This window comes from Glycine soja, chromosome 1, assembly GCF_004193775.1.
Source record: "Glycine soja cultivar W05 chromosome 1, ASM419377v2, whole genome shotgun sequence".
In the NCBI taxonomy this organism is placed as follows: domain Eukaryota; kingdom Viridiplantae; phylum Streptophyta; class Magnoliopsida; order Fabales; family Fabaceae; genus Glycine; species Glycine soja.
In genome coordinates this window covers 49,637,072-49,708,465 of record NC_041002.1, presented here as the reverse complement: position 1 = coordinate 49,708,465, position 71,394 = coordinate 49,637,072, and the positions used below count along the sequence as shown (strand labels likewise).

At 31.8% G+C, this 71,394-nt stretch overlaps 7 protein-coding genes and 1 pseudogene across 10 annotated transcripts; 6 read left to right on the top strand and 2 right to left on the bottom strand.

The window, feature by feature from the left end:
• The first annotated feature begins 19,765 nt into the window (after positions 1-19,765).
• On the top strand, positions 19,766-22,972 carry LOC114418779 (ABC transporter G family member 14-like). The gene is made up of 5 exons (XM_028384285.1): positions 19,766-20,081; positions 20,230-21,022; positions 21,364-21,540; positions 21,651-21,838; positions 22,119-22,972. The coding sequence occupies exons 1-5, from the start codon at positions 19,905-19,907 to the stop codon at positions 22,761-22,763; spliced, it is 1,980 nt and encodes a 659-aa protein (XP_028240086.1). The 5' UTR covers positions 19,766-19,904; the 3' UTR covers positions 22,764-22,972.
• Positions 22,973-27,831: 4,859 nt separating this feature from the next.
• LOC114418769 (uncharacterized zinc finger CCHC domain-containing protein At4g19190-like) lies at positions 27,832-32,019 on the top strand. Its single transcript, XM_028384274.1, has 7 exons — positions 27,832-28,154; positions 28,232-28,294; positions 28,369-28,517; positions 28,639-28,755; positions 29,247-29,448; positions 30,547-30,664; positions 30,754-32,019. Exons 1-7 carry the CDS (start codon positions 27,942-27,944, stop codon positions 31,707-31,709), a joined length of 1,818 nt encoding a protein of 605 aa, XP_028240075.1. The 5' UTR covers positions 27,832-27,941; the 3' UTR covers positions 31,710-32,019.
• A 1,358-nt stretch (positions 32,020-33,377) lies between these two features.
• LOC114418759 (protein TRI1-like) lies at positions 33,378-35,242 on the bottom strand. Its single transcript, XM_028384264.1, has 2 exons — positions 34,804-35,242; positions 33,378-33,726 (listed from the first exon to the last, which is right to left on the bottom strand). The coding sequence occupies exons 1-2, from the start codon at positions 35,074-35,076 to the stop codon at positions 33,601-33,603; spliced, it is 399 nt and encodes a 132-aa protein (XP_028240065.1). The 5' UTR covers positions 35,077-35,242; the 3' UTR covers positions 33,378-33,600.
• An 11,460-nt stretch (positions 35,243-46,702) lies between these two features.
• Positions 46,703-49,820, top strand: LOC114418753 (F-box protein SKIP31-like). Its single transcript, XM_028384250.1, has 9 exons — positions 46,703-46,988; positions 47,146-47,355; positions 47,532-47,605; positions 47,997-48,072; positions 48,309-48,419; positions 48,744-48,918; positions 49,038-49,156; positions 49,358-49,418; positions 49,515-49,820. The coding sequence occupies exons 1-9, from the start codon at positions 46,911-46,913 to the stop codon at positions 49,583-49,585; spliced, it is 975 nt and encodes a 324-aa protein (XP_028240051.1). The 5' UTR covers positions 46,703-46,910; the 3' UTR covers positions 49,586-49,820.
• Positions 49,821-53,513: 3,693 nt separating this feature from the next.
• On the top strand, positions 53,514-55,643 carry LOC114418735 (glycine-rich protein A3-like). 3 transcript variants are annotated; one of them, XM_028384238.1, is made up of 3 exons: positions 53,514-53,702; positions 54,264-54,525; positions 54,990-55,643. In XM_028384238.1, the coding sequence occupies exons 2-3, from the start codon at positions 54,264-54,266 to the stop codon at positions 55,226-55,228; spliced, it is 501 nt and encodes a 166-aa protein (XP_028240039.1). In that variant the 5' UTR covers positions 53,514-53,702; the 3' UTR covers positions 55,229-55,643. The 3 variants fall into 3 exon arrangements, with proteins under 3 accessions (XP_028240039.1, XP_028240031.1, XP_028240022.1); XM_028384230.1 differs by having other exon boundaries at positions 54,232-54,525; XM_028384221.1 differs by having other exon boundaries at positions 53,516-53,702; positions 54,235-54,525.
• Positions 55,644-57,970: 2,327 nt separating this feature from the next.
• LOC114418726 lies at positions 57,971-60,772 on the top strand (annotated as a pseudogene). Its single transcript, XR_003668087.1, has 8 exons — positions 57,971-58,213; positions 58,318-58,403; positions 58,488-58,585; positions 58,668-58,785; positions 58,872-58,961; positions 59,862-60,105; positions 60,214-60,351; positions 60,433-60,772. The product of XR_003668087.1 is annotated as an ABC transporter E family member 2-like (transcript).
• A 1,453-nt stretch (positions 60,773-62,225) lies between these two features.
• LOC114392140 lies at positions 62,226-65,799 on the bottom strand. The gene is made up of 6 exons (XM_028353217.1): positions 65,598-65,799; positions 64,981-65,227; positions 63,956-64,174; positions 63,247-63,871; positions 62,928-63,008; positions 62,226-62,497 (listed from the first exon to the last, which is right to left on the bottom strand). The coding sequence occupies exons 1-5, from the start codon at positions 65,775-65,777 to the stop codon at positions 63,002-63,004; spliced, it is 1,278 nt and encodes a 425-aa protein (XP_028209018.1). The 5' UTR covers positions 65,778-65,799; the 3' UTR covers positions 62,226-62,497; positions 62,928-63,001.
• A 1,922-nt stretch (positions 65,800-67,721) lies between these two features.
• LOC114392043 lies at positions 67,722-69,373 on the top strand. The gene is made up of 4 exons (XM_028353109.1): positions 67,722-67,895; positions 68,150-68,234; positions 68,739-69,164; positions 69,330-69,373. The coding sequence occupies exons 1-4, from the start codon at positions 67,722-67,724 to the stop codon at positions 69,371-69,373; spliced, it is 729 nt and encodes a 242-aa protein (XP_028208910.1).
• The last annotated feature ends 2,021 nt before the right edge of the window (positions 69,374-71,394 follow it).

Genomic DNA, 71,394 nt, shown 5'->3' with positions numbered 1-71,394 from the left:
ATATCATGTGGGTCTTGTAAGAAAAATTAACGTAACATTTGTACCGTAAAAATATATGAAAATAGAAACACTTTCTGTTCATGACTTGGAGATACATTATTTTGCTTATTCCCTCCCTATTTTTTTATGAAGTCAAACTCATATCTATTTCTGTTTATAAGATATAATCTTTGATAATTAAAATTATTATGAATGATAAATTCTTTCTTTGAGTATTTAATACAAGAAGAGTTATATACCTAAAACTTGAACTTAGAATCACTAATTAAATTAAAAAAATCTTATATCAATTGATGTATGTATTCAATGTTTTTTTTCTCTCTCACTCTATTTTTTAATATGAGAATGAAAGGAGTAAATATGAAACATATTATGTACATGGGTGACTAAGACTTAAAGTCATTGCATTTGAAATATTGTCCCAAAAAAGTTAAAGAAAAAGAGTGTTTATAAATTATCATCAATCTCAACTCCTAATCAATGTAAGATTTTTTTTTTATATATATACCAAAACAAATAGCCTACCCCACCCCACCCCAAATTGAGGCTAAGGGGATAAAGGACCTCCCTTCTTCTCATGTCTAAGTTGCTACATTGTTAATTAATGGAGGAGGGTGTTTATAACTTTGGTCTTAAACAATGAAAGACTTTTTTGTTTCAAATCTAATACATTGCATGTGATGTATTATTTGTTTTGGTTATTGTGTGAGCCTCACAATTTTATCCTTAAAAAGCACCTAAGTGATTAAAGGGATTAAAGTGTTTAGAATATGCTTTAGCTTGACTCCTAAGCAATGTAAGGTTTTTTTTTTTTGTGTACCAAAATACTACTATTATGAAGGTTACTTTTGCCACTCGACTAGAAGTTTTTGTTATATATTATACGAGTATTTTCAAATTTAAATAAAAAATCTATGCTTGAAAATAAATTTAAAAATAAAAAAATATTTTTATTAATGATAACTATTTTTATTTTTAATTAAGAATAAATTAAAGAAATAAAACAATTAAAATTAATAGAAAAATATGAAATAAACCATTTTAATTAATAAATAATTTTTATTGATATGATTTAAAATTTAAAAATTAAAATTGAATTTAAATTTTCGTCAATATAAATTTTTTAAAAAATATATCTTTAATTTGTATAGTAAATAATAATATTTAAAAGTATACAAGATTATAAAAAAAAATACTCAAAGAGAAGTCGTGTTAATAAATAAGATATCAATTTTTAAAATAACCTTTATTTCATGATTAGTTATTCAAATTTTAATATAAGAACAAATAGAATAAAAACATACAAACTTCAAAGTGACATGTATCATGTTTACACTTTATTAATTGATTATATATAATCGTAAACTCGAATGTTATGTATACCTTTCTTTTTTCTTTTTCTACTAATAAAAGATGAGTCAAAATTAAAATATATTTTTTAAAAATGAATATTAAGATATATTCAAATCTTACTCCATATTCTGAGGAATTTCAACTAAAGGCTAAAGCAGCGATTAGTCACTCGTGCACCCACAACTTTAGCATCTCCCCCTCTTTCTCTTTTCTTCTGATTTATTGATTTGATTGATAAATATTATAAATGAGATCGCATTTAGTTTTCATTTCGCGGCACAAAGATCATGGTATTATATTTGAAAAGAAAGAAGTATAAAACTCATGTAAAAAAGAAAGTCGAAAAAAAAATATTCTCCAATCTCCATCTTAGATAAAATAATTAAATTCCCAGCCATTGAGATACTGGTATATAAGCTATATAATTACTTGACAAGTTGGATTTGGATCACTTGTTGTGTCAGATCAGACATTGATGTGGTATTGCAAAGGATATTGTATAATACAAACAAGTGAATACAAATGAGCTGATCAAAGAGATCAGTACGTAACAAAGATACGTGGGGTATAAAAAATTAATTGGGATGGAAGTTCAGCCATTTGTTTTGGTTAATATGGTACAGTTTCAATTTTGTATATATCAGCCTTGTCCTTTGTAATTTTAATTAAAAGGTGATCATCTAAGATATCAGCATTATCATCATCTCCTAAACCCAATGATGATCATACGTCGATCTTTTTTGTGTGTGTGATATCATACGTCGATTTTCAAAAAAGTTTTTTATATATGTCCTATGGGTTGAAAGGGGTCAACACTAAAAGCAGCAATTATTGTAATTAAAGATATATATATATATATATATATATATATATATATATATATATATATATATATATATATATATATATGAAGCTCTTAGTCTTAGACTTAACCACAAAGAAAATGACAACCATCTTATTTGTAATGCTAAAAGAAAAAGACATGACTTCGGAAGTGATCCATTTGTTTTATTTTTTATGAATTTACATTTGATTTGTAAAATGTTTTATATTATTAGTAGAAAAAATTACATTGATTAATAAAGATTTTTTAGGTAACTAATAAAGATGTTTTTATTTATAATAGATTTGTTTATGCTTAAAAATAATACTGCATAATTTGTTAATCAAGTAAATTACCTTTTCTTCCTCTAAAAAATAGCTAAATAATACCAACTCTTCCTCTAAAAACTTGCACCACCCTAAAAAAAATAGACAGATAATCTTTTTTTTAAAAAAAAAAAAATAGGATTTCATTTCATTCAGAATTTGGATAACAATACAAGAAGGTAGAGTGATTGATTCATTTGGGTCACTTTTACAATTTTTTTACTAAAATAGGTTTATTCTAAAACAAAGCACTGATATAAATCTGTTTTTGGCTCAGAAAAAGATAAAATAGCTATTTTGACTTGCTATTTCACTGTCACATATTATTTTTTTTTTGCAAAAAAATTGAGAAAGACTTCCACGTAAACTAATAATTTACAATTGCTGGTTCAAGACTACTAAAAAACAGCAACCTTGAACTGCCGATGATGTAAAAGCAAATATGTTTTGTTGATCACCATGCGTTATCTCATCGTAACAAGCCATGTCCCATCGATGCAGAAATAGCAAATTCATTTTGCTAGTCACCATGTTGTCTCCTCATAGCAGGGACATGCAGAAATAACAAATTCATTTTGATGGTCACTATGCACTATCTCATCACTGTCGATGCAAAAGGCATATGAACTTGATTCAGCAAATTTAAAATGTTGATCTCCCAAATTAAAATAATAATTTTTACCCATGTTAAATAATGAGACCAACTATGTTATTTTCATTTATGTTTTTTCAGTTTCTTCCTCTGTGCTCGGATACTTCGGGACATTTTAGAGTTGGTGTGTTCTCTTTGAACTGGTTATTCAAATTTTGCTAGCTTCTAAAAAATTGGAAGTTAGATACATATTTTGTAGTTCTTAAAGTATTCTTATTTGAAACATTAATTTTAAAATTTTTGTACGTGAAACATTGTTATGGTGCTAATTGATTTATAAGTTATTTTAGTATATATAGTTAAGAAAGTTCATTTTTTAAAATTTGAAATTTATTTTCACTACTAAAATAATTTTTTTGCACGTAAATTTATTTTTCATCAGTTGATCTTTTATTTTTTCTACTAAACTTTTTTCTTAAAAACTTAAACTAAATAGTAATTAAATTCATATATTAAAAATTGTGTGGTCTTTTTGTTATTGCCTTGAGGTCACTTGTCGTGCCCCGTCAAAGCAGAAGGTCCCATAAAAATAACTTTGATCTAGCAAATGTAAAATGTTGACTCTCCAAATTAAAATAATAACTTTTACTCATATTAAATAATGAGACTCGATTGTGATGGTTTCACTTTCTTCCTTTAACAAAATTGCCCTCATATAAAATGGGCACCCATCGTGCATGTTCTTGCAATTCATTATGTATTTTTTTACTTTTGATTCAACAATGGAATATGTTTGGTGTATCTTGATGTGATATTGCATCAACGCATTTTTTAGCAACTCCTTACTCTGAAATTCTAATCCTTTGTATAATTCATCTCCAACATTCCAAGAGACATGGACATCTTCACACATAATATCTTCCTGATCAAGGTGACTCCAATTAATGTTACTATAATGTGGTGCATCATTCCAAGGTGGTCTTTGAGTTTGTGTTGACAAAAATATATGGGTAATATGAAAAAATTACAAAATAAATAAAACATACATTTACTTTAATTAAATTAAGAAAGTAAATAAAAAATAAAATAGATTGATATATTTTTTAAATAAATTAAAAAATCATCCTAAGTAAAAATCAATTTATTATATATTGTATAATTTAACATGTGAAACATGTATATAAATAATAATAAAATTCAATAAGTAATGAAAATTTAAAATAAGTAAATATATTTAACGAAAATCATATATTATAAACAGTGACATGCAAACATATATCTATCTTCCAAACATATATATTGGAGGAAGATTGATGTTTGCATGTTATTGTTTATGATGTATGATGATCAATATTTTCTTCAAATGTATTTACTTAATTTAAATTTACATTATTTATTGAATTTTATTATTACTTATTTATGTGTTTTACATTTTAAATTGTATAATATATAATAAATGAATTTTTTTACTTTGGATGGTTTTTTAATTTATTTAACAATATTAATCTATGCTATTTTAATTTACTTCATTAATTTTTTTTATCAAATTTAATAACAAAGGTACCTTATTGCAGTTCATATATTGATAGTGGTCGAATAAGCTCACTTGACTCAATAAATGTTGTTTCATCATTTGTGTTAGAAGAGTCATCATTAACTACATCTTCTTCATCATATGTTTTCTCAAAAAATGAGTTTGACACAACATAATCTCCATCATCTTTATCCGAATCCGTAACCATTTGCAGCATGTGATAACTAACTTCACCGCCTTGTGATGGGATAGTAGAACAACCCACAACATCTACTTCAACAAACATTTATAATACCACTGTCATATTGTTGATCAACAACACTAATCATGATTTCTACATCTTCATCATCATATATATGTAATGCAATATATTTTTCACTTACTACGAACCTTGATGTTATAGACAATATAACTTGATTTGAATATAGTTGTAATATATCATGTATCTTCCTCTTTAATACATCAAAACTGATACTACGTCCAATCTTAATTGCTCTCTTAGTGCCTTTAAATATCAAACCCTCGTCACCATCATACATCGTCCCATTAACATACACAAATGCACATATTATTAACTTAAATTGAATAATTATACATCATTTTTGGAAAATAAAATAGAGTTAAACTTGCAAATATACAATTAATAACATTTAACAAAAATAAAGTATAAAAAATCACATGCAATATATAAAAAATTTACACTTTTAATGAATATCATTTAAAAAAAATTACATAAATCTTCACAAAACAGACATAATCATATAACAGAAAAACATATATTACATATTCATCTAGTTATACAAATGCATAGCATCTATCTTTTAACATATAAAAAATGAATTGGTAAAAAAATAGTCAAGCCTTTGATGTATCTGTTGAATGTCTGAAGAAAACCGAAAGGAAGTTATATTTAGTTACAAATCACATTAATACAAATTGTTGTTTCCATGCTAAGTATAGTGTTTTCATGTGTACTTGAACCAGTGTTGATTCATATATTCTACAGTTTTTTTAATTGCGGACTCAGACTGCACGCACACAAACCAGCGGTTGCGAGTTGTAGTATCAACGAACCAATGATTTCAAATTGCTAAATGCTGACATGAAAAAACCAGTAATTTTGAATAGCTACTTTGTTTTGATGCGACAAACCAACAATTTTGAATTGCTACTTTGTTTTGACGTGACAAACCAACAATTTCAAATTGTTACTTTCTTTTGACGTGACAAACCAGTAATTTTGAATTGATACTTCCTTTAAAGTGATCATCCAGTGAAAAGCACGATCAAGGGTAAAACAACTTTTAAAATTGTTGTATCATCATTTTTACTAATTGATAACTGCAAAATTTGAGTTAAACTGAAAGTCAATTTTGGCTAAGAATGATTACAATTTCTTCACTTTACAGTTATTTTTAATGAAATAATGAAGAAATTAATATCATTGTAATTTTTTTATCAGCAGAAGTTAAAAGAAGAAAATTTCAAGTGTTTTGAAGGAAAATTGATGCAAAAACTTGAAGAAAAACTTGAGAAAGAGACAGCTCGCTTAGCGCACAAGCCAGACTCAGCGCATACCCTCGCTTAGTGGGCAAGCTCAGGGTTAGCGCAAAGAAGACCCACGAGAAAGCCCAAGGTCACGCTGAGCGAGTGATTAAACCGCTATTCTCGCTAAGCCCAAGAGTGCATGCTCAGTGCAAAGTCAGCGTGAAAAGTAAACTACCTTAGGGCTTTAAAAAGAATAGGAAGCAGAAGGAAAAGACACACCGAGTCTCAAAGCTCTCTATTGAAAATATATGAAGCCTGAGCATTTCTAATAGGAGAAACTCTCCTTCTCTAGCCATTCCTCCCTTATTTTCTTTTAGTCATCCAATCTCTTCTTTTATCCATATTAGCCCCTGAAGTGTAAAGCTTCTCATGGCTATGAGAGGCTAAACCCCTATTGTTGGGAGTCTGACAGGCCAACTCTTGTAATGTAAATCTTCCTTATGATCTATTTAATGCAATCATGTTTCTATTGCTCTTCTTTGTGCTTCTTTGTTTATTATGGTATGATCATCCATATAGTGTTTTAGAGGATAATGCATTGAAAAATAGTTATTTTCTAAAGAACTGGGGAAGTGTATCTAAATGAAATCATTGCTAGAAGTAGACTGATATTCGTTTAGCCTATTTCATACATCTCTAATTTTAATGCAATTTATTATTTTTATTTTTACAAAGAAATTTGGGAGAAAAGAATAAATAAATTAGGTTCTTCATGCGGAAAACCAAAGATAGAGTGTCTTAGTAGATGTGGGTGAAAACAGAGATATCATTAAATAGAGAAAATCATTAACATTGCATTACAAGTAGTTTTGGCATACTAGGCCCCAACATAATCATATTCTGAATTCATTTTTTTGCATTTAAATTATTGTTTATTTTTCTTGCTACCTTTTCTTTTCCTTTTACCCTCAAATTTCATACTTACAATTCTTTACCTATTCTACTTCTTCTAATTGCTTAATAATTGGGTTTGCATCACTTTAAGTACAATCAAAGTTCATATGGATTCGACATTCAGACTTACAAGTATTTTACTACTTAAGACGAATTGGTACACCTGCCAACGAGTTAACACTAACTGGATTGTTAGGTCCTCAAATTGTCAGTTTGACCTTGGACTTTTGAAGCAGACCCATACCAATAATTTGTTTTAGAAAGAATCCATTTTAGCAAAATTTTTGTAAAAGTGACCCAAAAGAGTCAATCACTCCAAGAAGGTATATAATCCAAAACATGAGAGCTAGCATAAAATCTAGAAACCTAGCTAAGCTATGAGCTACTTGATTGACTTGCCTCTTAATAAAATTCACCCTAGAGTTTTGAATACAAGATAAAACATGTTTGCATTTGTTGACAATTAATCTAAAGTCTGGAAGTGTTGTTGTTGATGACTTTAGACTATCAATAATATTTTTACAATCAGTTTCAACAATGATTTTTGAATTCCCAGCTCTTTTATCCATGTGAGGGCTTCATGCAATGCCCATGCTTCCCCGATCTTTGGAGTTGGATTTCCAGAACAAGTGGGTGTTTTGGCTTTGATGAAAGTCCCTTCTTCATTCTGCAGAAAAATACCTGCACCAAATGCATTTGCATCATGAAAAATATGTATTGTTCCAGCGGGTTTCAATGATGTGCCATAAACCAGAGGCTAGCCAAAAAATGCTTTACTTAGTCACAAGTAATGAACAAATGCCACTTATTTTCCAAATTTTGCTCGAAAAAACGCATTCAATGGAACAACTGATATGTCGAATGTGTAGGTTCACTCTTACTAGGGGACAACTTCGAAGAAGACACCAAAGCAAGTGTTTAATTTTCGGCCAACGGTTTAGCTTCCAAATCAGTGACCAATTTCCTTCAACTTTTAGATGATTGTTGTCTAAAACTGTCTCCGTGATAGCATGGTAAGCACTATAGACTGTGTAAGCTCTTGTTTGGGTAAACTTCCAAATAAGACCATCCATTTCTTATGTGTGTAAGAGAGGAATGGTTAATATTTTATGCACAATAGGTTGGACAAAATTTGCTTCTACAAGATCTTTTTTTCTAGATTTTCTATTCGTGGTCAATGAAATCTCCAACATTCAAATCATAATTCAATGAATTAGGAATAGAAGAGACATATGGGGTACCTTCATCTATGAGACAAGGTTGAGACCAAACATTAATAGAAGATTCATCCCCAATTCTCCATTGCAAGTCTTGTCTTACCACTACCCGTGATGCATGGATACTATGTACAAAGCTTGGAGTATGGCCCAAGTTAGTATCCAAGAAATTCCCTATTGGAAAATATTTAGCTTTGAACACTTGTGTTATTAGAGTATCTTGGTTTGTCATTAATTTCCAACCTTACTTCGTTAGCATGGCAAGGTTAAAAGCATGCAAGTGCTTGAAACCCATTCCTCCAAATTCCTTCTTCATTGTCATTTTCTCCCAATTTAGCGAGTCAATTCCTTTCCTTAGATTATTTTTTTGGACTCCCGCCAAAAGGAATTCATCATTTTCTGCAGCTCATCTTCTAAAGTGAATGAAGCAAAAAGACACATGCAATATGAAGGAATACTTTGAGCATCTGACTTAAAAAGAATTTATTTACTCCTTTTGAGAGATTCTTGTTTGTTCATTGATTGATTCTCTTACAAAGTCTCTCTTTGATGAACCCAAAAATTGTTTTCTTCTTCTTACCAATGATAGAAGGTAGTCCTAGGTATTTAGTAGTATCAATGCTCTCAGTGACCCTTAGAAAAGATGAGATGTTGCTCCTCTGTTTTGTTGAATGTTGAGTTGAAGAAGATTTCTAACTTCTAATAATTGATGATCTGACCAAAAGTCTTTCCATAAGCATCAAGGGAGTCTTTAAGAATTTTTATTTCTTCATCATTTGTCCTATAAAAAAGAAAACAATAATCAACAAATAAAATGTGTGAGAGAGGAGGAGTCCCTCTACACACCTTTATATCATGAATATCTTCTCTTACCTCTCTATTTTTTAGTATAGCTGAAAGACTCTCAATACAAAAAATGAAAAGATAAGAAAAACAATAATTGTCAACTATACAATTTAAAAGAGATTTTTTTTTAAAATAACATGTTTACAGTTTTTTACTAACAAACATGTTTAAATTAAATCAATAGATTAAAGTGTAATAAACATTCATTTATAAAAAAGGAAGTGTAATTTTTAAAATTAAAGAAAAATAATAATGTAATTTAAACTTCTTTTTTTAAAAAGGAAAGTATTATTAATATTATATTATTAATCAGGTGACATATTAAATTATTATAGAGAAAATAACAGTTACATATTATCAATCAAGTGACCTGTCAACTAAAGATCTAATGGCATGTCATTTAGTCAATTATTATTTATTTATAGTGCACAAATCTCACTAGGCATATATAGGCCTAATTGAAAAACGTCATAGAAGTGCTTGGAAAGTATTTAATCTCAATTACATCAAACATGACCTAGCGATGACCAAAAAAAAAAAGTTTAGAAATCCTACCATTTCCTATCTAGTCTTTCTATGCTCATACATAGTCATAGGTTTTGTTTCTTAGGAATCCACTGCTACGTTTTTTATTTCACTTGAACTCGCTTGAGTTTCTTTTTCTTTCTCTCTTACACAAATGATAGCTCTTATCTCGTATAAAATTCGAGAATCACGTTGATTACCATCTTCAATCTATCTAACAATATTATCATTGAGATTAATCAATTAATTAATCGTATATCATGTTTTATCAATAAAAAAAAACTAGAATAACATAGTATAATCCCAAGATCGAGTGGAACAAAAGAGAATCTCATATCTAAGGCATTGTGAGTTCGAACTGTCACTCGTTCTCTTACAAAGAGATAAATATAAGTATCTTTACAACTATTTTTTGAGTTTAAAGACTTTCTTTTCTCCCAAAATTTTCAAGATATATAAAAAAAACTAAGTGTTTGTGGGACTAAGATAAAATAAAAAGATAACAATGAAATGAGTGGAGGGGCAGGAGTGGATCCCAGCCACCACCAAATGATTTGAGGGGCAGATGCGCGTGAGAGTGTCAGGACGTAATCAACATTAGAAGAGAAAAACGACAAGAAGCTTTGCTTCACTACAAAGTGGGAGTGGGTGCCACGTGTCAACTTCCTAAGGCCATCGTTTTTTAGTTCCTCTCTCCTCAGTCCTAACTGTTACTCTTGCGGGAAAGAAAAAGAAGAAGAACAGATAACACCATCAACAACAGCCCACAATTCAGTACAAAAGAGGGAAGAAGGTAAGATCAATAGTGGGCGGCGACAGTCATGGTGGCCAGATTCGCGTCTCTAATGGTTGCAGCGAAGAGAGGGGTGGGGGGAAAGAAGAAAGGGACGGAGAAGAGAGAAAAGGAGAAAGAAGAATATGAAGGGGCGGGAGGGGTGGGTGGGGAAGAAAAGAGGGGGAAAAAATGTAGCAGTTCCTACCGTTACTGTAGTGTTTTTTTTTATGTTACTGTAGTGTTTTTTTTTTTATGTTACTGTAGCGGATCAATTTTTTTCGACCATTATTACTATAGCTCAGCATGATCGATACTGTAGCGCATTAATTTTTTTTTAATGTTGTTGTGGGTTTGTTCATGTTGTAATTATTATTAATAAATGTTGTATTTCTGTTATAAAAAATTTTGAAATTAAAAAATATATAATTAATTATTTTTTTATTCTTTTAAAATAATTTATAAATAAATATTAGAAGGTGAAGAGAGGGGCAGAGGAGGTGGGGGAAGAGAAAAAAGAAAAAAGAAAAATCTGAAGGGGTGGTGGGGATGGATGGAAGGAAAGAGAGAAAATAAAAAAAGAAAAAAATAGCATTTTTATCGTTATTTTAGTGTTTTCAAATTTTTTTTTATGTTAATGTGGCAGGTCACTTGTTTCGACCGTTACTGTAGCTTGATACGACCATCAGTGTAGTGCATCAAATTTTTTTAACGTTATTGTAGGTTGTTCATGTTGTAATTTAATTATTAAAATTTTGTATTTCCATTATAATTTTTTTAAAATTAAAAATATATAATTAATCATTTATTATTATTTTAAAATAATTTATAAATTTTAGAAATGGGTTCCTTGTGGAGTTTAAAAAAAATTTAAGATCTTAAAATAACAATTAACTAATTTTACTTTGTTGATAACGTAACAAAATAAAATACCAATTCTTTATACTTGGTTTACAAAAGGTTTTCTTCCTTTTTTCTTTCTTTAATAAGAAAAGGAGGTGAAAAGCGCCAACCCCTTATTGCTGAAAGATACGTCTGTCCATAGATGGAAAATAATGCAACACATTAACACTATATATAAAAGTGGTAAATTATGGTCTATAGTCTTGGAGAAATAACAGCACAACACACTTCTATTCAACTATTCAAGTTGGACAATAACCTTTAAAAGTTATTTTGGTGTCTAAATAACCATGATAGTGACAAGATTTTGCCCCTTAATTACATAATAACTATCAAACTATGGGATCTTTTTTAGTCAAGAATGATAATTGGGTAACATTATGTCAAAATGACACAGACATTTTGGTGGATATATTTTGTCTTCACTATTTAATTGATATGATTTAATTAACAAGATATATATGCGAATTAATAGCATGTATGCACTCCATTTTTTAAACATTAACTATCAAAGATTAATTTTTTTTTACAACAACTACCAATATTATTTAAAAATACCTTTTACTGTTACAAACATATAGGATAGATTTTATTGAGAGCACGCAGATAAAAAGTGATATCAAGTAAAACGTCTGAATATGCATTTGTAATTTTATTATTGTCATAAAGTGAACATTATCATACATAAAATTCTTATTCAACTTGAACTGATCATTTATTTATCATAAAAGATATATGTAGTCTCATACAAAGAGAGAAAAAGAGACCAATACTAACAACACATTATTAAATACATTTTTTATATTATTTATTATTGATTAAAATTTATTAAAAATTACATAAATTTGTGACATTTATTTCATATTTAATGAATCTCTTTAGTAATTTTGTTATTTCTAAAAAATTTAATTAAATAAAAAAAATTGTTATAAAATATACAAATTAAAAAAAAAAATCTCGCCAACACTCTCTAAGAAAAACATAGATGAATTGGGTAGGTGAAATGGGGGCAAAACAACGGCTATGGTTTAACTTGAGCTACAGCAGTAAGCCAAGACAATCTACACTCATTTAACTCGTACAACAGCAAGCATATATATATATATATATATATATATATATATATATATATATATATATATATATATATATATATATATATATATATATATATATATATATATATATATATTTCAATAATGAGTATCATAATGATCATTTACTCATGCGTATTATTGTGTCAGTGATTTAGTGACTTCGACAGCTTAATTATATTTTTTTGACCCTATAATTGTGACACTAGATTGTAAAATATCTTGTGAAAAAAAATAATACAATACATTATTTATTGGCCACTTCAAGATCAACATAGTTTGATCACTTTTGACTCCACTTCGCTTATAATTCCAATCTGTATAAAAAGGATTGTCTTTGCTAGAAACTCCAGAATTAATTTTCAAAGAAAAAGATATTGAATTATTACTTTACAATAAATGTCAAATTTAGTAAACTTACGTTTATTAATTTTTCAACAAATGTTAAAATTTATAAATCTAATTATTTAACTATATGGCACACACACAATTCGTATTTTTAAATATTTTAAGTATACTAATATAATATAATTAAAAAATATTAAATGGTGTAATGAATGTCGTAAAACGGTATAATTTGATTATCTTTTATATGTGCATGTCATATAAATTGAATTTATAAATTTAAGAATAATTTAAAATTATTTGATATTCTATTAATGTGGATCATAATTAACATAATATGTTTTTTTAAAATATATAAAATGAAACCTTTTAATTATTTTCTTATTTTTGTTCAATTTTACAAGATTTGCTATAAATAATCTAGATAGTGCATAAATGGTTAAAAAAATTAACATTTTATACATAAAATTATTAATTGTGTAAAAGTAAGTCACCTTAATGTAAGATATTGTTATTTTAATATAATTATTTTACTGCGATATAAAATTATTAATGGTGTAAAAGTATATATGTCATTTTATATATAAGATTGATCCCTTTTCTCTGTCTATCTATAATGTTATTGGTATCTCACTTCTAAAGATTTTAAATAATTTTATGAAAGTTTTTTTTAGATACCTGATTTTTAAAATAGTAAAAGACTACTTCGCTTTTCTTCGATCGACTACTCCAATAGCCTAATTCTAACACTCAAAATGTATTTGAGGAGAAGGGAAAAGAAAATAAAATTACAGCACGTTTGTTTTCTGATTTTTAAAAAATATTTTATATTTAAAAATAAAAATAAAAACTTATTTGATAAGAGTAATTTTTTCAAACCTATTATCGAAATTAATGTCATTTTTTTTAGTTTTAGAACAAAATAAAAAAAGCTAAGGCATCTCTAAATTGTTTTAGTTTTCTATTTAAGATTTTCTATCATTTATGTTTTTCTTACACTTTCAAGTTATATTTTTTCATTTCTATTTCCTAGAAATTAGATTTTAAAAAATAAAAATTGTCTTAAAAGATCATTTAAAAAATTAAAAAAACAAAAACACAATTAAATGCACCCTAAATCACTTTGTCTTAGTGTTGGAGTAGTATTTTTTAAATCAAATGTTTATGAGAAACAAACAACAACTTCATTTGAAAGAAAGAAAAAAAAAACTTTATTCGGGTCACGAACATATATAATATGGTGAACTTTTCACCTTTAATGTGCATTTTTTTATATATACAAAATTTAAACTCAATATCTTAATATTAAGAAAAATAAAATATATGCCACCTAAATTAACTAATTGTTCTGAATGAAGACATCCTAACCGGTGTAAGTAATTGATATCGGTTGCAAGCTTCGGCATCACGGGATCACAAGATATTATGCTTAATTTTCCTCTTTTTTGTATAGAAAGATATGTTGCATGCACATAGAAATGGTATACTCTGGATATGGTAGGATACAGTATTAAAAAATTTAAAGTATGAATGCATTAATATAATTTTGTAATATATAAAATTAGATTTTTATATAATTACTAAAACATGATGAAATTTCTAAAGGAGGACATATATATAAAATTCATGTTTCATTTAATTTTAAAATCAACTAACATTCGATGGGGGAAATTAGCAAATGTATTGAATCATATCAACTAATAATGTAACAAAGAATATCAAGTAATAAAATGCAAGTATAACTATTGTTCTCATAAAAATTGGATTCAACTATCAATTCACAAAGTTATTACTATTTGGGCTTAGCCTTAAAATGAGGTTCATAGTTATTGAAAGAAGAACATGTCACAAAATAGAACAAAGTAAAATGAAATAGTAATAAAAATCTAGAGTTAATTAGCAAGGATAGAATATTATCAATCCTCACTTCAAGAAATCAAATCCCCTCTCCACTCAAATTTTAACCTTAAATTAATATCAAATGCACTAAATTATGTTAACTTCAACACCTTGGTAGCTAGCTTTTTTCTAATAACTAAATTAAGATGTCTATTTACTCTTGTTTCCTAATTGAAACAAGTATTACATTTAGGAACTTATAGTATCTCGTAATCATTATTTCATATCCCTAGGATAATAACTATGATGAATACCTTCAATCTAATCCAGTAACAAATTTCCAAGTGAATCTAACATTAATCCATGGTTGCACTTAATTGAAATGCATAAACTATAATTAGAATGCAATATATGGAATCCAAATTACAAGAAAGTCAAATTGAGATTCATCATTCCCTAAGAACTAATTACACATAATATATAGAAGAAAATAGAAAAAAAAAATTATAGGAGATAAGAAAAAAATCTATTAGAATAATATTACAAGTTGATTTTGATCAAAAAGTTCCAAGTCATGGTGTCGTAAGAGAAAAAGAAAAGCAGGAAAAGTTGTTGAAAATCTATATTTTAATTTAATTCATCTTTTTCTAGGCTTACTCATTGTTGTTAGTGCAGTCACACTTCACTTTGACATTGTCATGTGTTAGAAATACTAAAAATGTTATTTCTAAATGCTGTATGTGATAATAATGAGAGTCGAGTGTGCTAACATGCGACTAGTTGAAATGTCAATTAACTTCTTCTTGGGTTTGATTGTGCCTACACTTTCTAACGAGTGTTGTAAAACTAGAATGCATAACAGAATGCATTTTTCATTGTTTTTCTTCTAGCATGCTTCATATTCAAATTAGGTGTGCTAATGCTCTCTAAATCTCCTTCAAATCTCCACTTTAACCCTTCAAAATGTTCATGAAATCATAACAAAGAAAGGAGATATGAGAAATCATTACCTACATGAAAAAATTATCACAAACTATCACAAATATTTATACAACCACAAACTAAAATAAAATATTAAAATCCTTATAAATCCTAGTCCTATAATACTCGAAGTCACACAAATCACTTTGTAAATTAACTACAACTATAGTACAATATAACACTTATCATCATTAAACAAAGTTTCCTAATAAATATACATAAATCACACCTCAATAATTAAGGTTGATGTGATGTGAGGTTTTCCAGCACCCCCTCCACATATACCTATCAGACCAAGCGATACACGAACTACAAAAACGATGAAGACCTCCTCCATAAGCCATAGGCATCATATTAAAAAGGAGATATGCTTGCATAGTGTTACAAGGAATATTTTAACGATAGTCATATGTGACATTTACTCAGTGAATTGGTAAGAAAGGGAATGAACTTTAACACTTACCATAACTTACTCATTATATTGGTGTATCTGGGTCTGCTTATTAATTCATTGAACGTAACAATATGTCAAAAAAAGTTCATTGAACTTGACAATTGTTAACAAAACTCTGAAATTTAAATAATAACCATTAAAAATTAAGATATGTATAAGGTGTGTATTAAACCTTTTTTTTTAATTCTAATCAATCTAAATTTTCCATATCCTAGCTATGTGATTTATTATCTGTCTACGGAATTCAATTTGCATAGACTACATCATGGACCATTGAGTTAGTGAGAATCGTCATGTTTAATGCATGCACTTCTCTCATCTTAGAAGAGACATTCATGATGAAAAATAACATAATACAAACATTATAAAGTTATTATTATGCGAACATTTTCAACTCTTTTCCTGTCTATCATGGAATCTTCTCCGACATTGAAATGTGAGGCATGCTACACAGTAATTTCCCTGTATATTATGCATTTTGTTTACAAGTTAAAACAGAGAATCATATGGCCAAAATTGTTATGATGGTTTTCTGAAATTTGATTTCTGTTCCCCATAAAATCTGAGGGAAATATATATGTACATGAGAGTGTTCCATGGATATCAGTCCCCAGCGGTAGTCTTAATCAAAGTTATGGAATAAGCATAGTCATATGACACAGTAATGAACTAATTTATATCCATTATAAAACAAGATAATAATAGAATATCTTACATTAGAATGGACTTGCAATTTAATAAAACGCAGTTCTCTTTCCCCCTTCCAGACAAAGGTATTACTAGACCACTCATCTTATGAATCTTATCACTAATAATATAATCCCTCTAGTCCCTTGATGTAAAAGGAGGACATTCCATAAGGAAATTCATAAATATTCCACATTATATATGGTTCTTAAAATTTGGGTTCAAGAAGGTTCAAATTGATGGCTTGTGTGGTTTATGCTAAGGGCAGATATACCCCTGGAAATAAACAAGAGAATCCAGTAGTTATGAGATATAAATAAGAAAGTGAGAGGGAATGAATGGGAATATGTGAAAAAGCAAAGGGTCCTAGTGGGAAGAAAGGAGGGAAAACGGCCTTAATTATGCCTCTATATACATAATAAATTAATATACAAGTTGATGACAGAAAACACATATGCGCACTTAGTTTCAAGAAGCCAATGCTCCAAGTCTTCCACACTGAAAAGGTACCCTCCCACCGGACCCATTATGGATACCATTTATCTCAGTGCTCTCCCAAAAGAAAAAAATAAACTATTTTTATGGACAGAAATTGGAATCTGATTGATGGGTTCTACCTTTAATCATTCCTCTCTTATTCAGATTAAATAAAAACTATTAGATTAAAAGAGGAAAGGGGGGTGAATAGTAAAACACTTTGCTTATTAATTAGCACCTCTCTCACTTCCAATTCCCTTTGCCTTTTAACTCAACAAACACGAGTGATATGATAACAGGGAATGATATAATAAAAACAGTCATATCGAATTTCGGTGATACGAATGTTGAAAATAACAGTGCTATATAAAATCAATACCATGTTGCTATAGGGAATATAAGAATCACTTAGCTTTACAAAGTAATGCACCATTAGTTTCACCTTTACATTTACTACCATAAAAAAAAAAGTATAGACAAGTTTAATGACCAACGTTGTCTCTTGGTAAAATCCTCACGTACCCTTTTCCTGTTCTTCATTCTTTTGAATTTATTCTTGCTTCTTCTACTTCGAGGAATGTAAAGTTTTCACTGTGAGGCATCAAACTTTATCATCAACTTCTATTACATCACACACACATGAAATTGTATGTCTGATTTTCTTCTTTCTCCGATGGATGGCTATCACATGCAGAGTAAAGAGAGAAGAGAATATAACGCACTTTTGGTTGCATTTTGGAGGGTTCTTTTACTCACTGCTTGACCATAACTAACACCAAGCACATGGGGGAGACAAAATCATGTCGTTGTCCTCAAAACGTACTAAATGATAATAACAATAATAATAACAATGTAAATGAATTTTTTTTTAGAATGAAAACAACCAAATTTCTCATCCATTCATATTTTAAAAAGATGTTAAATTCCATGATTATTTGTAAGCGGTTGAGAAAAATGACAGACCAACCACAGATGTCAGGATCCTTATATAAAGATATTTCTTCTCTCTTCACTTCAATAGGTGGTAATAATGTACTGTCTCTTGTGCTTATGAGTTTGAGTTCTTCCTTAGATAGAAATCTTTTAATTTAAAGGGTAAGAAATAACAGAACAAGAAATAAAAATGCATGCAGAGAAATGTCATCAAACGTAATGTAGTTAGTTAATTAGGTTCTTGTTTTTCATATGTAAGACAAGAATGAGGGAAATCAATTGAAATTTCAGAGATCATTTGTAGCCTTTATAAATGGTTTTCACTTTTCACCTTTAGAGGACATATCAGTAATCGGATTCCAGAAAGATTTAGCATATTACAGGTATGAAGAGGCTTAACCAAAACACTTTTTTCCTTGAAAGACATCAGATATGGGTTTGGATCTTACTTCCAAAACTTGTTTAGACTCAAGTTTTAATAAATTTTTAAGACTTGGATCATGCTCATATAACAATGTTAAGTTTGTAAATTAGTTTGTTGAGAAGGGGACAGCATTTCCAAAGAAAAAGGAAGGGGATTGCCATAGATGTTAGAACTAAGAAGATTAAAAAAAAACTGTTGCATATGTATAAAGGACTATTCACCATTGTTTACTGCTTGTTCGATTGAATTTGTTTGGATGAAATTTTGTCCCTAGCTGAAATGGTGGAAGAGAGCCATCATGGTCACTCTATAGTAGCAGTAATGCTTTTCATTCTCACAACATAGTATGCACAGTGCAATCATCTTGAAAAGGAAAATTAAAAAACGGTAGCGTAAAATAAACCAAAGCATATCCAACAGATAGCTAAAAATCTCAAGGGTACTATCACAAAGCATTAAAGAGACCCACTTGCTTCAAAAATCATGAACTGGTACATAGATGTGAAACGAAATACTATCATTGTCACAAGAGGCAGTACTAGCATTGTATTTTTTTGGTTTTGCAGCAACAGGCACAGACATACAAATATCACGAGTATGACTCTATTGCATAAAATACGATAACAAAAGTTCATCTAGTATCACTAGAAAGCCAAAACGTGGCGAAGCAAATCTGTATTCACTTTTATGTTTCTGTGGCCGGATTTCTGTTTTTATTTTCTTGCTTCTGTGATTGTGGCTTGAATTTTGACCGGCACCACTTCATGGCCTAGAGTAAAATATTGATGTAAAATTCCAAGATGAAAAAAAATATTTGAACTTATGGAAGAAGTGGAGGGCCTCTTTGAGTTATTGTTTTTTTCGTCTGCATGTATTGCTCCTTGGATCAACTAACTACTATTAATATAAATTTTGTTTCTACCTCTGTGCCAATTTCAGTAAGGGTATATATATAATGAGAAAACAGTGATGATATTAATAAAGGTAAACCGTTAATAAAAAATTGTGTTAAAAATAGAAAAAGTGATCAAGAAGTGATCTTAAGCAACGGTTCACAATTTCTAAGTTTTTTTTGGTGAGCTTGGTCGTGATAGAATAATTTGAGATAAAAAGGTGGGATTCCACCATCCAGGGTGGCTTATATACGGCTTTGGCACACAGTGCACATCCTAGTCCTTGCTATATATTTATGTGCTGCTCCTAGCTACACATTGGAACATCAAGTTAAAAGGAACATCTTAACTTCTCTCTCAATCCTCAATCCTCATCACTCCCCTCCCTCTCCCCCCTCACAACTATTTTCACCAAAAGACTGAAAATCCCTCACTTCTTTAGTCATGCCACAGAACTGCATAGCACCAAAACCAGAATTCTGCAATAGTCATAACTCTGTGGAAGGTCCCCCAGAGATGACTGAGCCACATAACTCAACTGTCCTTTCCTATCCCATGCAAGCCAATGAACAACAACAACAACCTTTCCCAAAACTCATTATGTACCCCATAACTCTGAAGGTAATTCCCCATTCAAATAACAAGAGCTTCAATAATACTCATATCCTACACTTGCATTGATTCCATGTAGCAGTATCTGCATTCATTCATGAGATATATATATTTAGTTACTACTATCTTATCATATATGTTGTGTTTTGGATTGCAGTTTGAGGAGTTGGTTTACAAAGTTAAACTAGAGCAGAAAGGAGGGTGCTGGGGAAGTACATGGACTTGCAAGGAGAAGACCATACTGAATGGAATCACTGGTGTGGTGTGTCCAGGAGAAATACTAGCTATGTTGGGGCCATCAGGCAGTGGCAAAACCACACTTCTCACAGCACTCGGAGGCCGGCTCAACGGCAAACTATCCGGTAAGATCACGTACAACGGCCAACCTTTCTCCGGTGCCATGAAGAGAAGAACAGGTTTTGTGGCTCAGGATGATGTGCTATACCCTCACCTAACCGTCACCGAAACTCTAGTGTTCACTGCACTCCTAAGGCTTCCAAACACCTTGAAACGAGACGAAAAAGTTCAGCATGTTGAGAGAGTGATCACTGAGCTAGGATTGACTCGTTGCAGGAGCAGCATGATAGGAGGACCACTTTTTAGAGGAATATCAGGTGGAGAGAAAAAGAGAGTGAGCATAGGCCAAGAAATGCTCATCAACCCAAGCCTCTTGCTGCTAGATGAGCCTACTTCAGGCTTGGATTCCACCACAGCACAAAGGATCCTTAACACGATCAAACGCCTAGCTAGCGGCGGTAGAACCGTTGTCACAACTATTCACCAACCCTCTAGTAGGCTCTACTACATGTTTGATAAGGTGGTGTTGCTCTCTGAAGGCTGCCCCATCTATTATGGTCCTGCTTCAACTGCCTTGGACTATTTCTCATCTGTTGGCTTTTCCACATGTGTGACTGTCAATCCAGCTGATCTCTTGCTTGATCTTGCCAACGGTAATGGACAGTAATCATTTGTTTCCTTCTCTTTTTTTTACCAGTTATAGTTAAGAACTATAAAACCAATGGATTTCAAAAGTGGAAGCTGGGCACATACTTTTTCTTTTTATCATTGCTTAATTGGCTCCACTTTTTTTTTTTTTATATAAAAAATATACTAATTGTTTGCATGAGATTGAAATATACGATCTTGTTAGAGCTCTAAATTTTTATGACTTAAAATGAATTGACACCAGGTTCAAAACTCATTGTACATATTTGATATATGCATAATCCAAGTCTCAGATTCGGTATTATTTTGAAGAAAACAATACTAACAATGTCATGATGCATTGCAGGGATTGCCCCAGACTCCAAGCATGCAACTGAACAAAGTGAGGGACTGGAACAGGAGAGAAAGCAGGTTAGAGAATCTCTCATCTCTGCTTATGAGAAGAATATAGCTACAAGGCTGAAAGCTGAGGTTTGCAGCCTGGAAGCTAACAACTACAATATCATAAAAGATGCTTGTGCAAGTAGGTCCTCTATTCTCTCTTTTTTAAGAGAAAAACAATCACAAGAAAAAAGTTTCTCTCGATTATTAGTCTTAGTGGCCTGAAATATCTTTACTGATGAATTGATGCAGGAAATTCGATAAAGCCAGATCAATGGTGCACGAGCTGGTGGCATCAGTTCAAAGTACTATTACAAAGGGGAGTGAGGGAGCGAAGGTATGAAGCCTTCAACAGGCTGAGAATATTCCAAGTTGTAAGTGTCGCTTTTCTAGGTGGACTATTGTGGTGGCATACTCCAGAGTCACACATTGATGATCGGGTAAGTAAGAATTGCTTCAAGTTTATCTTTTCTAGTTGATGATATTGACAGCTAATAAATAACATAAACTAAAAAAAAGTTCTGGTAACATATATGATTAGGCCTTTAATTTGACTGAATTCCTTTTTATATTCATGTCAACATTACACCGTTTTCAAGTCCTGTGTTTCCTGAACTCCAAGAAGTCAAACTATGATTAATATTACTTGGCTGCATTTTTTTTGTAAACTATACCCCTCAAGAGGGACTAATATGGGGTTGAATTGTATGTGTAATGCAGGTTGCCTTGCTCTTTTTCTTTTCTGTTTTCTGGGGATTCTACCCTCTCTACAATGCAGTTTTCACATTCCCTCAAGAGAGGAGAATGCTGATCAAGGAACGGTCTTCGGGAATGTACCGCCTTTCTTCCTACTTTCTGGCTAGAACAATAGGAGACTTGCCTCTGGAGCTTGCACTACCAACTGCATTTGTCTTCATAATCTATTGGATGGGAGGGCTTAAACCTGATCCTATGACTTTTATCCTTTCACTTCTTGTGGTTCTTTACAGTGTTGTTGTCTCTCAAAGCCTTGGTTTAGCTTTTGGTGCTATTTTGATGGAGGTTAAACAGGCAACTACTCTAGCTTCTGTGACAACCCTTGTGTTTCTCATTGCTGGAGGGTACTATATACAACAGATTCCTCCATTCATAGTGTGGCTCAAGTACTTGAGCTATAGCTACTACTGTTACAAGCTGCTTTTAGGTGTCCAGTACAATGAAAATGACTATTATGAATGCTCAAAGGAGGAGCTGTGCAAAGTTGCAGACTTTCCTCCTATCAAATCAATGGGCTTGAATCATTTGTGGGTTGATGTGTGCATTATGGCCATGATGTTGGTGGGTTATCGACTTGTTGCTTATTTAGCACTGCATAGAGTTAGGTAGATCAAAATTATGGCGGAGCTCCCATACACAGCACGAGAACTTGGAAGAGTTTTTGCACAAGTCAACTGAGGAATAATGCTAGAATAGTAGACTTATGATGGAACTCATGTAATGAAACTTTTCAACTCTCCCTGACTGAGTTGGATGTACAAGACTTATTTTTAATAGATTTAGAGAATACTAACTCCAAGTTTCTACTTCAACATAAATTCAACTGCCTGAACTCAAGGGACATATGCTTAAGCTACATGTTAAAAGCAAGAAAAATAAAATTTTGCTTTCTAATCAGCATAAAAGATCAAAGATAGTGACTGGACGTTTAAAGCTAAATGCTCAGAACCATTTTTTATCCCGCAAACACAGTTAAGTATCATTTTCAGGCTTTTGAAAGCACAAGTCTGCTGTTTTATTTCTCCCTAAAGAATTTGAATTTAATTTCTAGATACTGACAGTGTAAAAAAAAAATTACGGTCAACCAAATCATCGTTGACATGACTTTAAAGATAGTTATTATAAAAGTCAACACATTTTTTATACATGATAGTTTGTGATTAGATGATAATGTAAACCCTTTAAAATAGTGCTTACACATTTTACTCTTTTTCTAATTGAGTGGAAATTATCAGAGCTTTTGTTGAATTTTTCACTCTAAAAGTATGGCGCTTTAGAATGCCAGGAAGAATTAGCATACCATTAAAAATTGATCCAACCAACCAACTAACCAAGTGATATTCATAATCCAATGATGTATAAATGATGGCATAATTGAAAACAAAATGATAATGAAGATTAAGCCTAGTTAATGCACATCAAAATCAGCTTGTTAAAATAATTGAAAGTGGACGGATGGCAATGTGTTGTGACTAGTGAGTACCAAGAAGACTATTAAAATCAGGTTGATACTTCATGTAAATAAAAAGTGACACCTAAAAGATACGTGTCACAGTCTACTTCGGCATAGTGCATCATGCACTCTAATGACTTTGAAGTTGGACATAGAGAAGGACTAATTCTGCTTAAAATAGTAACAACTAAAACCGGTAGATTGTAGGGTAGATGATCTCTCAATCGTCTTGTCACTCAATTAGTAGTTAAATTTGAAGAAGGAAAGTAAAAAATGTATTATAAACTAAAAGGTATTGCACAGATGATTATAACTTAAGTAATCAAAGTCAGGCTTTCCATGATGGTTTAATAAATCAACAAAGTTAAGAAAGTGAATATTTTGCAGCATAGAAAATGTTATCACTATGCTTACGTCCAGAAGCAAAAAGGATTCATTATTACTTGCCATCCACGACCCAAAAAACTATATATTAATGGAAGCCTAGCAATAGAAATAGCAAAGCAACAGTAAAATCTGATAACTTTGTGGTCCAATTTGGCCTCCACCTAACTCAAGCAACAGAAGTGAAAGGTTCCAATCATGCCTAGGCATTTTCTGATCACCAACCAAATCCCTTAATGCAGGCATTATGTGTAATTGTCAAGTACCTGTGATTGAACAGATGCAAGAATTCTTCCTTCTCCCACTCTAACTCCAAAAAGAAAGGCACATGAAAATATAATGGAAGTTCTATTCCTAGGTAAATCTCGTTGTTAGTTAGATGTTACGCCAAATTTACCTTTTCATCTCCATTATTGTGTACCTATGTGTAGGTACTTCTGAGAATCACTCTTTATTTGCTTTTCCTATTTTGTGTAAAAGCATGCCCATGTGCAGCGCATCAAAGTAAAATCATTGCATTTATAAATTACAGGGTTACAACATGTGCTTTAAAACATCCCGTTATTTTGAACATAATCATAATCCACAGTGGATTCAGTTTAAATATTATACAAACCCCAAGTTACAAATTCAAAACAACCAAAAGAATTTTATACTTCCTGGAAGATGAGGTCCAAGAGATGCTGTACAATGTCACTGACCTCAGCTCAGTATACAAAATTTAAAAAGGAGTCATGGATGAAGAATATGCTGTTTATTTTCCAACATTACTAACTAGTTACCTACCAAGAATAAACAAAATTGCGGAATGTAACTTATCCACGGAAGAATCATGATATCGTCAAAAGATGTCGTTTAACTTGCATTCAGTTAATCATGATACTAAACAAGAAATTGGTCAAAAATCAAATAAGATTCGAAATTTGGCTTAGGTACCAGGTACCACCAAAGTTAAGCAATGTTTCCAAGTTGCTGAAATCCAATAAGAACCCATCCAATTCAACGTTTTATGTGTGAGTGGGACCTCAGAAAGGCTTCATTCTGAGACAGAGAAGTCAAAATGAGCGATGCTATCTATGGTTACAGGACATTGCACATATCCAAAGTGTTGGTTACCATAACCGAAAGTTTCAAGAAATTACAACTACAAAGAATAAACAAAATTAAGGAATGTAACTTTTATCCTCGGAAGAATCATGATATCATCAAGAGATGTTGAGTAGCAATCTAGCATTCAGTTAATCATGATACTAAACAAGAAATTGGTCAAAAGTAACCAACAAAGATTCGGTAGTTAGCTTAGGAACCAGATGCCACCAGAGTCTGCAATCCAATGAGAAACAATTCAATTCAAACATTTACATGTGAGTGGGACCTCAGAAGGGCTTCATCTTGAGATTGAAGTCAATTGAGTGATTCTACTTATGTTTGCAGCAAATTGCACATATCCAAAAACACAACCGAAAGTTAAAGAAATTGACATTTGAGCCAAAGAGTTGTTTGGGTATAATATATGAAATATGTCATGCATAAAGCTTAATTTTAGCACGCATAAATATGCATACACTTATCACATATTCACATATAAAGTAAAAGGTCTATATGCATTGAATTCGAATCTTTTTCTGTAGAAAAAATTACCAGAAATTACACTGAAGGCAAACTGAACAAAGACATAGGACATTTAGGCTCCAAAGAAGTGCAACACCTTAACCAAGGGTATATATGGAAAACTCAGCCTAATTAAGAATAAAATGAGGAATAAAACAGAATACATGTTTCTGTTTGTTTTCCTCTAAATGGATAACATAGATACAACAAGGTTTCAACTGTCACTCCCTAAAGGCTAAAGCATTATTCACCATCCTCGAGAAAAATTAATTATATGCAGACAAATCTAAGTGGTCTTTTGGTTGACTTATTAATTGTCATGTTAGTTACTCACAATAATAAAACTAGTCAACTAATGTAGTAGTAGTATTCACAGTAAATAATCTTTTTTACCGACAAGGTTGTCAAATAATCTAGAAAATTTTTTTCCTACTCTTATAGCATCTCATCTTAAAACTGCATTCATCATACTCAAGAAAAGTTAATGCGTGCAGTTTTTGCATTAAAAAAAAAAAAAAAAAGTCATTGCATGCCGAGAAATTCAAGTTTTCTATTAGCCAGATCGAAGACATTATGAATAAACTTTTCCGTAAATTTTTATTTGCGAAGAAAATAAAATAAATTAAATTTCTCTTGTAAGATAAAATTAATACATACTCCTACGTCTTATTCTTTTTAGAAAATATTTCACTCAATTGTTCATAAATTGAAATGTATAAATTAATCCTAATCACTTGAGACTTTTTTTATTGAGATTAATCTTAGCCCAATCTTGAGCCGAAATTTTATTGAGGTGAATTTTAATGATTTAATCATACTTGAAACCTGTTGTTGATGTATTAATTCAGTCTTTCAACCAGCTGTTAAAAAAAATAGTATTGAAATCCATGTACTACACGGATTTAAAAAAAAAATAGTAAAAGAATAAATAATAAATTGAATGATTAAATAAAATAAATAAATAAATAAATTCAAAAAACTGTCCCACCAATAGATAATATGACTAGACAATTTTAATAATACTATTGACTATTGATTTAACTAAGGCCTCTGTCGAACCAATTTAATTTTAAAACAACGTTTTAATGGCCCAGTCTTGGAGTGGACCATATTGAGCTTTGGGGGCTGTTGCTATGCGCACCCAGTACAATTACTGGTACACCTAGTAAAATAATAAAATTCCATTTTCACCCTTCCTTAAAATTGATACGGATTGATCAAATCCTTTCTATTTTAGCGGTTTTGCTGGGTGTATCAGTAATTATACTGAGTGCGCCTAACAGCAGCCACCTTTGGGTAATATTTGGTCAAGCCCTTTCTATTTTACATTTGTTTATCTCTTCGTGCTCCCATTTTCCTAAATAAATAAAATATTCAAAATAGTTTACTCTTTCCTCTTCTCCTCAGCTTCCCCATCCTAGTTTTTCCTCTCACAAACACTCCCTTGCTCTTTTCCTCCCAATTTTATACCCTCTTAATTATCTTAAAACTCATACAAATAAGTTTTTATTGATAGAAAATATACAATTTTCTACACTGAACTTACATAACATTACATGACTATTAATTTTTTTACTAACAAGATAAATATTTTTTGACAAAAAAACCATTTAGTAATAGTGTAAACATATTTTACAATATTATCTAATCATAAATCATTATGTATAGTTAATGTGTTGATTTTTATAAAATTATTTTAAAAATTATATCAATAATGATTTGTGATTGAAAGATAATATGAAACAATTTTATATTGTTAGTGTATTATCATTAAATTTTATATATTTTTCTAAAAAAACTAGATATGTATTTAACATAATAAAAAAATAGATAATATATTTTTTAAGAAAATTACACAAACATGTTATTTTATTGTTTAGTTATTTATCAGGTGTTTATGATTAACATTTCATAATAACAATTAGATAAGATGACTTATTTAAAAAAATAAAATTCAAAAATTCAATTAAAACAAATAAAGTTTAGAAACGCAATTGAAATCTGATAAAAGTATACAAACTCGTAGATCAATTTAACCTAATTTATTTTTTTAAAAAAATAAGAATGAAATTAATTACATCTAAAGTTCTAATATTTCTTCTCTAGACTAAAAACTAGTATTTTTCAATATTTCACAATAAATTTATATTCAACTATTGACTTAAAAACCAACTTTAAATTAATATATATATATATATATTATTGATCTTTCTGCATTGAAAATTTTGATTTGTGAGATTTTACAGTACTTTGAAACATACATTTTAATCTGTTTAGGAGATAAACGGCGGTGGAGCAAGAGAGAGCAAGAGAGAGAGAGAAGGTTTGGAAGAATCGCGATGGAGGGTGAGGAAGGAGGAGGCATAAGGCTGAGCAAGCGAATCGCAAACGGAGAGGTTGACTACAAGACCAAATCCGGCACCGCCTGGAGCCACTCCTATCTCAACCAGAAGCCATGGCACCCTCTTTCTTACCCCAACCAACGCCGCAAGTGGATCGCCGAACAGACCCACGCCAATCGCCAACGCCGCACCGAAGAGGTTTCTCGCGAGGTACACCTTCTTCTCTCTTCCTTCCTTAACAACAATTCATCTTCTAATCCCTCTCTCTTTGCGTCTTATAATTGCAGTTCGCTCAGGAGCAAGAGTTCTTTCGCCAAACCGCTCTCATCTCCAAAAAAGAGAAGGAAAAGGTCCGAATCGCATCCTCTCTCTCTCTCTGCGTCTTCCCTCGTTTCATGAATTTTGAAATTAGGGTTTTGTGTAGGTGGAGCTCATGCAAGCTGTTAGTTTCATGTACGTTCGTCCTCCGGGCTACAACGCCGAGAGTGCCAAAGCTGCTGAAATGAACGACGAGAAGAAAAAAGAGGACATGAGCAAGGGGCTTAGTGCTGATGAGGGACCTTCCTCTTCCATGTACCTCCTTCATCATATTTTTTGTATATCAACAATAACAATAACGAAACTTATCTGTTATTGCTTACTAGTTTTCAGTTCTTGTGTGATTGAATATGTTTGTTTATTGCTTGTCTCCTAGGCCGCCGCAGAGTTCCTCGCATTTGAATGAAGAGAAGAAGAAACCGAGGCCCAAGGATGTTTTCGGGCGGCCTCTTCCGACTGAGGAAGAATTCGAAGTTCTTAAAAATGCGCCTAGGTATGTCGATTGGTGTTATTTTGTTTGGTTTGTGTTTATATTAATGTCCGACTTGTGTGTATTCTCAAGCTATCGAATGACGTGCTTGCTTATACTCTCCCAATGATGGCAGCCTTTGGTGTCAAGAGATGAATGTGCTGTGTGGTATTCAAAAGCTATCTAATGATGTCCTGTTTTTCAATTTTGGTTGGATTGCTTGGTATTGTAAGAAGCAGAATTAATTGTACTAAAGTCTAGGTCTACGACTATAGATTTTTTGCAGCACATTGAGATTACTTTTGATTGTGTTGTCTCTGTTATGAGCTAAATACAAGCATATAGCAAACAGATCTCTGTGAGAAACTGAAGTTCTTTATCATTGACTCAAATTGGATAACTGGCTGGAAATTTCGACATGGAAATGTATTTTTCAAGTTTAATTGCTGATGTGAGACCCCATGAACTTCTGTAAACCTATTTAATTGTACTTTTAGTAACCGAATGGTTTTTAGGCTGGAAACAGGAGCTCCTGCCAGGGTGAAACCTTTTGGAATTGAAGTCCGTAATGTAAAATGCTTAAGATGTGGGAACTATGGTCACCAAAGTGGTGATCGTGAGTGTCCCTTGAAGGATGCTATAATGCCTAATGAGGAAAGCAGATTGAAAAGAGATGATCCATTGAATGCTATCCTTGCCCACACGGATCCTACTGAGGTCAGTTGCTCATTTAGTTGAACCATTGTTTCGGAAATTTACAACTTAGTCTTTGACTTTGTACGTCAGTAGAGTTTAGTTTCATTTTTTGTTGACAAGTTAACTAATTTGAACATAGATGTTCTAGGTATTCTTTTATTTCTTCACTCTTCTATTAAATAACTAATACATTTTTCTCCAAGTCAGTTACACTGTTTGAAGCTACAGAATTGCAATATACTTATCATAACTTGCTTATAAAAAGAATATAACTCATGTCACGGTGAGATGGCTTACTTGTGATCACAAACTGATGTTCACAAATGTTGAGAATTACATTTATTACATTTGCTAAAATGCCATTTATGCCTATCTTACTTTAATCTCAATCCCAGTCTCTAATTAGTTCAAGATCTCTGTGGCATAAATTCACTTGCTGCCAATTGTTGAATATGTGATAATTTAAGCAAGCAATTCAGAATTTAAATTTGGTAATTTGGTATCCTGCTGTTTCTAATTATATATTTTCGTACTATTCAAGGGATAATTCTTCCTATACATCACACTACACTATCCATAGTCCATTCATTTCGATTACTTCATTAATAGATTCTTGCCCCATCATTTACAAGCTATGCCCAATCTCTGATGAGAGTGGATTTGGGTTAGCTTGTTTTACTTTTGCCATAGCTGAAAATGAAAATGTTGTAGAGAGAGATTTTACCGGGAAAGCTTTTTTTAAGTGAAATAATCAAAACCGAATATGCAGATATTTGGATGAAAAGGCTAGTTAAGAACTTGGGAAAAACTACCTCTTACAGATGAAGGGGAGAAAATGTGAATTCAGGAAGATTTTGAAAATTCAACCTTAGCTGGACAATTTTAGATTGCCTAATGAGAAAATTCAACAAATTGAGTGCAGTAAAGAACAATTTTAGACAATTTTATCATACATCCTGCCAATGTTCTTTACTGCACTCAATTTGTTGTTGGGAACTGCATTTTTGTGTCATTCAAATTATAGTCTTGATGCCAATGAAGATGTGTATTACTTTGTTTTTGCTAAAAAGATGATATAATATTGACATGTTTTATGGTGTTGTTCGGCAAATGATGCAGCCCCTAAAATGGGAGCTCAAGCAAAGGCCTGGAATCAGTCCTCCTCGAGGAGGGTTCAAACCAGATGATCCAAACCAGCAGATAGTTGCTGAGGATGACATATTTGATGAGTATGGAGGTATCTACTAGCAGCTCTAATTTTTTAAGTTATGCCTTTAACTGTTGCATGTTTATCCAAGGCAATCATAATTATTGCCTATTTTTCAGGTTTTCTTAGTATGGATAATATCCCCGAGTTATTAACCAACTTTTCTAAGAAACCAAAGAAGTCCAAAAAGAGCAAGCACAAAAAGCAGCTACAATTAAATTCAGATAGTGAAGCATCATCGGATGATGGAGAGAGGAGGTCTAAGAAAAAAAAGGTTAAGGTAAACAAAAAGAAGCGAGATCGTGCTAGGTCAAGTTCATCAGAAACTTCAGTCTCTGTAGAAGGTCATGGAAAGAGCAGACACAAGAGTTCCCATTCTTCAGAAGATTCAGACAGTTACTGGAATGATCGAAGTAGGACTAAACGAGAGCGTTCCTTTTCATCCAAAGGTTCTGACCATTCTAGGCATGGTAGGAGTAAACATAACAGAAGAAAGCATGTTTATTCATCTGAAGATTCTGACAGTCAGAGGGATGATCAAAGTAGAAAGAATATACAAAAGCATAAGAGCAAAGATAGCAAAAAAAGACATTCATATTCATATGAGAATTCTGGTCCTGCCCGTGATCATGCTGATAACAAGAGCAGGGATGCACTTTCTTATTCATCTGATGATTCTAATCATCAAAGACAACCCAAGGTTAAGAGGAGCAGCCTGAAGCACTCATCAACTGCCCATTGTGATTCTCAAAAGCATGACAGAAATTATGGTTTTGATCGCTACCAAGGAGATCAGAGCAGAGCTGTGTCTGAAGATTCTGATGTCCACAAGGATGATCAAAATAGAAGAATGAAACAAAAGTATCGCCATACACCCAAGGGTTCTGAGCATCCTGAAAGTGATATGGATAAACAGAACAGAAAAAAGCAGTGTTATTCATTGAAGGATTCTAGTGCTGCTGATGGATATCATAGAAGTGAAAAAAGTAGATATTATGAGCATTCTTATTCATCTGATTATTCTGATCATCGTGAGAAACATCATAAGTCAAGAAGGAGCAGCTACAAGTATTGAATAGTTCATTGCAACTGTCAAGCATCACAGAAATTATTATAGAAGGCGGAGTAGATCTTCGTAAGGGATGCCAAAATAGAAAACACCAATGTCATCGTTTTGGCCAGTGTGTCCATATGTCTATTAAGTTGTTTAATGTATTAAAGAAGAAGTGTAAACATTTCATTAAAAAAGAGGAAGTAAAAATTAGTGCACCATGAAGTCGTTGTATTATTTGTGTTGTTTTCCACATTGCCTTCGTGTAAAAGAGTTGGCATACCCTTTTTTATTTATTTCCTCCTTTTAATAAAGGATTTTCTTTTTTTGCTCTTATGAGATTTTTTAGATTAAGTTCTTTTAAAGTTTAGTATAAGTAAACAATTCCAATCGTTAATAAGAAAACTAAAAATTGTAATAATGGTTGCAACTCTCGTTGCTGCACCACACCAAAACCAACTTGCTATGTCAATGTTACCATCCATTTGTTCCTCTACATGTTTATAAGTCCATATACTTTATATTGAAAATCAAGGGATGGTGGCCAAATTACAAGATGAATGAAATTTTAGAAGAAAAAATAGATATATAACGAGTAAATAGTGTATGTACTAGTAGTGTAAATGATTTTTACAACGTCCATCGAACAACAAATGTATCTTTGTATAATTTATGAACATGTTCTTTACTTTTCATTACTTGAGAACTTAATCCAGATTTTTTTTCACTCTTAATTAAAGCATTTTTTTCACCCTTATAAATTACTGAATTCAAACATGTTTAAACTCAATCAATTTATGTTTTCATTTTCTTTTTATTTAATTTAATTTTTTTAGTTTTAATTTAGGCTTTAATTTAGGCTTTAATTTGTCATTTTTTAATTTAGGCTTAAGCTATTTTTTTATCCTCATTCTTGTAAGTACATGGTGAAGATAACTACAAATAACAGCTGGTTAATGATGGTAAGTGATTTTATGGTCATTGTTATAATTGAAAAGCTTATTATCATACAAATAATTTTTCCTTCTTGTTTTTTTCAAACCTCCTCCATAATATACTAAATATAAACCTCTCAAAAAATATTCAAATCGTAGTTGGCCAAATTAATAGAAACCACCCTCTTATACTAAACTAAACTCCCATTGACTAACATAATATATAAGGCTCTGTAATAATGTTAAATTAGAAAATGCTCACAAACTAAGTTAGAATAAAGGGCATTAAGCCCTTATTTCACAAGACTAAAAATAATGCAATGAAATAGCCTAATGCAACACAGAACGAGAGAATGACAATTCAGTTCCTTTTCCTTTAATAGTTTATCTTACTTCTCAATTTCTGATAAAGAATGGTGAATGTAAAAAAAAAAAAAAATGAATCTTGTACTCATGTAATTTTTATGGGTGATATGGAATCACATTTGTTCATTCATGAATAGCAAGATTCAAAGTCATATTAGATTCATGTGATGCAAACTTGAGGCTAGTGAAATTATGTGCCTGTTTGGTTGAGCATTCAGTGTTGTGAACATGCGTCGACTCTGAAACAAAAGTTTCTTCATCATTTTAAAAAAATTTACGTTGATTTGTTGGAAAACGCATATCCTTGACTCAATCCAAACACGCTACGTATCAAATTGTGTAATGTCAAATCACGAATAGCTGAATAACTATGGTGATGAACGCATAGGGCTTGGAAATATCATGCATATATACTAAAACCCCAACAATGTGAAACAAGACAGTGGAACAAATAACACCACCTTAAAAAAATAAAAATAAAAAAACTAAGTCTGATACAACAAATTTCCATGTTTCTTAGCGGTTGGTCACAGACCATGTACTTGAAGACAAAATGACCTATTTAATGTACTAGAACCAGTTACCATCAGTAACAGTACCATCAAAGCAAAATATCAGACTGATTTCACAAAATGGTTAGACAGCAATTTAGCAATCTCTGTGAACCCAACCTTATCTTTCCCCTCAAAAATGGTCTTCAGCTTCTCATCACAAAAGATCTCCTTCTTATTTGCTGGATTCTGCAAAATAGTTCTGTCATGCCATTGTAAAGACAACCAACAATGAAAAGACACGAATGACAGACAAGATAAAAAAAGGTTCCATGATACAAAATAAATTATCCTACTTCTATAACTAATGCCATGAAAGCTTCCACTTAGTTATTGACAGGAAAAAAAAATGAGAAAACATACAGCAGGAAAATCTCAGCACAACAGAAGAAAAGGCCAACAATGATCAAGATTGCCATCAGCAGCTCAGAATTGAACTAAAGAAGCAGGAATCTCAAAGACAGGAAAACACGGAGACACTCCAGAAACCAGCTCATAAATAATCTATCCCCCTTCCAAAAATCATATTATCATTGCATAATAACTATCTTAATAAAACAAGTAAATATCTACTTTAGTCCCTGTAATTAGTCTTACTTTAGTCCTTGAATTTACAAAATTCTCACTTTCGTCCATGACTTTGCAAATCATCATTCCGTTTAACTCAAGTGAAAAAGGGCTAAAATGTTTTCCAACACTAAACCCTTACATTTTCAAGGACTAGAACATGGATTTCTCACATAATCAGTGTGTTTGGTTTTGCTTCACGTTAGAAAAATCGATTGAAATTTTCACATTAACAGCAAAGCAACAAAATATAGCTTTCACTTTTTCACATATTTACACACATTCAGTTGTTTCAACTCAAAACCAAACACACATCACAGCTACGACCTAAACTGCAAAACGCTAAATCATTACATAAATAGCAGTTCTTACACTACACTTACTACACTAATTATATGAAACAGAGATAGCGTTCAACATTGCAGACAGAGAAGCACAAAACCAAACGAATAGCCTCATTCTGCAACAATACTACTAAAACCCAACTTAACAAGCACAAACACATAATAAGCAAAACACAATATAGTAGTAAAACCACAAACGATGACACAACACATAATAAGCACGAAAACAATCTCATCCCAAACACGTTTTTCTTTAGGGTGAAAAGTAACTCTACCGATAAGTTAAAAAAAAAAAGATGAAAATGCGAAGATTGCAAAGAGAGACAACAACATTGCGCGAAAGCGGAAACAAGACCTGAAGATTCTGCAGCTTGATGTAGGCCCAGACTTTCTTGACGGCTTCGGTTCGGGACACTTGAGGAGCGCCGAGGAAGTCTCCGAGCTCGGAAGACACCGGAACCACCTTCTGTATGCCGGAGTTGGTGGTCCTGGGCGCGGCCGTCTTCTTCACAGCGGCTTTCGCAGCGGCTCCGCTGGACGGAGCGGGTTTCTTCTTCGCCGCGCTCTTCGCCGCCGCCGCCATGAACGCTCTGCCGGCGATTGCCCCGAAAACCCTAGCTGGTGCCATGATCGTTCCGCTAAAACCCTATTTCGTTTTCTGATTCCAAAAAACCCTAGAGGGTGAGCGAGTGAGCGAATGAGTATGAGAGCGTGAGAGTGAGAGGGTTGAGTTGAGGCATTTGGCCTTGGGTTCCCTCGCTCCTCGATGATCCCACAGTACTTTTCTATTATTTAGAGCAACTTTACTAAAAGATTCTAAAATCTTATATCATTTTTTTATTCCACAATGTAATATAGGATTAAAGTTTTTTTTTTTTAGTCAATCTTATTTTAGACTTTAAATAAATTTTAATATGTTTCACATGAATCTCATTTTTAAATATTTTATTTAAATAATTAAATATAATTAATTAAATAATTAAATTTAATTGATTAAATATGTAAGAAAAAATTATAAATATTAAAAAATAAAAAGATAGCATAAATTTAATTTTTATTTATGACTAAATATCAAATAAATAAAAAATATATAAATTCGATAATGAAAAATGTAACACATTAATGTTAAAGAAAAATTAAATTTCATTATTGTCATAACTGTAATGCTTTCAAATATGTTTCATCAAGTCTGTTTAAAGTTGTTGATGAATTTTTCATATATGCATAACCTGTCTTATTTGTATGTAGCAAAGTAACCAAAAATATCATAAGATACTTCAACATTTGAAATGTAATGTTATTGTCAACATGATCATAATCAACATCGATATTACCATTCAATGTATATCTTCATCTACAACAATCATGTTATACAATATAATGCATGTCATCATTATATCCTTCATTGTATCCATGTTCCAAGCACGCGATGGACCACATATAATTATAAATCGAGATTTGAGCACACTAAATGTTTGTTCCACATCCTTTCTCACTACTTCTTGACATTTTGCAAATAATTTTCTTCTAGGACCTTGTGACATTGGTATGGTCTACACAAATGTGACCCAATCAGGATAAATACCATCTACAATATAGTACTCCATATTATATGGAGTTCCATTAAATGTAAATCGTCCCGGAGAAACTCGACCTTGCAAAACATCGTCAAACACAGATGATTGATTTAACACATTAATGTCATCATTCGAACCTGCAACTCCAAAATATGCATGTCAAATCCACAAGTCTTGTGAAGCAACGACTTCAAGTATTATTGTGGATTTGCGATGATCACCTCTACGATAATGGCTCTGTCATGCAAATGGACAATTTTTCCACTCTTAATGCATGCAATCAATTAGAACCTAACACATCTAGAAATCCTTGTGCATCTTGAATTTGTAGTAGGCAATTGATGTCATTCTTGTTGGGTCTTTTCAAGTACTCTTGTCCAAATATCTCATTGACACCCCTTACAAATTTTTGTAGCATTGAGTTACAGTGCATTCGTCAATTCTAACATACTCATCCACACAATTGATAGATGATCTATATGCCAATATATGAATAGTTGCAATGCACTTTTGCAATGGCAAGAGACCTATTCTGCCAACAACACCAAGTCTCATTTGGAAATATTCATCATGATTAAAGAGCGTTGACAATTCAAATGAACAATTATTGTTGCATTCGGAACCTGTCATAATTGAGTCTCTGTGTATACCAATTTTTTTAAGAAGTACTCATTCATCAATCGTAGATGTCCATCTTCACAATTGCGATTAATCACTCTTCTAGGTCTTCTGCCTCGACTATTGTTACATTTCATGTAAGTAGCTCATGATTTGTTCATCACTATCATCGTCAAGTGTTTCATAAACAATTTGTTTCCAAACTTTCTCGAAGTCATTATTTGGATCCATTTTATGAATGATTGATTGCATAAACGAGTGAAAGAAGATGATTGTTTGAAGAAGACATACAAGAATGAATGAGAATTGAACAATTTAGTAACAAATTATACAACAACTAGTTTTATAGCGGCTAGTTTCATAACAACTAGTTTTATAACGACTACTTATGCAACAGTTAGTTTTATAACAATCGAGTTTCATAAAAAAAATCAAAAAATTAAAAGGTAGTTACAATTTATTTTTTTAAAAAAAAGATAAATCAAACATGATTCCTAAAAATACTAATTAAAAGACAACTACAACAAATTAATATTACATGCCTAGTTTACGCCTAATTATTTTACAAAAGGCTTGATGATATTGGAGTTTTCATTTAGACATTATAGATGTGTCATTCATTAAAATGTCGTAATACTCCTTTTCCAATTATTTCTCCCTTAAGACTATTACTTTGGCGTTGAGAATATTTCTTTTCCTCATTGCTTTCTCCACATCAATCAAGTCCACATGATTGGTAAATGTTCCTACTCCTTTCCCCTTGTTTTTCCTTTTGGCTGCCTTTTGCCCCATTGGGTTGACACTTTAAGATAATGTGTCAGCTTCAGAATCTTCTATTGGTGTTTCTGGATTAGATGGTGATGAATATGCTCCAGATGCAAAAAATTTCATCTTTTTATAGCAATTTTCAATAAACTGGTGTAACCATTTTGGTTGATCTTTCAGAAGTCGTCAAGCATGCTCCAAACCAAAATCACTTCCTTCGTCTTTCTTCCAAATGACATATGAATGAAGCATGACATCATTATTCGTGAAACCACTTTTCTTTAATAATAACATTTGCTTGTAATGACCCTTGAACTTTTGCATGCCCAAATTAATTTTTTGTCATCAGGATTTTAGTTGATTCACTGCTCTCTCGTAGTTCACCTCAAAATTTGTTGTAATTTTTTGTGACTCTCAACCAAAACGCTTCTTTTGTTTGACCAACACCAACAATTGGATCGGTTGAGATGTTGAGCCATGAACTAATGAGGTGTGTATCTTTTTCAATTGCAAAGACAAATTCAGGCTTCCTTTTTGTAAAAGACTCTCTTATTTCCTCACCAGTGATACCTTCTAGCCCAATTTGGATAAAAAGTTGTGGAAATTGTGAACCAACTTCAATTCAGTTGGTTAACAACGTGTTTGAATTGACATTCATTTCTGTTAAACTTGTTTGCTTTGTGATAGAAGGATTTTCATAATTCATTAAATGTAAATGCCATTTACAATGAACATCTACGTTTGCATGAATTGACATAGTTTAACCATGTGTTTGAACTGTGGGGCATCATAATGGAATTTCAAATGGCCTAGGAGCAAGGGTACCAAAAGGTTTGGGTGGAGAGTGATTACAAAGTGGCTATCAACCTCGTGACCTCTAATAATGCTAATCATCATATGCGGCCTCTTATCAGTATAGCTAGAACTCATGCACGAAATGTGATCTGTCAAGCTTACTCATACTTACAGGGAAGCAAATTTTGTTGCTGACAAATTAACTAATTCATTTCTTGTTTTACTTTTAGGCTTACATGTGTATAGTCAACCACCTCTAGATTGTAAATTTCTTTTGTGGAGGAATCTTATAGGGTTTTGTTGGGCCCCTTTTATGTTAATATAGGGGCTTAGTTCCTCCTTTTGATAAAAAAAAACCTTGTGTTTGATAACACATTGGTTACTGCCTTATTGGTGGATGTGGATCCAACAACAGTGATAAAGGTAGCTTATGTGTCATTTACTGCATTGGATGTGAAAAAAGGAAGACATGTGCGTGAGGAGTATGGTAAATTTTTATCACCTAACTGAGGGTTGCGAAGCAACCTTGAACTATCTTGGACTGTTAAACACAAACAATGACCAAGCCTTCCATGTTGCTTCATCACACGATGGTGGGACAATGATGATTTGAAAACTGAAAATATATACACTTGACAAATCACGTGTATACCTAACTAGGTAGATGAATTTAAAGCTACATCTTACTAAGGGTTGATTACTTACCATGAATGAACCAATGAAGTAGATCATTTTTGTTGTGGACCTACGACATTGCCAAAAAAATATTAAGGCTTAAGATGGACTGTTGTCATTGACTGTTGCGGATCTTGGACTCACTTATCGATTCCCTTGATCATGTTTAGAAGAAAAGGATGAGGAAAAATCCTTCCAATACATAGTGAATAGTACAAGACTAAACAAAAAATAAAGTATGTAAAGGAATAAATGAAATTATTATACAATAGTTATATAAAGATGTAAAATACATCAATCGGTGAACTCATATAAGTTATATGACAAATAGTTCTTGTTAGGCGTTTGGCAAATGTACCAAATATCCAAGTAATAAAGTCTTGGAAGTCCGAGTGTTGAATTCCACAGGAATTTTGTGTTGTACTTATCTTGGATACTTTTCAATTTATAAGTGGAAAATAATAAAAGAGAGGGGTAGAAGAAAGAATAGGAACAATAATTGGAAATTATAAGTAATGGAAAACAAAAGAATTAAAAGCAGAGTAATCAAAGTGGGAATTCAATGGAATACAAGTGTTAGGACCTAACATGCCCTATTTGCCTATAATATATGATTTTATGATTTTTCTTTACCAATTCAGGTGATTTTATCTTACCCACATTTATTCATTTACTTGTCCCTGATGCCTCATGATGACAAGCCTATTTTATTTATCTATTTCCCAAATGTCTTTGAAAAGATTCATCAAATAAAATGTATGAAGTCTGAATTCTAGATCTTGTAAAGTGCATAGGCATAAAATTATCATTCTATGTCTAACAATGATTTTCTTATAATATCTTTTCTTTTTGTCCTATTAGAAGTTACCCTCTGTCGAGCACCTAACCCTAAAAGAATGTCAAGATGAATAATGCATGAAAGATAAATAAAAAAGATAGTAGGATAGAAAACACCTGGTATTGCATTGATAAATAGTGAGAGCACATCATACATCGCTTGGCTTGTTAGGCCTGTCAGGCCCTAACTAGGAGTTTAATCACTCATGGCCATTAAGGGCTTTACAATGAATGGGGTATAAGAACTGATGGAATAAAATGGGTGAAAGAAAGAAAGAAAAGAAATGGTGGAAAGGGAGAAGAGAATTCCCCAAGGAAGAGTTCTCAGGCTCTAGGTAGTAGTGAGAATGCTCTGAGACTCGGTGTGTCTTTTCCCTTTGGTTTCACTCTCTATTTATAGTTGCTGAAATGAGATTTGGGCCATCGTAGGCTCGCTTAGCGCGTCCTTCCTCACTCAGCACAGACTGGATTGTGCGCTTAGCGAGCTCTTCTCGCTTAATGCGTTCTGTTCTGTTGGAAAGCATGCTTAGCGAGCTTCTCTCGCTTAGCGCATTCTGTTTATGTTTTGCCCGCTTAGCACCTGTTGCCCGCTTAGCGCGGGTGTTGAGTCTCGCGCTTAACGCCCGCACTTAGCGTTTGTGTCTTCCGTCGTGCTCAGCACGAGCTATGCGCTAAGCGAGGAATCTGGGCTGAGCCTTGTTGCTGGTTTCTTCTTTTCTTCGTTATTCATCCACTTTTTGCTTTTAGTACCTTCAATTTTTATATCTGCAGTCAAGATTTAACGAAACATCAATTTTTTAACACTTAAGTGCAAATAACTATTAAATAATTATTTTTAAAGACAATTTTGCTTTATTTTCTATTATCAAAGTACAATTATTTAACCGTTATCAATTCTACACTATTATTAACCATGAATTAGACTAAATTGGTTGAGTAAAAATAAAAATCAAATCAATTACAGTTGGTTGAGTTTAGTCGTTCGAAAATAATTATCCTACACCGTATTTTTGTAGTTCATCATGAGTGGAAAGAAGAGATATAGAAGAAACAAAATAAAAGAAGAAAAAGAAAATATGTAGTAATAAATATGATAAATAAGGAGAGGGATAGAATATTCCGCAAAGAAAAGGGGAGGGATAGAAATAAAATTGAGGTAGAGATGAAATGGAAGAGAAATTTTAAAAAAATTATTATTTTAAGTTATGTGCTACATTCTAATCCATTTTGACATGAATCAGATTGTTAGTCGTTGTAAACAAATATAAACAAGTTGTTTTTAATAATGTTTGCCTCTACGATTTCAAAGGTCATTAATTACTAATTTATTTTATGTATAAATATAAAAGTTTGTCAAAATAATTTTAGTATGAGAATACATTTAAACAGTAAAAAAAGAGATTATATTTAAAGTTTTAATGAAATTATGAGAATCTATACAATAATTTATTATATATTTTATATTAAGAAGCAACTATTAATAAAATTAAATGTATAAGTAAACACAACTTATTTATATATAGATATCATTAAATTGATATAAAATTCTTATGAGAAACAATTAATTATATGAATTAACTCATTGATAGAAAAAAATAATGATAAGCCAAAAAAAAAAAAGATAGTATATTTTCTTAACATTAATATATCAAAAGTACAAATTATATAATTTTTTTACCAAAAAAAAAACCAACAATTTTGTCAATTCTAAAGATATCCAGATGAGAGTTACTATTGTTCCCATGATAATTGGTCCATATCAAGGGGTTGAGATTTTTTTTATTCCAAAAACACCCTTATCACGAAATCATGATTCTGTTCTACAAAATGCACACCAGAATCGTGATTTTTTTTTTTACACACCAGTTTTCATCTCTCCTCATTCACATCAGAATCATGATTGCATTGTATTCATATACAACGAAATCACGATTTCATTGTATATTGTTTGTCACCCTAAACATAACAAATGAATCGTGATTTCGTTGTTATATTTGGCGGCACCCCTTAACAAAACGGAATCATGATTTCATTGTGAATAGTTTTTATTTTCACAACAGAATTGTGATTTCGTTGTGATTAAAAATTTATCTACAATGAATCGCAATTCTGTTGGGATAAAAAAAATATTCACAACGGTATCTTGATTTTGTAATGGTGTTTTTTTTATTAAAAAAAACAAGAAAAAACACATTTGTGTGAAGCTTAAATATGTTTTTTTTATTGAACACTGCAATGCTGCATTTATTGCCCATTTATTGTCCGAGACTTTTTTTTTTCTAAGATGTATTAATTGAACACCATTTTTTCCAAGACATATTTAATGAACAACCGTTTTTCCTTATATGCATACCAATCGTATTAAATATATACGCAATCTAAACCGTCTATGTTTTTGGTGTCATCTCAACTGTTGATATGATATGAGTCATGAGAAAACAATATATCATCTAATATAAATAGCAACTCAACATCTTTGTTTGATATTCACCATATTGGTTAAAACAAGGAGAGCATATTTTCTCTTGTGTATTGTGATGGTGACATGATTCCATCATCTGAAAGGATAATATTTGAATGTCCTAGCGGTCACCAAGTCGTCACAATAAGTAATCACATGTCGCTTGATGCCTTAAGGAAAACAATTATTAACGACATCAAAGGTTGCATAATTTTACTTGATCTTTTTTATCATCGACCAATTTATGTTGTTGATGATTGTGTTGAATACGAGTGTATGAAGGTTAAACGTGACAATGATGTGAAAAAAATGTTTTTCATCTTTTTGAAATTTAGTAGCAAATGTTCGATTGAGTTGAATGCAAATTTTGACCGATCTCCAAATGAAATCATTGTCCTACTACGCAAACCAATGAAATCAAGATCTATTGACGAGATCATTACTCTGATGTTTGTTAAATCTGTGTAGTCATGTGTTTACTTTATCAAAATCACATGTTGTTTGTTTATTTTTTTTTCAAAAAAAGTATGTATTATTAGTGTTTATTTAGTTGTTTATCTAGATGTTTGTTTTATGAATCATTTGAAGAGTTGTTATTACTACTAGGCACGTGTTGTTTAAATAGTCGAAAAACACAAAAAATAAGTAAATGAAACACACCATTAACTAAAAAAAAATATATGTCAAAACAACAAAAAAACCATACAAATCATAATAATTAAATAATTATCTGCCTTTGCCACCCTTCTTAACAGCCATCTTCCTTTGCCTCTTTAACCTGCACACAACTTTGAAGCCCTTCTATAGGAATTTGCAGAGCTTGTTGTATGGTGTGATGATGATTCATGCCCTTTAGCACAACTCTAAGATCTAGTAAGCTCTACATGGTGCGTGACGCCATCCGAAATCAATCCTACAAGAACAATTTCAATTAATAACTATTTTTAAAGTGACAACTTGGGGGGGGGGGGGGGGAATTAACAAAATCCATTTTGATAAACCTAGCAAAGAGTAGTCTCCACTTGCTACATACTCTGCCAATGTCTGCCCAGGCGATAGCTCCACTAGGATGGGCGATAAACGTACAAGAGAACATGCTGGCTCTCTCTTCTCTGATGGAATGGCATAGGGGTGGGAAACCCTGTAAAACAAAGGTATATAGTCAAGGGTGCAAGTCCAAGGACCCCTGGGTGGCATAGCATCACCAACCGAAATGACATGTTGTTGTCACTCTGTTCATGTCGTATCAGAAGCCTCACACATAGACGTTGTGATGGATGGCATGGGATGCTCTAAACATGACCAAATTACCTTAGCACCCTCTTTGAAAGACAAGGCCATACGTTCGTCTCGCACCTAATGAAACTAGAGAAAAATGCATGCTGAGGGAAAGGCTTGACACCTATGTGGCACTCATAAGGACACCAGAAGACAACATCCATCTTGAGGTCATCCAGCTTCTCCCTTATCGGATGAGCTTGCCCGTTGCCTCGTGTTGGCTTCTATCTACTTGCTACCGGGTCATCCAGAGCATCGGTCGTAGGCTCGAAATAGCCAACAGTGGGAAGATTCACAAATGCCCAAGACTGTAAAAAACATTGTAAAAAAATTAATTACAGTAATAAAAAAATACAAATACAAATAATCATAATTAAACAATTATTTACTTATCATGACTAGCATCATGTAGCCTTCAACCTACTTGCTAGTGTACTGGATCACATAAGAGAGATGGTCGTATAGGTATGCCAATGCAGTGACTCCCAGGGGTACTAATGGCAGTCATCTAGGTTGTTGAGGTAGAGGAGGTAGGCAATATAGACGTGAGTCAAGGACTTGTCAACAAGTATTGTATTGTCGACCAAGTGCAAAAGATAAGTTATGGCAGCCCATACGTACAATCCTAACTAGACATATTGGTGATATAGGTCTGTCAGCCACGTCAACCTAACCCTGGCACCTGCAGTGGTCAATGCTATAGCCTCTTCGTTTGTCAGAATGCCAAGGCGAGTCATGAGCAAAATCTTCACAACCTTTCTATTGAAGGTGGAGGGGACATGATCAATTGGTCTGCCTATCACAGGCAAGTGTAGGAGACATGACACATCATTAAGAGTGACGATCATCTCTCCGGCAAGTAGGTGGAAGGATGTGGTCTCCTAGTGCCACTTCTCCACAAGGGCATTCATGAAGCCCTTGTTTGCGATAGGGTACTGGTTGTAACTAAGGCTGATAACACTACACACAAGCATTTATTGTCGATTGAGTGGAGAGTGGTAAGGCCTGGTCACTATGGTTGACCAGCTTCATCTCTGGCCACAACTGTTGAATCCATACATGACCAATACAGTGGTGCCTATAAGATCAGATCAATGACAAATCAATTGGATCTCCTCCAAATAGAGGTCCAATGATCCTATAAGATAGATGTGCCTTTTGCATGTGGCTTTGCCTCTGTCGGATGAATGTCATTGACCTGTGCTAACACTGTCAGTCTCTAATGCCTCTCTCCAGCATCATCCCCTTCATGAGAGAGGATCACGCCCAGCCACATATGAAGCATGTTTGGCCTGAGCCATTTGAAATTAAAGGAAAAATAATTAAATTGTTAATAAAAAATAACAAAAATTATTAAATAACAATAAAGAAAACTTTAATAACCAAAACAAAATTACAATTTCGTTGTGGGTTTTGCATGATTTCATTTTGTGTTTTTCCATAATACACAACGAAATCACAATAAAACCCATAACGGAATCGTGATTCCATTTTGTGTACTTCAAAATCCAAAAAATAGAAATGTAATTATGATTCCGTTGTAGAGAAATCTATAGGGGAATCACGATTTTGTTGCTTTTTTTGAAACAAAAAAAATAATGGAATCACAATTATGGTGTACAATCTACAATGGAATCGCACATTTGTTGCCAACCATAACCTAAAAAAAAATTACCAAAAGGTTGGGGAAGGGATAGGTTGCATGAAGAACTGAGAATGGAAGGGTTGAGGATAAAGAGTAGGCGTATTTGGATTTAAGTTCAAAATGTGGTACGTGCGGTTCTATGCAAATCCAATGAATAAAAGTAAGTTAAAAGTAAAAGCAAGGGTGGTGATGCTTTTGCAAACATACGTTTACCGCAAACGTATGTTTGCAACCTTCTATCTAAACATACTAGGTTGGGGAAAAAGAAGAGAAAGGTCCGCAGGGGTTGGTGAGGAGAAGAAGGAAGGAGAAAGGGAAAAATGGGTATCACGAAGGGTTTGTAGAGGTTGCGAAATAACGGGGAGGGGTTAAAAATTTGAAATGAGATAGAATGGATTTTTTCCCCTCAATGTAGAGACCAAGAGTAATTTTAGTAGGACATAACACCCTATCTAAATTTACCTGAGAAAAAAAGGCGAAATAATCTAGAAGGGATAGTTTTTTTTTTTCTAAATTATCAAATGGGGTAAATTTTAAATAAATATTCAAAAAAAATAAGTCGTAGAATATCTTATGACTTGTCAGTTCAAAGTCATAAATCATTTTATGACTTTTGCTATTTTTTTTTCCTTTTCTACTATAAAATAATTTATGATATCTTAAGTTTTTTTAATGAGACTTTGAAATCGTAAATAATTTTATTTTAATTAATTTTTTTTATATTATTTTATTTAATATTTTTATATTTTTGTATACTATTTTTATTTAATATTTCTTTTGTTTTTTTAATATTTTCCATATTAAATAAATCCTTAACATTATTTACGACTTTAAATCGTAAATAATTTTATTTAAATTAATATTTTTAGTATTAGTTTTATTTAAAATTTTAGTATTTTTATATATTTTTTATTTTATTTTTTTATATTTTGTATATTATATTTATTTAATATATTTTGTTTAACGTTTTTTATATTTAAAAATCTTTAACATTATTTACGAATTTAAAGTCGAAAATGATTTTATTTAAATTAATATTTTATGTTTTTATACATTATTTTATTTAATATTTTATAAATTGTTACATATTGTTTTATTTAATATTTTCAATATTTTATTATATTGTTTTATTTAATATTTTTTATATTTTATTTAATAATTTTATATTAAATAAATCCTTAACGTTAGAAAAAATATCATATAAAATAATATAAAAATATAGAAATATTAAATAAAATAATATAAAAAATATTAAATGAAAATATTAATTTAAATAAATTTATTTACTACTTTAAAATTATAAATAATTTACAATTTTAAAATTGAATTAAAAAAGAAAAAGAAATTAGAAATTTTTGTAGGATTCAGTAAAAAAAACAAAAATCATGAAATGATTTACGAGTCTGAAGTCGAAGATTATAAAATATCTTACAATTTACTGTTTTTTAAATATTTATTTAAAATTTATCCACATATATAATTTAGAAAAAAAAAATTACCTCTAAAATATCGTTTGGCCGGAAAAGATCTGAGAGCGTCATACCTAATAATCGGACAAACCCATGTGCCAGCATAGCGGGTCGGGTCAATCCGAGAAAATCTAACCGTCCATTCTGCTTTGCATCTATCTCATTCTCATCAATCTTCTATCCTCTTTTGCCGCTTCCTTCTGATTCCACAACCGACCTTCAAATTCCGGCCACCGGAGTTCTCTCTCGGTTTTCCGACCGGCCAGCCAATCTGCAATTCCGATTTTGCTTAGATCTCTCACGAATCCCCTTTCTGCACCTTCCTAGGGTTTACTAGACACCATGACTCTTTCGGACGACGAGGACGAGAATCTGGCTCAATTTCTGGAATCAGAAGTCCTCTCGGAGGTATCTGACAAGGTATTCCGATTGTTCCTATTTTAATTTTTTGTTTTCGTGTGTTAAATGGTAGATTAGGGTTTTGATTTGGGGCTCTGAAGGAAAAAGGTTTGTTTTTTTAATAGTTTTATTGGAAATGGTGGCGTAGTGGGTTTAATTTAAGTGGGTGTTGTTGCAGGAAGAGGAAAATGTGGAGGAACCGAAAGCAAAGAGAGCGCGCTTAGAAGAGGATGAGATTACTAAGCAAAAACAAAGTTCTGATTCATTATCTGCGCCGAAGAACATTGTTGTCAACAACGGGGTGGTGCCCAGAAGGATTGAGACTGGTTATTTCAGTCAAATTCCACCGGAGCTTTTCCATCACATCCTTAAATTTCTGTCCTCCGAGGTTACCTCTTAGCACTTTTTTTTTGGTCTGTGTGTGGAAATCTATTTTTTTAATTGTTTTTAATTGATAAATCCCTTTAATTGTGGCTCTCTATGTGTATGGATTTTATTTTGTTGTCTGCCATGGTAAATGAATTAGCTTAGCTGACTATGGTTATGGTTTTTTGATGGGTGCAGGACCTTGTTTCTTGTTCCTTAGTTTGTAGGTTCTTGAATTATGCTGCTTCAGATGAGGCATTATGGCGTCGCTTGTAAGTACATATTGTATTATTGTTTGCTACTCAAAGTTGCATATTTTCAAGTGTTGTTGATATGATATTTGTTTGAGATTTAGCTTCAGATAGGATAGGTTATATGGACTGCTTTTTGGATTATATATTTTGATTTGGGAGTTGATCTCTGTCGATTAGCCTGTGTTGATGTTCTATTTGACTCAGGAGTGCCAGTCCCATATCTGCTGGGTATGAGAGACGGAACTCCCCCGTTTGAAGTGGAGGCTTCCCCTATTTTATCATCTTGGCTTTGAGGAGTTGGTTCTCCTCTATTTAAATAGTTCTTGTTATATGCGTTTCCTTGTTCACAGATATGTATTAAAATGCATGAACCTTATTTATGCCTATTGTCATGGTAAAATTTGTTCAGGTACTGTATGCGATGGGGCATGCTTCCCCCTACAAGGAAGTTAAGGGAATGCCCGTGGAAAATGTTATACATTCAGGTGTGTGCACATTTTACATTTCTGTTTTTCTTAGTAATGTTTCATTTTTCTTTTTTGTGCATGCATTCATCAATTCGTGATTTTTGGGTGAACATGCTGATGGCATTAGCTGAAACACATACTTAAGTGGTTGAACCTTTTCCAATCTTTATTCTCTTGGAAACTGAAACAGAATTAATCGACCTTGCTTTGTGAATTTTTGTGTGGATCTCACCTTTTCTGCTATCATTATGCAGCGTGATGGAGAGGACATGGTTGAACTTGTTAGAAGCTGCCAAAATGAGTTTAAGGAGTACTACATTCAAATGCAAGCAGCTAAGCGAAGTCAAGCACCTCATCCTTCACAGGTAATGATGGAAACTCTTGTAGTGTGGAAATATATACTGATATATTTAGATCCTTTCAGCTATCTGAAAAACTTAGATTAACACGGCATTTCTTGTCCTTTTACAACTTTCCATACTCCCTAGGCGTCCCTTGTGGGGAAGAGAAAGGGATAGAGGTTAATTTTATACAGTAATGCATATTTGCCTGTGCTCCTTGTGTATCTATCCTAACTGAGATTTTGTAATGCTTTGCTAATGTTATGTCACAAGTAAATTTGTATTTTCAATATGAAGTAGATGCCTCTTGCCATTTGTTATTTCTCCCCCTATTTTTTGCATGTGAAGTTGAAGGACGATAGGATAATTCTTGACAAAACATTAGCTGATCAAGTGTCATCATGGAAAAGCAGCAGGGGCCTCAGTGATACAGTGGTGACTGATCATGCTTGTTCTGGGGAAACGTGCTCTTACTACCATATTGGAGATGTATTTATTTGTGAGAAGACTGGACAAGTTCATGGTGAGAAACACTATCTATGAGAATGCTCCTTTGTGCTTTAATTTCTTAACATTTTTTCAACATTAAATTTTAAATCCTTTGGTCTTGGTCAGAGCTTATAATTTGCATTTATTTTCTAGTTTGTGACGATACATGTAGAGAAGTAGTTATGGATCCCACAAACGAGCTTTTGGTCTGTACAATATCGGGGCACTGTTTTGATAGATTATTGTCACCTTCGGAAATGGAGCCTGATACTGTAAGTCTGAAAGTCCTTAACATGATGTTTTTATATTGTTTACTGTAATACATGTGTACATGCAAATTAATTTTATTAAAGGGTCAGTATCTATTATAAATTTTATAATCTTAAAGTTAAACTTATTTATCAAAATTAAGTTAATGGCTCCTTCTATATAACTTATCTTCCTAATGGTTTCTTATTCTTTTGAAATTTCAGGAGCAGCAGCAAGGTGGTGTGACTGATGAGGCCGAGCCATTTATGGGATCTGGCCGTTTTGGTAAACTTATCTCTTTGGCTTTTGTTCCTTTTCTTTTGGGGGAATCAGCTTGCACATGCATCTCATTTTTCTGACTCATCTTTTCCTTTTTAACAGCACGAGCTTATTCACTGGGATACAATTGTGCTGATGAAAAGGAGCTTGAAGCTACATTGAGGTTTTGCTGATCCCCACTTTGAGCTTTCAGCAGTGTGGATGATCCTATGTCTCATCATTTACCTATCTAGTATTTAACATTAAATATTTTACAATTTCTCATGGCTGAAGAATATTTGCTTAGTCTCAGATTGTAAAACTCTGCTTTTGTGTTGTCTTTTATATTAATAGTGTATCATGTATGCTTTAATGTATAGTTGAATTTCAGTAGGCAATAGTTAATTTTCTCGATACTGCTATTGTTGATTCTTTATGTTACAAAAGTGATCATTCCTTTGACATTTTTATATTGGTATTCACCAAAATGGTTTTTGTCGAAAGTCGTATTACTTCCTTCCACTCAAAACTCAAAAGGCTGAAACTAAGTACTCGCACTTTCCAAATTAATGAAATCTAATCCAATCATTAATATTTCATCTAATTTGTTCTAGTATTAGTATGAATTATAATATAATGTTTGTAGAGTGAGTTTCACTCTCTTCATTTTTTATTTTATTTTTTAATTAGATGTTCTCTATATTTTCTCTCTTCTCAAGCTTCTCATGTTTGGAGGTGCATTATAACTAGTCAAAAGACTTAGCTCTTGTTTTCATCATGAAGTGAAAACACTCGAAAGACATCTTTGCATTATTTTTTATAAGTCTTTTTGGAACAAATCCACTTTGATTTTCACTTACTATGAATGGAAGAATCTGCTTCTAGCAATTGACAATTGTTTTATGACAAATTAAGATCTTTTTGACTTTTGGAATCATGGCAATCAATATTTTGTTGATGGCGGTTGGGTCACCTCCATTTGCTGCTGTCTTCGAATTGAAGGATATCAATTTATTTTTACTGTCTCCTTTATTCGTCTCAGAATCTGTCAAAAAAATTCTCCACCCCATGCTTCCAAATTTGCTCCAATACGAGCCAAATTCTTAGGTACATTTCCACCATGACACCATGAGACATGAGCTATAGACCACTTCTCCACATTCCTCCTTATCAAGCCATACTAGTTCAAATCAGTACAATTTGTTTCTTTTTCTCCTTCGCTTTTGTCCAGTCAAATTTGATACAAACGACTCTTTCCAGTTCTTCAACCAAGGACTATTTGCCAAGAAAAATGTCACAAATCCAATCTCTCTTTTCAATGATATCTGGTGACTTTCTCCTATTGGACCCTGTAAATCGTTAACGAAAATAGCTCAAGTCAGATAATAGGCAAGCATCCACCACTTCTTGAAATTGCGAACAATAAAACCACATAAATCAAGGGAGAATATGTGAGCCTCTCATATCATTATAAGAATCAGATACCCTCTTAATAAATTTTTTAAAAGAAAAACGCATTATAGCGTTGTAGTTTTTCTTTTTCCCTTAAAAAAAAGGATTCCCTAAATCAAGCAAAATTGATAAAGAAAAAAAAAGAAAGTGATTGCATTACCTTTGAAATAATAACTTCTTTCATCCTCTAAATATTATATATTTTTTCACTATTAAAAGTAAGATTCTCAATGAATTTATTCTCTCATACAAAACGTTACATCAACTTTTTTCTTCCATGAAATTTATTCCCTTTCTTAACAAAATTTATGTATTTCATATTCACTCAATAAAGTGATGCATCATTAGTCATTTAATTTGAGGTTATTGCATGTATTAGTAGGCAGAATTAGGGACATTCATAAATCGATACAATCTTCAAGTAAAAAAAGAAGAAGATACAATCAGGGTGTAATTGGATCGAATTCAATATGCAAATTCGTTCAATTTAACACAATTTAATTAAATTTTTGTGGGTTAGATTGAGTCATTGGATTTGATTGATTTTAGTTTAAGAAATTCAATTAAAGTTAGATTTGATGACGAGTTTAGAATTTTAAATCGGACCAAAATTCAATCTAATCCACATACGATTAAATTATTAATACATAAACCTTAAATTAAGCATACTTCATTCTCAAGGTAATGCAATATTTATCTTAAGGTAATACATTATTTTAGGATTTTTTTTGATTTATTTTAAGGTAATATATTGTTTTATAAATGAAATTGTAAGTACATATATTTATGATTTTTTTCTTCTATTTACCTATGAATGGTTCAATGTTGTATGAATAATTTTTAAGAATATCCTTATTATTCTGCGAAAAATTTATATCCTTATTATTTTTGAGTTTGAAATTTTTTTGTCAAGACTTAAAGAAGTGATTACAGCTTTAATGACTAACCTGAGAACCCATATAATTAAAGTTGGATGGAATTGACAAAATAAAAAGGTAAACCAATCCAATTTAATATTGGGTTGAAAAATAGACAAATTTAATTCAACTCAAATCATTTACACCCTTACAATCTAATGAGAACAAAAAAATAATAATCTAAAAAACAGAAAATTGAACAAATAAAAATTTTGAAAAATTGAAATATTTTATTGCATTGGACTGATTTTGGATTTGACTTTATTGACCGATTCAATTCAATGCAATGCCACTCATGTTTTTTTCGATAACTTCACTCGTGTTTTTATTTCATTTTTTAATGTATTTGTAAAATTATCACATAATTAAACATAGTTTTTTATTAAAATTTTTACTTAATAAGATGCATAAATATATTTATTAAGTTGTGTAATTTTTTTGATATGGTATATATTTAAAAATTTAAACTATTATTAATTAGATATAAATAAAATATTTGACTTATTTTATGTTATATTTATTATATATCTTATCATTTACTTACAATCATTTGAAATAAATAAAAATAAGATTAAAAATCATTTAGTCTAAACCACTTTAAATTGAATCGAAATAGATCAAATAATTTTTTTGAATTAAATCAATTGAATACAAAATTAAAAAATAATCAAAATGATTGAATTGAATAATTTTTCCTTTTAAAATTAATTTATTCTTTTCGAAAAACAATCCTAGGTAGAATTGGATTGTGTGACATTTTTCTTCATTATTCTTAACGAGTTTTTTTAAACTGACTTAACGAGTTTTTATATCAAACCAAATTATTTTTTCTGTTTTAACTAATTGTCCAATTAACTAAAAAATTGAGTATCTTTAGTATTTTTCAATAAGCATTAATAAGTATTTACAAATCGTCATTCAACTAATATTTGTTAATTAATTTTAATGTATCCACACGCACACACACACGCACACGCACATATATTAATAAAATAATTAAGTGGAATTTTAAAATATTCATAATTTTATTTTCTTTATTTTACATATACGGGACACCAGCTAGTTTTGCAATTAATTACATATATTGCCCATGCCAAAAAAAAAAAGAGAAAGTTTTAAGGAAAAGGTGAAGCAAGTAGCAGGTGCGCTTTCAAGGTCCCATGCCCCTAATCACGAAATTTATTTCCTTCTGCGAGTGTTTTTTTTTTCCAGATATATCCTTATCATTTTTATTTATTTATAGAATATATATATATATATATATATATATCTTAGAGATGACAAAGAATAAAATCAATTTGAAAAAAGTTGGATACTTCATTAGATAATTAATTTGTTGAATTTAGTTTATCTATTAAATAAGTTAAATTTGAGTTGCGCATAATTTGAGTTGTTTGATTCACGAATTTGATTTGTAGGGTGGGGAATAGTAAGAAAAAAATAATTTATACAGATTTTAGTTATAGTTATCTATTTTTTTTTATTATATCTTATGGTTCTATAAAATTAATATAATATGTTCAGTTTTATCTTTTTTTAAAAAAATTAAACAATTTTTTAATGTATAATTTACTAATAAATTAAAATTTTGAAATATATAATAATATCAAATTTAAAAATTTGACTCTTAATTTATATAATTGAAGCTTAACCAAACCGAGTTATAATAAATTCGAACCGAATTAAATTGAAGCTAAAGTTGATGTTAAGCTCAAATAAAGTTAACTAAATATTAATGAGGGTAGCCAAGCAATAACTTGTCGCTCCACGAGAGGTCCAATTGCATGCTTAGACGCGTCGTTGCCGTGTAACGCTAACTCGTTTCTTTGGCGCTCGTCCATCAATAAATAAAATCCATATTTGCCTATTTCTCTTCCTCTTTCTTTCTTCTATTTCAGTTTTTCAGTTTCTTCCTCGCTTTTCTGCAAAATTATCTAAATCTGTGAGTTCTTTCTTTCTCTTTATCCTTTTCCAATTATTCCTAACTGTTCAATTGTTCATTGGAATATGTTTTCTACCTTCTTGATCTGCATATGAATCTCTTGCCTTTTTTTTTTTTCTTGAAGGAAATCATTGATGTTTTTCTTCTTCTTAAATATATGTACCAAACCAAAATGTTGTATTTATGTGTCGCATTTTATGTGGATTCATGTTATATTCGTGGTTACTGGTCCAATGTTGCTTTATTATAGTTTATAATTCAATTCAATTTAATAGTTTCGAGATGCTTAGGTTGGATGATATGATATGATGGCTTCTCCTGAAATACAGCACCTATGTGTTCGCAATTGTTTAGTCAATAATGAAAATAAAAGTTCTGATTTTGCATGCAAGATCAGCACGGGGAATGTTTAATATTTATGTCTTGGATTGGAGAATGCTTTTTATTATTATTATTATTGTAATTTGTAAAGCTATGTGTGATTTTCTCTTTCTAGTTATGTAATCAATGTGTTAATTTTTTAAATTAGCAGATTTCTGATCTCAGCTTTTCCCTTGAAAGATGGGAGGTGGTAAGGACAAACACAATGAAGAAGAGAAAGGAGTTTTCTCACATCTTGCTCATGGGGTAGCTCAAGCTGCTCATGGGTACCCTCCTGGGGCATACCCTCCTCACCAAGGGTACCCACCTGGTCATGGCTACCCTCCACAAGGCGGCTATCCTCCGGCTGGTTATCCCCCTGCTGGCTATCCTCCTGCTGCTGGTGGTTACCCTCCTGCTGGTTACCATCCACATGGTTATCCTGGTTCATCTGCTCCACATGGTATGATTCCTTGAATTTTTTATTCTTCATTGTTAAATCTTTAATCAACAAATTATTACAATTTCCGTTGTATAACTCTTGAAACTACTTTGGGCTAATGGTTTAACTGGAACTTATTGAGATTTTGAGATACTTTCTAAACCAGTATATGATATGTGTGAATGCTTTATCCCCCTCCCTTCTTTAGCTAAAAAAAATTCATAATTATTGAGATTTCTAACTTGTAATTGGATTTGTGAATGCTTTATCCCCCTCCCTCATTTTTTTCCTGAGTCGTTAATATTCTCTTCAATAATGTTTTCATAGTTTCATTTTGTATTTATTTTGGCTGTCCTCTACAATGTTTGAAACTTGCTATGTGTTTACATGATTGTATATGCTTTGCCTTTTTTTTTTTTAAAGTTTTTTCTGCTGTCTATAATTATAGAAATAGAAGGGATCTAACTTGAGTGATTTGTTATTAGGATCTCATGCGCATGGGCATGGCGGTATGGGGGCATTGCTTGCTGGTGGTGCTGCTGCTGCGGCGGCTGCCTTTGGGGCTCACCATGTTTCCCATGGCCACCATGGATATGGTGGATATGGACACATGCCTCACGGGAAATTCAAGCACCATGGAAAGTTCAAGCATGGAAAGTTCGGCAAGCATGGGAAGTTTAAGCATGGGAAGTTTGGCAAGGGTATGTTCAAGAAGTGGAAGTGATGATATTTTTCTGTACATACAAACCGCGATTCTAGATGCTGCTGCGGATTGCTTTTATAATAAACTCTACTTTTGTTCGATGTCCATCTATACTATACTTTGGTGGAACTCTTCTAGTATTTTTTTAGACAAAGATGTAGCACCCCGTTCATATTCTAGAAAGTGAACGGCAAATAGATGATGCACTAGATATTATGTGCGAGCTTGTAGTTGCTTTAGCAAAGCATAGACTTGTTCATGCCTTCTCTTTTTTTCTGCTGTGTATACCATTTTAATTTTAGCCTTTGTTGATTTTATTGGACTGAGAACGGAGTCATCACATTGTCTTTATATGAACAACTATAAACCGTGTATCTTGGAGACTTGGATGTATATATAGACTATAGTGTACTGGTGAAAATAATTTTTTGATGGAGATAGGACCCTATCGGTTCATATGCAACATAAAAAAACTTGGATGTTGTGCTAAGTGGCAACTCAAAGTTATGCATTCCTGTCATTTACGTAAAATTCTTTTCTTCACGCTGCTTTAACAAGATGCTATTTGAATGAGATACATCAAAGGGGTTGACACTTGACACGACCTTTTCTGGTCGTTAATTAGATTCATATACCTTGTTCTTGAACTTCCAATCCTAAAAGTTTTCTAAATTGAATTTTATCCAATTAATATATCTACTCTTTATTTTTAATCAAATTTCAATTCTTAGTTTTTTCAATTATTTAGTTTTTATTCAAATTATGATAATTACTTAGCCAAAAGCCTGGTCCTCATAGACAACAACAAATTATTACAGTGTGCACCTACTCTTATGTTCACTGTCCTCCTCCTATTCCGTATAGCCCAAACCTCCTTAGTAGCAAGATATGCATATTCACTCCCTGTCCTCCGGATCATTTAAGTTTATTTTTTAATTTTATTTTTTATAAGTTGATATTTTTTAATTTTGGGGCAGGTAATATATTTTGTTTATTTTTAGTTTATATTTTTTATAAGTTTATTTCCAAGATTCTAATTTTTTTCATTTAAAGTTTTCATAAGTTTGTATTTACGAGGACTAAAATTAGAAAAACATAAATTTATAAAGATTAAAAATGAACAAAATATCTTAAGATATCAAAATTGAAAAGATTCAAATTTACGGTGAATAAAATTAAAAAAAATGAATTTACAATAACCAAAAACAAAAAAAAAGGCCAACAGACTCTTGCAAAAATATATTTAAGCATTGAATAACAGACATTGCTATTGTTATTCTACCCGCAAGAGATAACTGCTTGGCTTTCCATGCTGCTAGCTTGCTATCTATATATCATTTCATTGATCACCAATTGATCGATACATGAAATCACATTGCTAGCTTGCTATTTACTTTCTCTTGCAAATATAGGTAAATTAAGGATGCTCAAATTATGGATACAAATAATTAAAAAAAAAAACTTGACTAAGCTCAAGTAAAAATTTTAATATACAACTTGATAAAATATTTTTAAATTATGAATTAAATATATAAATTTTCATAAAAAAAATCCTTTGAGTTTAGTTTCTTGGCATTACTAGTGTAAATATTATTCGCTATTTAGAAACTATGTAGATATAACTTTTAAAATAGTTGTAGTGAAACTATTCAAACTTATCATAATGAATAATTTATGATTGAATGATAATAAAAAACATTTACTTAATCAATATTTAAAATAATTTTTTTATGACAAATGTTAATTTATTAATTTTGTTATAAATGTTACTTGAGAGGTTTAAATTCGTGACTTTTCTCTTTCCTTCTCTCTTTATTTTTTTTATAATCATTTAATCAATCTTATATCTCTAAAAATATTTAAATTAAATTAAAAGATAAATTTGTGACTTTACTATCGGAAATTAATTTAAATATATTAAAGTTGTAATTCTTTTTAGACTACCATCTAATAAAAATATTACCATATGTATATTAATATTATTAACTTTTATAAAAAAATACTTTAAAATTCGTACCTATAACAATTTTTAGTTGATTAATTAATTAATACGATACATTAAAATTAATCTCTTACAATAATATAAGAAAGTAATAAGATTTTGTCTTTGATTTTAATAATGTCACCTAAGATTTTTAACAAAGAGAGTAATAAGATTTGATATCTTTTGGAATTGTACCAAACGGGCTAGAGAAACAGGTTTAGTATGAGTTATTTATTTAATATTTTGTTATCTTTTAGCTGTAGAATGACTTGCAGTTATTTTTGTTGTATGTTTCATTAGTTTAATATTGGATTTGATTTTTTTTAAATAAACTACAATTCTACAATAAAAAATTTAAAATAACACCAAAATTAAATTTTAACAAGGTTATGATGTACTTATAAAAAAATTCATTTATGATGTAATTTTAATAATTAGATAAATATTTTTTTATTGATTTAGGATAAAAAACGATATTAGTACCTCCAACTTTTATTAATGAAAAATGTTAAAATATGTCTTAAGGATATTACTAAAAAATTTAAAGTAAAATTATTTTTAATATGAGACAGAAATTGTATTTTTCATAATTTTTTTATGATTTAGATAATAAATACTCTTTTCTTTTAATTAATTAATGTTCTTATGACGCTAAGAAGATGTTTTATTAATTTCACCATATATAAGATAAGATTTTTTTTAAAAAAAATTTTAATACATAAAAGAAGCATGTGTTAAGATATGTGTAAAACCTGATCCGAGAATAAAACCGACCCAAATGTTATATACTTTTCAGAACGTTCTCACCACACGCCAACGCCTTTGCACCTCTCTCTTCTGCACTCTTCGATGGCACCTCTCTCTCAATTCCTTCCAAAAGGGAAAGTGAATCTCACTCTTCACAAGTGTTTAAGGCGCCATGGCGGATCGATTGACGCGTATTGCCATCGTCAGCAACGTCAGGTGCAAGCCCAAAAAGTTCCGTCAAGAGTGCAAGAAGAGTTGCCCCGTCGTCACAACCGGTAAGATCTAATTTCCCTATTTTCCGCTGAAACCCTATTTTTTTTTTTTTTGTGTGTGTGTCTTAATTCTAATGGGGGTTTATGGGGACTTGCTTGGATTACAGAGAGGCTGTGTATTGAGGTTACTTCCGTGTCCAAGATTGCTTTCATTTCCGAGGAATTGTGCACTGGATGCGGTATTTGCGTTAAGGTATTGTTATTGGAGATACTGTTATTGTGTTGTGAGCTGGTGGGAGGTTTGTTTATGTGATGAGTTTGTTGTTTGTTTGTGTAGAAATGTCCTTTTGAAGCTATCTAGATTATCAACTTGCCAAAGGACTTGGACAGGGATACTACTCATAGATATGGTCCTGATACTTTTAAGCTGCATAGGTAAGTATGAGTTGTTTTGCCAGAGAAATTTGAGGCTGTGGTTGTTTTGTTTGGTTTGTGATGGACAGAGTTGTGGTGGCAGGTTGCCGGTTCCGAGGCCTGGGCAGGTGCTTGGGTTGGTTGGGACAAATGGGATTGGGAAGTCCACTGCTCTTAAAGTTTTGGCCGGGAAATTGAAGCCGAATTTGGGTCGATTCACTGTAATAGAATTTGAATTTGTGTTTCTTTGCTGCTGAATTGTTTTGGGGTTTTGTTGCGTTTGTTTGATTTTTGTTTTTGGTTGCAGAATCCCCCTGATTGGCAGGAAATTTTGACCTATTTTCGAGGATCTGAACTGCAGAATTACTTTACTCGGATTCTAGAAGATGATTTGAAGGTGATGTCCGCACCCTTGTTCAATATGTATGCATGCCGTGATGTCTTAGTGATTTGGACTCTGACACTGTAAAACTGACTAAATGATTATGTGCTCCTTCGTATCTGTGTGGTTTACCAATTTGGATTTTTTGTTTTCTTTCTAATCTTTTTACTGAACCAATTGCCAATTATGTGATATTTGAGTCCATACACCTAGTGTGTTCGAATTGCTTCAACTGATAAGGGATATAATAATTTTGGAGAATTGGGAATAGAGTCAACTACTTTAATGAAAAAATAATATATATACAAAGTGTACTAAAAACTGCAGAATATGATAATAACAACAAAATTATTAACATATATGAAGAACTATAAACTAGAAACATAAAATTCACCAAAAGTATCTAAGTTCTCAAGGTTGAGGTGTATTATTACAAGTCTCATGATTACTCATAAGTTCACTAGAAAAAAAGTGGAAACAATAAGTTCAAATAACAAGTTGGAAACATAAAACAAGACAGTTAAGTTAAAAATCTATTCCTCCTTGCCAGAGGGAGAGAAAGAAAAGAACTGAGATTTGCTGGAGAATGCTGTGCACTTGGCCTGAAGAGGATGTGGCACATGCAATATGGTGTGCAGTTACATGAATGGAGTTTTTATTTTTTACATGACTAGAGGGTTACATGTGTGGAGTTAGTTTGAAGAGTGCATAGTATAATCATTACGGTTCTTAAATCTAAATAGCAATAACATTTCCTGATTCATTACGGTTCTACTTGGCCAGATTTTTGGAACTTTATCACTTGGTTTTGTTGTGTGCTGTCTATGTGTCCCTTAAGAAGATGCATGCCTCTTTTTATGTCAAACCAAATGACATTTCTAAGTTTTCTGATCTGTTGCTCTCCTACCATAACAGCCTGCAGACATCTATCTGATAGATGAGCCAAGTGCGTATCTAGATTCTGAACAGTGAATTATTGCTTCCAAAGTCATTAAGAGGTTTATTCTTCATGCAAAGAAAACGGCTTTTGTCGTTGAGCATGATTTCATCATGGCAACATATCTTGCAGACAGAGTTATTGTTTATGAGGGTCAACCATCAATTGACTGTATTGCAAATTCTCCAGTCATTGTTGACTGGGATGAACGTTTTCTTATCAGTAAGTTTTATTACCTTTCTATGGTTCCATTACTTTGTTCCTTTCAATGTCTTGTGTTCCGTGCTTATACTTGCATGATATATCTAATGTATTCCATCACGTCTGCAGCATCTTGATATCACATTTAGAAGGGACCCAACTAATTTTCGCCCAAGGATCAACAAACTTGATTCAACCAAGGACAGAGAACAAAAGTCAGCCGGGTCTTATTATTACCTTGATGACTGAGTTCATACTTTTGGGCTGGTTTGTACTTGTGCATTTGTAAATCTACTTAGAATGCTTTTTGTCGCAAATGGAAACTGACAATGTTTTCTATTGTTGCAGTTCTTTCACTAACACAACCTTGCATCTGTTTGAGCTTTTCCTGGGATTTCAGATTTGGTTCACAGTTCATGCCTTGAAATATAAGATTGCCATCTTTAACGTTGAAGGCATCTTTCTCAATGGAGATTGAAGAGCCTGCATGCAAGCCCTATGTTGGTTGGTGCATTTGTATATTTACCCTTATGTTTAGGGCAGTTTTCACCTCATTTGACAACACTATCTCCATCCCAGTCATTTCAGACATATGTGATTAAGGATGTTCACATCTCGGGTATATCTATGACCCAATTTAATCCATTTATATTGAATTGAGTTATTTAAGTGTTTAATTTAAATTTGAATCGATCCAATTAAGATTTGATAATAAATGGGTTGGATAATAAGGTTAATTTTTTTTATCTGATCCAACTCATATCATATAATTAAATTCATTATATATAAATAAAAAGGAGGATCCACTTCAAAAATAATTCTTTGAGTTAAATCTCATCCTTACCATTCATTTTCTTGAGATTCATTGACAGGTCTATAAAAAATTGCACAAATCCAACCTAACCCAATTGTTCAAATTTGGTGGGATTGGGTAATGGGTTTAGCAAACCACAACTCAATCCGACCCGTGAACACCCTTATCTACGATTTCTAGAAAGAACACAACACTTGCATAAACAAATCTCTCACCATCTTATATTGAGTTTTTCTTTTGGTTAAAATTAATTTTTTGGTCCTCTAATTTATTTTTCAGGATTAATTTGATTTTTTTTTTTGGAGTTTAATTTGGTTCTCTAATTTTTAAAATCGATTCGATTTAGTCCTATTGTCTAAGTTGGACCAACAATGCTAAAAAATCACACTTTGTGATAGTTTAAAATCACCACTAAGTGACTTTAGACTACTACAAAATGTACATGTCTTAATAGTGTCTGAATTGATTTTAAAAATTAAAATATCAAAGTGAACTTAAAAAAAAATTAGAGTGAAATTGAACCTAAAAAATAAATTAGAAAAAAAAAACTAATTTAACCTTTCATTTTTTTTCCTTTTCTATTTTATATATATGCAATGTTGGAATGACCGCCAAAGCTAGCTACACCTACTTTTGCCTTCATTCTTGAACATTTTAATGTATGCATACAGAGAAAGTTAGCTTCAAATAGTCCAAATTGTTGTACACATAGCCAAAGTTGCACACATAGTATATCATCTCCAAATTCCAACAAGAGTGGAATAATTGAATAATGAAAATGAAACCAAAAGGAATAGAAGGACCCCTCATTTTATGGCATTTCCATTGCAGAGTTCAAGTAATTAGAATCACAAAATGGAAAAGAAAAATCAGATGGGGAGAATCCAATCTATCTACGGTTATTAGACAATTTTACACAACTGTACATCCTTAGTCATTATAAAATTTTGTTTTATCCTAAACTATAAATTAAAACAAGACAAAGTTCTCTGCAATGTCTCTCCATTGTCTGCAATCTGCATTTATAAGCAATCAGCAGTTTAAACCATTAGATGAAGATCAAGTCACTCATTTTATCCAATAAATCAGATTTAAAACGCAAATTTGATATCTGAATCATCTGATGTTTATCACATAGTTTACAAATCACTGATCGTGTGATTGCATGACTACACTGAATTCATTTCCCCCTAACATATAAGTAACGTAACGTCATAAATCGTGTCGACAAGTAACTTCAAAATTCTGTGTTGTGCTGAGTGATGAAAATATAATAAGTGAAGTGGAAATGACAAATTAAATAATAATGGAACTTATTAGCTGGAAATTGGAATTATTCCATTACAGAAATTAGTAACCAAAGCCAGACTTGAACAAAGTCAATTCTAGTTCTACTCTTGAGAGTGAATAGAAACACAACTATCTGAAAGCTTTTCACTACAATGCTTAGTTATACGTCCCACGTCAAACCAATTGTTTAATTGCTGAATGTTATCACAGTCACATACCAAATTACTAGCTGGACATGATCCATTTCCCGTAACATATAAGTAACATAAACCTTGTTGACTGGTAACTTCAAATTCTCAGTTGTACTGCCTGCACAAGAGTGGAGAAAATATAATCAGTGGAAAATTGGAAATGGCAAACAAAAATAATGAAACTTAGCAGGATTTATTTCATTATAGTAATTAGTAATGAAAGCCACTGTAATAATAATAAAAATAAAATAAAATAAATCAAAGCCAGACTTGAAGAAAGTTAATTTTCTTAGAGAGAAAACAGATACACAACTAGCTAAAGGCTTAGACCAAGAAATTTGACAACAGAGTAACAGCTAACATCAAACAAGTCAGTTGTGATCTGGCATGCAATAATTTTCTTCACAACAACATAATTAGTTACTTCGTGAGAAGTTTTTCAAATGAATTCCTTTACAGTAACTTATTCCTTTTTGGTTTAAGAAACCAGAAACAACAAAGGCTAAAGTCATCAACAATCACTAAAAGAGTAATCATTTTAGCCTTACCTAATGACCAAACAGGCTAAGGAACAAATGAATGGTGTTTAATATCCCAAATTAAGAGTCAGACATGTTGACTATCAAGGCCTGCAAAGGTAAAAACTTCTCAGTAAACAGTGGTTTAGAGCAAAATTATGCAGAATACAGAATGAACTTTATTTCCCTGTATATTCAAATATTTATCAGTGATTGTTTTCAGTTTGATGGTAAGTCAAATGATTAGCATTGCATTCATGAGAAGACCTATTAAATAAAGATAAAAACAATGCCAGATACAAGCATTAAATAACAAAGAAGGAATTGCAACATTAAATAGAAACAATACGTTGAAGCATTATCCTTGGAATGAGTTGGAACTGGATGGTAAGAAAAATCTTCGGAAGTGATTCCTAGGAATGGGCAGCAATCCATCAAGTTTGAAAAATCAATGTCAGATATGTCAACTTCCTTGTCAGACTCAGATGTATAAACCTCATTAGACAATGATTTGTCCAAGCTCTCAGGCATATTAGAGGCATCAAAGTTCAGTTTGCTCCTTACGTCATCCATCTTACTTGATTTTCCTGTATCTACTTCGATAGGAGAATTGCAATGACTGTTCTCTTTATAAGCCATTTGTGTTTCAGGGCCAACCATAACTTTGTTGGTTGGATTCATAGTGCAACAAGTAGGACTAGCCTCTCCATTGCAAGATGCAGCAGGATAAATTTTAGTAGGGGACACATATGTATCACTCTGAGAGGATTGTGTTGTAGGTGTCTTTGGAATTGGGGAATTGTCTGGAACAAAAAGTGGAGGGTGATTGAATGAGCCTTTGACAACATTGGATCCTTGAACCAGTGATCCGCTGGTTGCACAGTTCCCAGATGATGATTGAGTTGCAGAAGAAGATGGCCGAGAAACTACTTGGTTGTTGACAGCATTACTTGATTGTGGTGATGTGTTTTCACCTGAAAATAAAGATAGAGTAAAAATGCAATTGATGACATTATGAAAGCTTAGAATATACTTAATAGATGCACAGACAATTATACCTTGGACTTGATTTTTCCTGCCAGGTGGTCTACCACGAGGTTTCTTTGCAACTATAGGCCCATTTACTGCTTCAGTATCTTTTCTCTTCTTGTCAGACACACTAATCATGGGTGTTGAGAAGTTTCCAGTGTCCACATTGGTGTTGACAGGTCTAGTAAGCAACTGTGTATTAGATGTGTTTTGCATGGCAGCAGCAATACTTGTAATAGTAGAAACACCTAATAAAAAAGCAAAGCAACGTCAAAACATCATTCATATAACTTAAACACATCAACACCAGCTAATGAGATCGCCACGCATCCACAGCTGTAACATCGCAACCTCGATTTAAAGTTACTATAACTGACAACAAAATCATTCACAATGATAATTGCTACCACAATTTAAACAGTTTAAAGTAGTTGTTACTGTTGAGATTATAAAAATTGAGGAAAATCCCAAGCAAATCAGGCTTGTGCAACAGCCTACTAAAACCCCAACCCACATGAGGGACTATGAGCATGTTTGGATATAAAGCTAGAAGAGTTTTTGAGAGCTTTTCTACAAGAAAAAAAACTCTATTTCCAACAGAAAAATTCTCAAACAAGCACTACAGTTTCAATGGGTTAAGTAAGGGCAGAATGTACTGTAGGCTATGGACTAAATGACAACACTAAAGAATTGAAGTTGTAGACCACCTTTAAACCAAGAACAACCGACATATAAAAATTAAAACAAGAACATACAGTAATGATCAATATGTCAACTCATGATTGCAAGCAAATAAGGCTAATGCAACAACCACTAAAAGCCCCAACCCCTTAAAGAATTTAAATTCATGGGTTGGAGATGAAAATAACTCACAATAAGGGACGATAATTTTAATGGATTAAGTAAGGGCTGAATGGGAATGGCTTGTGAGCTTTGGACTCAATGACAGCTCTAAGCAATTACAGTTGCAAACCTCCTTGAATTAAAACAAGAACATCCAATGGTAACCAATATTTCAACTCATGATTAGTCAAGGAAAAAAAAAACGTCGTACCTTGGGGAGTTTTGTTATAAACTCTCGGTTGAGGAACTACTGCAAAATTTGCATTCATCGCCGCGACATTCAGTGAGGGTGGCCTCTGAAAAGCATTGTAAGTGTTCAGGGCATTCTGCATGCCTTGCAACAGTATTTGAATCCTGTTTTTCTCTTCCATCACCATGATCCTTTCTTGACCCAGGATCGCATTTTGTTTCTTCAAAAATATATACTCATCCAGCATCTCCTCCAAAGTCTTCGGCAACTATACAAAAAACAAGTAAAAAAATTGGGTCAAGACAATATGACAAATCATATTGTTGAGAAACCCCATGTATTTAAGTTTTTGGGAAGACTTGAATTCACATAATATATTCTTAAGGAGGGCACAAGACTCAACCCTTCGTCCAATAACCAGTCCAAACAACGGAAACTCATGGGATACTTCGCTAAATGTTACCAATTTTGGATCATATATATATATATAATTGAACGACTAAGGCTATATGTGATGATGAAAGGCTAATTGTGTAGATATCACTACTAGTGATATTATAATTTGATGAGGGAACAAATTATAATTATCATAATTGAATGAGTTAAGTTGCCAAAAACGCAGAAAGGGGTCAAGAAACCTGGTTGATTGACGAAGTAGCAAAGAGAGAAGATGCCTCGTTGCGAAAGATGCACCGCGTGTTTGAGAAATGATTGTCGCAGAGGTACTTATCAACAATGAAGGCGACATGAACGGGATTGATGTTCCTCCTTCTTCCGATCGACTCATCTTGGTTTGTGGCTTCCACTTGCCTCCACATTTTCGTTCCCACGAAGAAGAGATGTGTGATGCCCGGTAAAGAGAATTTCTTCCCAAAGAGAAGTGAATTTAAATGGATGGGAAGATAAAAAATACAGATTTTGGCGCGAAAAAGATCTAAAAGATAACCATCATGAATCACCGCCATACTTTCAAGTTTGAACAGTAGTTTTTTAATTTTTGCCAATTAGAGTTCGGGCGCAATAAAAAATTCTGAATTAAAATTTAAGAATCCGTTTTTACAATAAGCATTTGAATTAATATAGACCATAGATAAAATTAGAGAAAATAAGAGATGCATCTATTTATATAAAAATAAAATACATTTTCACGTGTTAATGAGGAAGTTTATTGACACTATTTCTTATTCGTTTGTTATCACTCTTTTAGTTAACTTTTTTTTTCTTATTTATATATATAGTTGTTTGTTAAATATTAAAGTTAAAAATAATTATTAATACAATTCTTACATTTATCCAAACTTCCTATTAATAATTATAATAATTTTTAAATATGAAAATTACTACCCAATATGGCGGATTTTTGTAAATAAATTACGACAACATTCCCTTGTTTTTTTTTTTTACACCTACAGTAATCCTTAATTTTGTTTGAAGAATACTATATTTACAAGTTTAATGATGATGCACAGTTATCATTTAATCATAATTTATTATTAATATGATTTTTTACATAAATATCATACAAGTCAACAAATTTATAATTATGATTAGATGGTGGTGCAAAAATTTGTACACTAGTAATGTATAATTATTTCTCCCTTATATTTACATCCATTATATATATTATATTGACGCCACTTACTCATTATATTAACCCCTTAATTATTTGAAAAATATCATCTTATGTGTATCCTGATAAGATGTTACTGTAATGATAAAAAAAGAAGAAGAAATGATGTTAGAATTTACTATTATATAATTCATTGGATTTATTTTTTTTAGTTATGTTTATTTATTATGAAGTTTTAAATTATTTATTTTAAAATTTAAAATATTTTTTTGTTTTTCATTACATAAAATTAAAAAAATCTCAGATCAGTAAATAAATAGTTAAATAAATTTTTATATTTTAAAGTATTTAATATTTTTATTATTCTAATTTAATTTGTATTTCAAAATTTGTATAACTTTTAGTTTGTGGTTAAGCTTTTAAGTCCTTAATTATAATATATATACATATATATATATATATATATATAAAAAAAATATTTTTAATTACTTCTTAGTATAATTTGAAATTAAGGATTTTTTTAATTAATTATTTTTTATCTTATAGAAATATTATTGAAAAAATGAAGCTTTTAATTTTTTTATAAATATATTCTTTCATTGAGTGAGATAATTAATTTAATTTCAATTTTTTTCCAAATAATAGTTAACTGAAAAGAAACTTTGAAACTAAAAGAATGATAGTTATCAGGCCTTCCAAAGTTCTTATTTTGAACTATAATTTTAAGGTAGTTTTAAGTAAAAAAAAAAAAAAAAAGGCAAACAAACATAACTTATTTATTTAGGCTATGATTGGAAAAAATAGTTGTAAACTGAAAAGGCTAGTTGAAAGTTAAAAATTAGTTAGTAACTCAGAGTCGTTGATAGTTGAGAGTTGTTAAAATAATTTTTTAAATTATAAGTGTTTGATAAAATTATCTATTTGATAAATGTAAGATAACAAAAATGAACATGTTTATTTGGTACTTTTATATAATTCTTGATTTTATTTATTAATAAAAAAATTGAAGTATTTATAATTTTTGAACATGTATGTATATATATATATATATGTAAACAAATTGGAAAAAAATATAAACTTTCCCGCGAGGAGTACCTGCACTTTCCTTCCTTCTACATTACCTCTCATCGATCACCAGACTCCTCTTCTTCCTCCTTATTCTTCTTCGCGGCTGGAAATTTCATAAACGACAATGTGGAAGACTAACCAACCCAATACGGCAGAGTCGTTTGGAATGAACAAGATCATTCGTGTTCATGTTGCCCTCGTCGTCGACCAGTACCTCGACGACAACAATTTTTCTCAAACGCATTCCACCTTCCGCAACGAGGCTTCCTCCCTCTTTTCTGATTCGTTGATCAATGAGGTTAATCCCTTTTGCGTCTTTCTCAGCTCCTTTCTTCTAAGGATCTTGTTAAGAAATTAAAAGATGGCTGTTGAATAATTTTATTTTTAATTGTTTAGGCGTCGAAGAGTTGGATGAGCTTGGGGTAGATACTGGATGAGTATATGTGTTTGAAAGAGCAAAAAGTGATGATAGATCAACAATGGATTGAGGTAATGATTCACATGCTTAGGCAAGGCATACAAAAGGCTGTGGATGTTTACAATACTTTTCAGAGTCCACCCTCACCCAATGTCGAGATGATGAACACAAAGTATGCAGTGGTTCCTCAATCAAGGCTTTGTAATGAAACTCCTCCAGGTACAACATTTTTTTCTCGACTAATCATGTGTTGAAATCAAGTAATGATGCATTGACTTTGCTTTGCTTTAATGTTAGGTGTTTCTATTGTCAACACTAATGCAGAAACTGAAAACTTGTCCACCCATGATTTATGTGTATGGCAATAGGAGAAAAGATACTCTAGCAATGAATGTTCCATGTACCAATTGAAAAGAAACCTCGTGGTATCCAAGGTATAGTTGTCTCCTAGTTTATACATTTATTAATAAGAAAAAAGGATTATACTCTAAAAGTGTAAAAAGTTGGATATTATCATCTAATCCCAATCCATTATATATGATCAATTTGTTAACTTTTATGATAATTAGTTTAAAAGTCATATTAACAATAAATTATGATTGAACGACAATGTAGAAATGTTTTATACTATTAGTAAATGACCATTAAACTCTTTATTAATTATATATGCTTAGTTTTCATCATTTCATCAATTACTTTTTCACTCTATCCTTATTCTCTCAGGTCAAAACACATTGTTGCCATCAAGTAATACCATCAATAATCAAGTAATTTCTCGGCCCCCTTCTCCAATTCAATCATCATATGGGAATTTTGCCCCCAACAAATCACAGACTCAAGGATCTATTGTTACCCAATGCTCATATGTATCCCATCCTAAGATTTCTCCGGTTGCAACATGTAATGGGGAGGCTAGTCCCTCTTGTTGCAATGTAATTCAAACCAAGAGAGTTATGGTTAGTCCTACAAATCAAATGTCCGATACAGAGAGTAGTCGTAGCATTTCTCCTGTTAATACTGATTCAGACATGGCAAGTAAGAGGAATCGTGTAACGGATAGGCTGGATGCCTCTAATGAGCATAAAAGCTTGGACAAATCTGATATTGAATGTTCAGACTGGGAGAAAATCTTACTCAGTGATGTGTTAGGTAATCGAGAAATGCATTACGAAGCCATTTTTTTTCTGACCATTCAGCCTCGACTCATATCCAGGATAATGCTTCAGGTTATTGTTTCTATTTAATATTGCAATTCCGTCTTTGTTATTAATTCAATGTTTCCATTTGACATTCATTTTGTCATTATTTGAATAGATCCTCATGAATGCAATGCTAAGTTTGAACAACTCCTACAGTAGCACTCAAAAAGACATGAATATACAAGGTAATAAAGTTCATTTCATAGGCCTGGATTGTTTGACTACAATAAAACAAGATTAATTTTCAAAACATTGATAAATGGTAACATTACCAATGTGTAATTGATTCAAGTGATGCATTGATTCTTCTTATTTATGGATTCAAATTGATGCCTTGCGTGTGACTAGAAAATTAACACAGTCTTCCTATTCATAGAACCATTAGGGATTTCTTCTAAGTTCTAACAACCAACGTTGCTATAATTATTGACTTGTCAAAACAGAAATTCAAAATGATGAATATTCAAAAGCTTAGGGCTGCATTACAAATCCTAGAGTTTAGGGTTGCATTTGTCTTTATTTCAAAAGCTTGGTCAGTTTTTTCTTGTTCTTCTTTTGCTTGTCTACAGATTGCCTCCATATCTTCAGTATTAGTATATTGATAGGTCTCTTTTTGCAGATGTGAAAATAATTAGGAGTTTCCAATCAGGCTAAACTCATTTAAATAAACAACTAGACTTCATGCACTTTTCATAAAACACTAACTGCAAACTAAGAACCATTTCCCCAAGTTAAAATGGAAAAAAGATAAAGATTCTGCAATGCCAGGTTGTTTTAGAATTTTTGTTAGTAGCTATTATTTAATTTTAGGAAAAACTTAAATGCAGTTCTTTAGGTACTTTTGGTGTTAGTTTTATAATCAGAATTATAATTTATAATTATGAAGAACAAGTATGCTTTGATTTAACTACCATCATGTTGTCATGTGGCTAAAAAAGTCTCTTAGGTGGGATCTATGTGATGTACTTATGACTTCAATACCTAACCTCCAATCCTAGATACCATGTAGCTAGCAATTTGTTGTACTCAAGAGCCATTAGATAATACGTGGTCTAAATTGTGGATCTGTTTTCTCTCTTAAGAGTAGGGCCATGATAACTATAGTGGAATCAATACTTATTAGTTTCATACATTTAGATTCTCTTTATCTGATTTTGCATTCCCATTTTGTGATCATAACTATTTGAGAACTGTGATGGAAATGCCAGGAGGGATCCTTCTAGGGCATGTTTGGATAAATTTCTTCAAAAACACTTTTAGCTTATGGAGAAGTTCATTTCACTTTTTCTTCCTATTTTTTTTATCATAGAAGTACTTTTGGAATGTGAATAAGTTTATCCAAACGTTTTGCTCCATATTCCTTATATTATAACTCCTTTCTTTATATTTTGGTCTAGTACATGAACTTGGGCAATTTGAAGCTAACATTGTACTTTTCAACCAAAATTGAAGCTTCTTCCAGAATATCAGGTTGTAGTGCATATTTTTGCTGTATACGTGCATCAATATGTTGATGTAGCTGAAGCAGGCCTACCCATTTTAATTTTCATCTCAACATCTTAGAAAAACTTTTGTATTATTTACTTGAATAGCATGTCTGGTATGGATTAAAGGATTATGTTATTTTTTTACTCCGTTGATTTATCATGCAATAACTTTAATTAATGTTACTTGCCAGTAAAAAACAAGTTATGTTACTGGCCATGAGCTAATCACTAGTTGAACCTGACACTATGTAACAGGTTTGACATCCCACCATCTCCAAACTCGATGTAAGACTTTCACATCATATTTGTACTCCAACAAGTCTCATACAAATTCTCATCCTTCATTCATCCAATCACCATAAAACTCCTTTCACGCAAAATCTGTTACTAATCACCAATTTTCCTACGACTTGGGTGGATGAATCTGAATACTTACATGAGTTTATATTGGTTTTCATTGGGCGTCCCAAATCCCGAGGAACATTCATGATGTCAGACTGAGTTTGTCGGCATTTTGGCTCAATTTCAGTTGAGTATGTAATGAAGTTTACGTTCATTCCCATGTTACTCGATTTAGATAGATGTCTCCTGTAATGTGATTTTATTTGTAGGGTTATTATATATTTATATTCCTTCTCAATGTCGTAAAATAATTTTACAGATGGAGATTATTATCTGGTAATGATTCAACAG

What these genes read in the sequence shown, in the direction of transcription:
- LOC114418779 (XM_028384285.1), top strand. Translation starts at nt 19,905, where the DNA reads ATGCCACAGAACTGCATAGCACCAAAACCAGAATTCTGCAATAGTCAT. An exon ending in TGTACCCCATAACTCTGAAG is followed by an intron (nt 20,082 to 20,229) that starts GTAATTCCCCAT and finishes TTTGGATTGCAG; the next exon opens with TTTGAGGAGTTGGTTTACAA. An exon ending in CTTGCTTGATCTTGCCAACG is followed by an intron (nt 21,023 to 21,363) that starts GTAATGGACAGT and finishes GATGCATTGCAG; the next exon opens with GGATTGCCCCAGACTCCAAG.
- LOC114418769 (XM_028384274.1), top strand. Translation starts at nt 27,942, where the DNA reads ATGGAGGGTGAGGAAGGAGGAGGCATAAGGCTGAGCAAGCGAATCGCA. An exon ending in CCAAAAAAGAGAAGGAAAAG is followed by an intron (nt 28,295 to 28,368) that starts GTCCGAATCGCA and finishes GGTTTTGTGTAG; the next exon opens with GTGGAGCTCATGCAAGCTGT. An exon ending in CATATTTGATGAGTATGGAG is followed by an intron (nt 30,665 to 30,753) that starts GTATCTACTAGC and finishes CCTATTTTTCAG; the next exon opens with GTTTTCTTAGTATGGATAAT.
- LOC114418759 (XM_028384264.1), bottom strand. Translation starts at nt 35,076, where the DNA reads ATGGCACCAGCTAGGGTTTTCGGGGCAATCGCCGGCAGAGCGTTCATG. An exon ending in TCAAGCTGCAGAATCTTCAG is followed by an intron (nt 33,727 to 34,803) that starts GTCTTGTTTCCG and finishes ACTATTTTGCAG; the next exon opens with AATCCAGCAAATAAGAAGGA.
- LOC114418753 (XM_028384250.1), top strand. Translation starts at nt 46,911, where the DNA reads ATGACTCTTTCGGACGACGAGGACGAGAATCTGGCTCAATTTCTGGAA. An exon ending in TTAAATTTCTGTCCTCCGAG is followed by an intron (nt 47,356 to 47,531) that starts GTTACCTCTTAG and finishes TGATGGGTGCAG; the next exon opens with GACCTTGTTTCTTGTTCCTT. An exon ending in AAGCACCTCATCCTTCACAG is followed by an intron (nt 48,420 to 48,743) that starts GTAATGATGGAA and finishes TTGCATGTGAAG; the next exon opens with TTGAAGGACGATAGGATAAT.
- LOC114418735 (XM_028384238.1), top strand. Translation starts at nt 54,264, where the DNA reads ATGGGAGGTGGTAAGGACAAACACAATGAAGAAGAGAAAGGAGTTTTC. An exon ending in TGGTTCATCTGCTCCACATG is followed by an intron (nt 54,526 to 54,989) that starts GTATGATTCCTT and finishes ATTTGTTATTAG; the next exon opens with GATCTCATGCGCATGGGCAT.
- LOC114392140 (XM_028353217.1), bottom strand. Translation starts at nt 65,777, where the DNA reads ATGTGGAGGCAAGTGGAAGCCACAAACCAAGATGAGTCGATCGGAAGA. An exon ending in TTATAACAAAACTCCCCAAG is followed by an intron (nt 64,175 to 64,980) that starts GTACGACGTTTT and finishes CTTTTTTATTAG; the next exon opens with GTGTTTCTACTATTACAAGT. An exon ending in CAGGAAAAATCAAGTCCAAG is followed by an intron (nt 63,872 to 63,955) that starts GTATAATTGTCT and finishes CTTTATTTTCAG; the next exon opens with GTGAAAACACATCACCACAA.
- LOC114392043 (XM_028353109.1), top strand. Translation starts at nt 67,722, where the DNA reads ATGTGGAAGACTAACCAACCCAATACGGCAGAGTCGTTTGGAATGAAC. An exon ending in CTGATTCGTTGATCAATGAG is followed by an intron (nt 67,896 to 68,149) that starts GTTAATCCCTTT and finishes AATACTTTTCAG; the next exon opens with AGTCCACCCTCACCCAATGT. An exon ending in TTGTAATGAAACTCCTCCAG is followed by an intron (nt 68,235 to 68,738) that starts GTACAACATTTT and finishes TTATTCTCTCAG; the next exon opens with GTCAAAACACATTGTTGCCA.